This window comes from Cynocephalus volans, chromosome 1 (assembly GCF_027409185.1).
Source record: "Cynocephalus volans isolate mCynVol1 chromosome 1, mCynVol1.pri, whole genome shotgun sequence".
In the NCBI taxonomy this organism is placed as follows: Eukaryota; Metazoa; Chordata; class Mammalia; order Dermoptera; family Cynocephalidae; genus Cynocephalus; species Cynocephalus volans.
In genome coordinates, this window is record NC_084460.1 from 235,461,734 (window position 1) to 235,533,822 (window position 72,089).

Below are 72,089 nucleotides of genomic sequence, written 5' to 3' on the forward strand. Positions count from 1 at the left end.
TTATTTTACAAAATAAAATGCATTTTAAACAAACACAGGATTTAGGAAGGATAGTATTGCAAGCAAAGGAAGAGTCCTTCCAAAGGGAGAAAAAGAGGCGGCAATTTGTGCATGTCCTGTACTGAATATATTACACTTTTTTTTTTTTTTTTTCATTTTGTCACGAATTGGTCAAAATTCCACTGTTGACTAAGGTTTGGGAATCAGTGGACCATATGTTAAAGTACAATGTATGGGCCTTTCACAGTGGAGCCCCAACCTACCTTCTACTCTTATCTTCTGCAATTTTTACCTATGAATTCTAAGCTTCAACTACACCAAACGACTTGTCACGCCCAAAGACAGCATAAACTTTGGAGGACCCAGACTTGACATCTGATCCCACTCAGCTACTAAACTTCCCTGAGCCTCAGCATTCTCATTTGAGAGGCAGGTCATGATAATGCCTCGTACTCCAGCTCTATCACTTAGCTGTGTGAATTTGGGTAAGTCACTTAGCCTCTGTGTACTTTAGTTTCTTCATCTATGACGTGAAGATAATAACATTACCTGCCCCTGAATGGTATGGATTAAATGAGTGAATAAATCTTCAAATGTATAAGCACATTTATTGGTTTTCTATTGCTGTATAACAAACGACCCCCAAATTTAATGGCTTAATTCAATGATTTAGCATTTTTTCATGATCCTGAGGTTGGGTAGGCAGTTCTGCTCCACATGTGTCACTTGGGGTCACCAATGCAGCTGCATTCAGCTGGTGGAGGAGCGTGTTTGGAAAGTTCCAGAAGTGCTCTCACATGTCTTGGAGCACAGTCCTGTCAGCTGGTTTGCCTGACTCATCTCCATGTTGCCTCTCCCTTCATGTATTGTCCTTCCTTCAAGGCTTCTCCACAGGACCTCCCTCCCCAGTAGCATGGCCTGGACTCCTCAACAGCATGTCAGCTGAGTCCAAGAGAGTAAAAGCAGAAGCATCCAGACATCATGAGAACTAGCTCTGAGCTGTCACAGTGTCACTTCTGCTGCATTGGATTGACCAATGCAAGTCACTGAGGGGAGGGAAAATAGATTCTACCTCTTGATAGGAGGAATGTTGTGCTTATGCAAGGATGAGAGGAATTGCTGGCAGCCATATATGAAGACAAAATAACACATCACCTAATGAAATTCTGTTATCGTTTTTATTTATAAAATGCAGTTAATGTTTCCTACGCTTTCAAATTGTTGTGAGGATTAACTGAAAAAATAAAAAGACGTGAGGCATAGCAATCGACACTGACATTATAACTGGTAATTGCAACTTATCAAGATTCTCACCCTGACTACTTTTGGGGGCTGTAGCAGCTAAGATTCTATTGCATCAGAATCATCCCAGCACATGACACCCAGGTCATAGGTACTGCAAAAAGAGACCACCTCTATTCCTTTCTTATCTGGGCCCTCAGAATGTTCCAGGACACAAGTTATCCCGAAACTTTCTGCCTGTTGGTGGAGAATGAGGTGGAAGAGGGGCACTTGTGTATGGAAGGGTGGTTTTATAAAACTCTGTTTCCCATAGAAACAAAAATGATGGTTATGTTCTCTAGAACTCCAATTGAAACATATTTTTAATATTTATGGGCTGATTTGAGAAGTTAAACTTCTTAGGTTTTTGGTTTTTGTTCTGAGTTAGAAAATTACGTTTTGAACGTAATCCATTTCTGAAGTGGGACCTACATTGTCAACTAAGTGGGCTTCTAAACCTAATTTTTATGGAAGCTTATTTTAAAAGATAGTTAAGTGTCACTTGCAATTTGCAATTCACTATTACAAGAAAATTAGACCACTAAACCATATACAAAGTCTCCATTTCCTGCCAATCCCTAACCTTTTTATACTCTTAAACTCCATACCAAACATCTTCTATACTGTTACTGTTCACTGAATTTGAAATACACAAAATTCAAATCATAACACATTTTAATTTAGGTAATATCTGGACTGCTGAGGTCTTCATATGCCAGTATTTAATATTGTTAGGTAACATATTTAAGAAATATCCTGCTGAGACACGACAAAACCCATTCTTCTGGGAATTTTGCAATTAGGACAAACATTTCTAGAATTATACAAATTTCACACCTCTCCACATACAGAGAGTACAATTATGTCACCATGAATTCCAGTTCTCTTTGGTGATTAATATTAATATTCTCACATGAATCCTGAAATAATAAATCATTACTAGTCTTCCAGAGGTTTAGATTCTTACTATGACAACTTGGATCAGCTCAATATATTTTTAAAATGTAAAAGAAAAATTTATGCTCATATTTACTCTGTTTTTGTTTTTCAGACTATAGAGGTTCTAAAATGCTTGTTTCAAATAAACTAAAGTTTAGACGATAGCAGTGTTTCAACAAATGAAATAAAGAAGGACTATAATTTTCTACTCTCATCTATCTGCATGGCCAGTGTAGACTGCAGTAAAAATTATGATGAAGAAAATCTTCAGTTTAATCATGGCTATCTCAATTATACTGTACAGATGTGGAAAATGTCAATTCAGTTTTTAAAAAAATGTTTAAGCATTTTTATAAACAAGACTATTATTGCTGACCTAGATAGAGATATGTCAAGCAACATCTATATGATTTTAAAGTAAGTAATTTTTTTTGTTTCTTAAAATGTCCTGCTGCTTCTGGGTAATGTTCCTGTCCTGTCAAGCAAGTATAACATGTGCTGCACACTCTTCAAATTGCAGATGTGCAGCGTACATCAGATTGCCACTTGCAGAGCCCAGGCTAATTCTATTTCATCTTCAAGAGAAATAGTTCAAATCAATTTCAGCATGAATTTAGAAGATCTCTTGTAGACCTGGTCATGTTAGGGATCCCCAGGATATTATCAGGGACATAAAGATGTCTGAAGTTTTGGATTTGATCAAATAAAATAGCGACAACAAATTGAAATTGTCACCGTCTGGTTTAGTTAGTCTGGATTTGCCTTTGAAATGGAAGTGGAATGTTCCATCAGCTCAAAAACAAGATAGGTTCTGAGGGTGAGGACGCAGGACTGTTGTCTCTGGCACATCACCCCTTCAGAAGACAACCTTATTCCACACACAACTTCATTCCACTGTGAGCTTTCTTATGACGTAGTCATTCATGGTCTCTCTGATGTCTGTGTTTTCCTTCCTTCCTCGGTCTAATTCTTGCACAGGGATCATAAGTCAGTCAATCAGACTATTCCTGTCTTATCCAGCTTCATTGCTTCATTTTTTAAAGAAAAAACATAATTTTAATCATGCTGATATGTATAGAAGCATTATGAATGATATTTCTAAATTAAGACTTAAATAAATCATAAGAATTTTTCCCACATAATTTATGTTTACATTCTATTTTTGGATTGTAAAAGTAATAAAGGATTAAGCCCATCACTCCAGGCAACTGATATATTTTTGTATAACCATATCGGTCGTGTGTGTGTATATGTGTATTTGTGGTCATTGTTCCATATAATTTGTTGTATTGGTTTTACATTGTATTCAGACCCATGTAACAGATCCCGAGAAGGAGTGGTTTAAAAATACTATTTTTTAAAAATTTTTCTTCATGTAAAAAAGGAGTCCAAGGTAAATAGTTATCAGGTTGCAGGCTCTTTCTTGTCTAGTCAGCTATTCTTCCCATGCAGCTTTTGTTCTCATACTTTGTTTTGTGGTTTCAAGGCAGCTGCTTGTGAGACACTGGAGCATTAGGCAAGAGGAAGGGGAAAGATCACAGGCTGAATGAATGAATACCCAGAGAGTTTGTCTTTTTAAAATAACTTCCCTGGAAGATCTTCCCATTGACTTCTGCTTATATCTCAGTGCCAGAAATGTGTCATATGACCAACTCTGGCTGCACTGTCTAGCAAATATTTATTTTTTAAAATCTAATTATATTGTTACTCTTTAGAAACTGAAGTACTGTTAATTCAGAAAAAGAACATTTTAAACTAACTGTAGGCACCCCAAACCAGTGCCGTGAAGGTGAGCTTGATGGCAGAGGCCAGCAGCAGCAACAGCCAGTGGAACCACGTGGCTGGATGTGCCTCCTCTCCCCACCTAAGACCCAAGGGGGAGCACCAGCCTACAGATCAGACCCACCGAGTTTGGCCCGGCAGAACTCCACATCGCTAGAGTCTCATTCTACAACCACAGAGTCTCCAACGGGAACCCAGGTGGTTTAACATAAACACCACCACACATACTGTCAAACAAAGACAATTCACCCCCCACTGTAGCAACCAAGGCCACTCCACAGCCAGCCTCAGCATAACAGAAGAAGAAAACCCCCTACCAAATGACCAAGCATCACCAAAAAAATACTACAAGTACAAACAATCGAGAAGAAACTACACCACTGAAAGGGTACAGTAATGCCCAAAGCCAGACTCCATGGAACAGGGATTCCTAGAAATGTCCAAAAAAGAATTTTGAGCAATGATCTGAAGAAAACTTGAAGAAATAAAGGAAGACTCAATTAGAGAACACAATGAAACAAGAAAAAACATCCAGAATATGAAGGACAAAATCTACCAAGAGATTGATACCATAAAAAAGAGAGTGGCAGAACTTCTAGAAATAAAAGATTCACTTAATGAAATAAAAAACACGACTGAGAGCTTGAGCAGCAGAGTTGAGCAAGTAGAAGAAACAATTTCAGAGTTGAAAATGGTCTTTTTGAAATAACTCAGGCAGACAAAAAAAAAAAAAAGGAAAAAAGAATTAAAAATAATGAGGAAAACCTAAGAGAGATAGCAGACAACCTCAAGTACTTTAACATGCAAATGTGGCTATTCCTGAAGGGCAGGAGAAAGGAAAAGGGATTGAAAACCTGCTAAAGGAAATAGTAACAGAAAACTTCCCAGGTGTATGGTGAGATACAGACCTTCAGATCCAGGAAGCTCAAAGATCCCCAAACAGATTCAACCCAAAAAGATCCTCCCCAAGACATATTATAGTTAAATTTGCAAAGCTAAAAGACAAATTTAGAATTCTACAAGCAGCAAAAGAAAAGCATCAGGTCACTCATAGGGGAACCCCCATCAAACTAACAGCAGACTTCTCAACCAAAACCCTACAGGCCAGAAGAAAGTGGAAGGATATATTCAAAATACTAAAAGAAAAAAATGCTAGCCAAGAATTCTTTAACCAGCAAGGCTCTTCTTTAGAAATGAGGGAGAAATAGTGTATTTCCCAGACGAACAAAAGTTGTGGGAGTTCACCACCACATGACCAGCCCTGCAAGAAAGTCTCAAGGGACTCATTCATCTGGAATCTGAATAATGGTGACCACTATCACAAATACACAAGAAAGAGCAAAACCCACAGTTAAAACAAAATGCCAGCAAGAAAGAGAAAGAAGCTAAATCATTCCACCTTAAATTCCCAACTAACATTGAAGAAGAGAAATAAAAGGGGAAATAATGATCAAAAGATATTTAAACCACCTAAATAAGGAGCAATTAAATGACAGGAATTAAACAGCACTTCTCAATAACTACTCTAAATGTGAATGGACTAAACTCCCCATACAAAAGACAAATACTAACTGACTGGATTAAAAAGCTAGACCCAAGTATATGCTGTCTTCCAGAGACCCACCTCACCTGTAAAGACACACATAGACTAAAAGCAAAGGGATGGTAAAAGATATACCATGCAAATGGAAACCAAAATGAGCAGGAGTAGCTATTCTTATATCAGACAAAACAGACTTTAAACCAAAAAAACATTAAAAAAACAAAGAAGGCCATTATATAATAATAAAGGGAACTCTCCAGCTAGAAGACATAACAATCATAAACATGTATGCACCCAATACCGGAGCACCCAGATATTTCAAGGAAACACTCTTAGACCTAAAGATGGAAATAGGACTTAATACATTAATAGTGGGTGATCTGAACACCCCTCTCTCCATATGGGACAGGACTTCCAGGCAACAAGTCAACAAAGAGACACAGGATTTAATCTACTCCCTGGACCAGTGGACTTGGCAGATATATACAGAACATTTCACCCAACAGCTAAAGAATACACTTTCTTCTCATCAGTTCATGGTACATTCTCCAGGATAGACCACAAATTAGGTCACAAATCTAGTCTCAGGAAATTTTAAAAAGTGGAAATCATTCCAACAATCTTTACAGACCACAATGGAATAAAACTGGAAATAAACAATAAGCAAAATGCTGGAAGATATACAAATACATGGAAAATAAATAATAGGCTACTGAATGACCTACAGGCCCAAGAAGATATTAAACGGGAAAGAGAAAATTTCCTAGAAACTAATAAAAATAAAGATACATCATAATGAAACTTGTGGGATACTGCAAAAGCAGTACTTAAGCAAATTTATTACAGTAAATGCTTATATCAAAAAAATGGAAAGACTTGAAATAAGTGACATAATCCTATGCCTCAAAGAACTTGAAAAACAACAACAATCCAAACCTAAAGTCACTAGATGGGAAGAAATAATCAAGATCAGAGCAGAACTAAATGAAATAGAGACCTGAAAAACAATAGAAAAGATCAACAAAACTAAAAGTTGGTTTTTCGAGAAGATAAACAAAATAGACACACCATTAGCTAGATTAACAAAAAAAAAAAAAAAAAAAAAAAAAGGAGAGAGAAGACCCAAATAACAAAAATTAGAAATGAAAAGGAGACATTGCAACTGATACCACAGAAATATAAAAAATCATTAGAGACAATGATAAACAACTGCATGATAACAAATTTGAAAATCTTGAAGATATGGATAAGTTTCTAGACACATATAAATTACCAAGACTGAACCAAGAAGAGATAGAAAACCTGAACAGGCCAATAACAATCAAGGAGAGTGAAGTGATAATTAGCAGTCTTCCAACAAAAAAAGTCTCGGGCCAGATGGCTTTACAGCTGAATTCTATCAAACTTTTAAAGAGGAGTTAATACCAATTTTCCTCAAAGTATTCCAAACAATTGAAACAGATGCTACTCTCCCAAACTCATTCTTTGAGGCCAACATAACTCTGATACCAAAACCAGATAAAGACACAACAACAAAAAAAAGGAAATTATAGGCCAATATCCTTGATGAACCTAGATGCTAAAATCCTCAAAAAATATTAGCAATCAGAATACAGCAACATACTGAAAAATTATACACGATGATCAAGCCCACTTGATTCATCCCAGGGATGCAAGGATGGTTCAACCTACGAAAGTCAGTAAATGTGATACATCACATCAACAAGCTCAAGGACAAAGACCATATGATTATCTCAATTGATGCTGAAAAAGCATTTGAAAAAATTCAACATTCCTTCATGAGAAAGACTCTCAACAAATCAGGTATAGAAGGAAAATATCTTAACACAATAAAAGTCATTTATGAGAAGCCCACCACCAGTATTATTCTGAATGGGGAAAAATTGAAGGCCTTCCCCTTAAGGACGGGGACAAGAAAAGGATGTCCACTCTCACCACTGGTACTAGCTAGAGTAATCAGGCAAGAGAAAGAAATAAAGGGAATCCAGATTGGAAAGATGAAGTCAAACTTTCCCTATTTGCAGATGGCATGATACTATATATAGAAAAACCTAAGGACTCTATCAAAAAACTCCTAGAGCTGGTCAATAACTTCACAAATATTGCAGGATAAAAAATAAATGCCCCAACATCAGTAGTATTTATATACTAAAATAATGAATTAACAGAAAGAGAAATAAATTAAGCCCATTTACAATTGTCACCAAAAACATATGATACCTAGGGATCAATTTAACCAAGGAGGTGAAAGACCTCTACAATGAGAATTACAAACCACTTTTGAAAGAAATTAAAGGAGACACAAAAAGATGGAAAGATATTCCATGCTCTTGGATTGGAAGAATTAACATTGTGAAAATGTCTATACTAGCCAAAGCAATCTACAGATTAAATGCAATCCCCATCAAAATACCAATGACATTCTTCACAGAAATGGAAAAACACTCTTCCCTTTCATATGGAAAAACAAAAGACCCTGAATAGCCAAAGCAATCCTGAGCAAAAAAACGAAGCCAGAGGCATAACTCTGCCTGACTTCAAATTATACTACAAAGCCGTTGTAACCCAAATGGCACGGTACTAGTATAAAAATAGACAGACCAGTCGAGTAGAATAAAGAACCCAGAAATCACTCCTCAGGCTTATAGCCATCTGATATTAGACAAAGGCAACACAAATCTACATTAGGGAAAAGACTGCCTCTTCAACAAGTGGTGCTTGGAAAACTGGATGTCTGTATGCAGAAGAACGAAACTAGATATGCATCTCTCACCATAGACTAAAATCAACTCAAAATGGATTAAAGACCTAGGTATAAGACCCAAAACTGTAAAATTATTAGGGGAAAATAAAGGTGAAACACTTCAGCCATTAGGTCAGGGCACAGGTTTTATGACCATGAGCCCAAAAGCACAAGCAGCAAAAGAAAAAATAAACAAATGGACTATATCAAACTAAAAACTTTCTGCACAGGACAGGCAATAATCAACAGAGTGAAAAGACAACCTAGAAAGTGGGAGAAAATTTTTGCTAACTATGCATCCAACAAGGTACTAATATCCAGTATATACATAGAACTCAAGCAATTATACAGTAAAAAAATAAATGACCCAATTAAATAATGGGCAAAGGGGTTGAACAGAAGTTTTTCAAAGGAAGACATACAAATGGCCAACAGACACATGAAAAAATGCTCAACACCACTAGTCATCAAGGAAATGCAAATTAAAATCACATTGAGATGCCACCTCGCTCCAGTTAGACTGGCTATAATCAAAAAGACCGTGAATAACAAATGCTGGCAAGGGTGTGGAGAGAAGGGAACACAACTGCACTGTTGGTGGGACTGTAAATTAGTACAACCACTTTGGAAAACAGCATGGAAGTTTCTCAAACCACTACAGATAGATCTTCCATATGATCCAGCAATCCCTCTTCTGGATACATATCCAAAGGAATGGAAGTCATCATGTCGAAGAGATACCTGCACCCCCATGTTCCTCACAGCTCTATTTACAATAGCCAAGATATGGAACTAACTTAAATGTCCATCAATAGATGATTGGATAAGGAAACTGTGGTATATATATACTATGGAATACTACTCTGCCATAAAAAACAATGAAATACTCCCATTTGCAACAACATGGATGAACCTGGAGAAACTTATGTTGAGTGAAATAAGCAAAGCACAGAGGGATAAATACCGCATGTGCTCACTCATATGTGGGAGCTAAGAGAGAAAGGAAGACAGGAAAGAAAGACCACAGTAGTGCCATCATCTAACAGAAGGAGGGGACCTTCTTAGGGCTACAAATAGCAGTGGAGGGGGAAGGGCAGGGGGAGGGAAGTTGGGTGATGATTTGGAGGGGACAAAGGGTACAAAATAATTTCTGGTAATGGGTGTACCCCAGTATGAATCTGGCCCTCACATTATGGGCAGGAGGGGAGGACAATCAACTTTGTATCTCATGAATATTCTTAATAAATAAATAATAATAATAATAAAAGAAACTGTATATGCCACATTTAGTGCTTTGTAATTTCAATTTATTGAATCATAAGCATTTTACATAGTGTTACCCATCTTTAAAGCCCCTGTGCTGGAATATTGTATAATATTCCATCAAATATAATGTCATCAATAACTTCCATTTTCATTTTATGGTTACGTCAAGCCCCCTTGTTTATTGCTGATTTTTCCTCGTATTTGAATATTGTCCTTAATTGTTCTTCAAAGGATATTAGTATTTTATGCTCTTCTTAAAACTGCCAATTTGGAAGAGTCATTTTTTTATTAAAATTAAATTGTGCTAAGGAAAAAATGTAGGAAAATGCCCCTTTCCAAAATTTATGTTTACTTTTTCTTAATCCTTTGATTAAAACAATTTTCTTCAAACATCAACATTCAAAGTAAAAAGAAAATCATTTTATTCTATTTTTCTTTTCTTTTTTTTTATTTACTAGCACTTGGATAGTTTTATTTTCTACTATTTTCCCTCATATACAGTGATTTATATTTATAATTCAATAAATGGACTAACCTAGTATCTTTGCCTTTACAAATGCTATGAGTGCTACATAAAATGCACATATTTTTGCATGTAAACTTAACTTTACACAGTTTCCTGTGGTGGGTATGGGGGGCGGGTGTGCTTTTTTATGCAATATGGCTGCTAAATGCAAGCAAAGTGTTGCATCTTATGCTCAGCAGAAGAAATTGTGGCCTATTCCCACAGGGAGGAAACATAAAGTATGTAGACCCTCTCAAGAGTGGTATGTTTTATAAAACAATGCAGATAGGCCCATAGGAGTGATTTAGGCTCTCTTCAGGAGTAATTTTTTCTAGGTGATTTTCACATTAATCGTTGACTTTTTAAGTAAGTATTTAAGATAGACTGCACTGAAAAACACTCTGCATTGTATTTAGCCAATTCCTTCTCAGCTTGTTTGAGGAACTGCCTGTGATATCTTAGCTCCTTCTCCCAATTTGATTGCTAGCTGCTTCCTGAGTGTTGATGATAGCTGAGTCTGATTGCAAACTAATCAATAGGGAAAATCTTGAGAATACAATGTGATTGGTGATCTTGGAATCTAAGATTTGTTTATGTTTGCCCTTGAAACATGAAAGATTTTACTGAGTTTTTCTTTGATTAAAATGATGATGATTTTCAGGCTGCTGCCTGGGCATTCCCCAGATATGCACTGACAGACCAGATCTGCTGATTATGGGTAAGCTGGCTGGATGCATGCCAGACAGTTATAGGGCATGGTCATTAAAATGCTTGGGCAATTGTGTAAATTAGACATATACATAGCAATAACCAAGCTGACTCAATTGCAGAGGCAAAGTAGGTAGATCTAACAGAGAGAGAAGCTGAGGGCAGGTTTCATTTTTCTTTGCTTAAAGACTTAACTGTTTATGAAGGGCATTTGAGGGTTCTTCCCATATGAACAGAATCAGACTGGTGATTTTCAGCAAATATTCTCACTTCTAAATACTGGTTAATAGCTGGAGTCTGGAGATCCACCACCTCTATTCGAGTCTTGGCCCTGGCACTTCAGTTTATAATGGTGGGTGAATTGCTAAACCAACTTGTGCTGTAGTTTCTCTCTGTGCCAATAAAAAAAAAATGATTTAAATGCCTGCCTCATAGGGTTGTGAGGGTTAAATGACAATATATAGAAAATGCTTATAACAATGCCAAGGAATTGAAAGAACTCAGTAACTGTTATTATTATTATTATTATTAGGAAAAATTCTTTTTTTATTAGACTAAAGAACATCAAGAGTAAGCCATCATTCTATGGTAAGTTGTTTATTGCCATATCTTTCTCCTTCAATAGATATCTTCTTGTCCTGGTATCTTACAATGTAAATAATCTGCACCATAAGTGTGTAATCATCTTTTATTTAGCTTTACATGCTCATGGGATTTCAATGGCAATGGGGTTTTAGAGAACATCCATTCCAATCTCTTCTTTGTTGCAGAGGATCAGGAGGACTCTAGCATAGGTCTCTCTGTCTTTTGCAGTGACTGCTCCAAATCCCATGGTGCTCTGGCAGGATTATCTCTGTTTCTCCCAACTTTTTAAAGTAGAAACATTCCTGAAAGAAAACTGAGTCTCTGTGGTGATTGTCATTACCATGGACTCAGGAGAATGTATTTTTTTAATGTATTTTTGTCCTGGTTTACCCCTGTTTCTTCTCTTGCTGTTGTCTTTCACATGCATCAAAAGCAAGAAAGTGCAAATGTCCCTGTTGTAAGAAATAAATCTGAGTGATTTTCTCTGATCAAACCCTGAAAATCTGCCCCTGGAGAGAAGCAGATAAAATAAGGGCTACAGAGAACTTCCATGGACGAGGACAATAACTCATTTTTGTGCATTTGGAATGAGAGGCTTTACTATGGAGTTCTGCGGGTACAAGCCAAGAGCAGTCGTGTGATTAGATTTTTAATCCCATTAACTCTAATTGCTTCTCAGAAGCTGTGTACTTACAGTATGTGTCTGGTTTTAGCAATGCAAAGGAAAGAGAAAGTAATGAAATGGTTCCTTCACCCAGGATGGAACACCAAAAAGCAAACAGTACACAGGCAACCAGTTAATGAGAAATGCTGTCAGACTTTACTGAAGACTATATTTACGATGATTACATATGCTTTTACATATAGAAATCCTCCTGATGGCTTTGAAATTTCAGTGTTGGAGGGCTTATTTCTCTCTTTTTCATTTTTTGGAGTTGGACTTTGACACCTTTATTGTACTTTTGATAGTTTGGCTATAAATTATGGCACTGAAGAGAAATCTTGGAGGTTAAACATCTTCTATTTCAGAGGATACAATCCCAACAACTGTCTTTGTTATTCTAGACAAGGTCTATTAAACACCAAGCTGACCTACTGGAACTGATAAACACAATCACTTTAAAGAAATGGAGATGAATTGTAGCTGAGGTTTAGGAAAATAGGAAAGCATAATTGATTAAATTAAAAATAATTTTAAATCACAATTATAATCACTTATTTATTTTTACCTTGCCAGTTTTGCATCACATGGGCTGTAATTTGAGAATGTTTAAGTGTAGCTAGACTTACTGTTTAAAAAATGATTATTAACAACAAAATCCATTTTGTTGGGCTAAATTTGGCGTTACTTGTTATCTAAGGAAATCACAACTTGGAGGATTGAGCACTGGGTGGAAAAGGGTATGTTAGTTGAATAATGAAAGAAAACAAAAAATGAGTGGAAAAGAAAATGCCAACAATATTCTTCCTTTTTAAAGCTTAGTGAGCAAGTAGAACAATAAAAAAAAAATAGGGAGAGAAGGGAGAAAAGGTCAAATATGAGCATGTGTCAATTTAGTTAGAACAGTTGTACTTATGAAAAGGGCATGTGAACATTTCCCAAACAAGATCCTGGGTCTCCCACCAAGGTCAGATTAGATCCACATGAGCAATGCCTGCTTTGATGATTATATTAGTGGATGTTTTCAAAAATGCAAGAACCTGGGAAAGGAATGAGCCACCTTCATTTTCAGTCTGTCCACCACTCTTGAAAGGAAAAAAAAATTTATGAGCATTTTGCTTCAAATATCCTATGAATCCCAAATTTTAAAACAGAGTATTACAAGGGGTAAACTTAGCAGGAAATCATAGCATCATTTGGTAGCTCATTCACACCTATAATTCAGGGAATTGGGATCAATACCATTTATCTGAATAGAAATAGACATGTGCATAATTAGTATTTGCAAAATACTTGATGGTGAAAGTTAAGTCAGAAGCTCTTATGAGAGATTTATTAGAGAAACTAGAATTGGGTTTATTCCAAACCTCCTACTTTGAAGCACTTATTGGCACATTATAGGCATCACGACCTTTAACTTGTCCAGGCATGGATTAAACTCTTTGGTGGGACACTGACTCATGCCTTTTGAAGCTCATTATTGCCATTAGAGAGCTCAGTTTAAGTACCCTCATTGCATAAGATTGCTGTACTTGCTTAATTAGCATAACATGAATAAAAAGAGTCCTGTTAAAGTAAAGTGTCGCTGCACAGTCCCCCTCTCTGGTCTCTGTGCGGTATACCACAGATCTGCTGTCAAACTTGCAGCTAGAAGAATTTTTTGTGGAGAGCAAAGTTAACCCTCACTTCAGGGTGAACAGAGCAGAGCCATTAACAACCGTGATGGAGTCATTTTGCATTAATTGTCTTTTAGAGCTTGTTTCTTCCCTTGCACAGAAGTGACCTGTCCGGCATCAAAGGCAGCAATGCCAGAGAGCATTTAAGCATGCCTCATCTAAATTCAGCAGAATGTCATCAAATTAAAGCCTCAGAATACTTCTTGGAGACTTCAAAATTGATGTCCTGTAAATTTCAGAGCCATGGGGTTGCTTTAAATTGTCTTCAACACTCTGAGTTTGTATTATCAGTTACTTAAGAAAAATCAAATAAGAATAACTTCAAATGTGACAGCTGAATTAGCCTTTAAATAACTAATATATTTGTTTAAATTGTTTTGTATTTTAGTTAGAAAACAATGAAATGAAATGTGCCATATGTGACAAGAGAACGTAGCAATAATCTTGATCTGATATGTTTTCCTTTTTCCCATTTTGTCAGGAATAGATAAAAGAAATTTTTTTAAGATGTAAAGGGCTGGAAAAGGGACATTGTATCTACCTACAAATTTTTCTATTTATATATGATCCAGATGGTCATATTCAATCTGCATCTATCTAAAAATAACTTCTCTACTTTTCTCCCTTGGAGTAGAACTCAAATTCAACTTACCTGAAATGTCTACCATTAACTTTACTTTTTTTGGATTGGTTAACAAACTTAAATGAATTATGTCTAATGGAACACATTAAAATCTATATAATCATCTTCTTAAAAAATTAATTGACACTTGTTCAGTAGGAAAGATAAGGATGACTCAAACATACATCCAGAAATCAAGGAAACTTCAGTATATTAGGAGGATTGTATTAGGAGGATGTGGGGGAGGAGAGAATGTTTCACAAGGGATGTTCAGTCATGCTGTGTCTAAGGAAGAGATATTTAAGTAGATGTCTCACTGGTAAACAAGTCATCTATGCAACGATTTTGGTTAAGAGAAATCCTGGTAGAGGGATTGGGAAGATAAGTTACATATAGCAAAGAAACCAAGGTAGATGTAAGATGGATCTAGAAACCTAATGGAAAAAAGGACAGCATAGCTGAAGCAGAGCAAAGGAAAGTGTTCATGGAACAAGAAGTCTAAGTCAGAGAGGTAAGCAAGATTTACATGATGTAGGATTTTGTAATTAATGATAAGGATTTTTTACTCTATTTTTAAACCAATGGAAAGCCCTCGAGGGCTTTTAAGCAGAGCAAGTTTGTGATGCTTCTGTCTACTCTAAGAAAATTAAAACAGCCATGTTGTGAGGCAATTAATTGTCCAGGTGGAGAGATATTAGGTGCTAAAGATAAGAGAGTAAGAGTAGATCTGAAAGGACTTGCAGGTGAAGTGGATGTGGGAACTAAGTTTATTTTTAATCATAAATCTCTTTTTATCAAATTAAATATTATTTATACACTATTACATAAAATAGTTACAAATAAAAATTCATTGTCATTTTTATTTTTAAAGTTTAAATATACAAATTGTATTTATTTATTAATAACTTGAGTCAATAAAACTCTGAGATTTGTTATGAAATCCCACATCGTCTCACAGCTGTAATTTTGTATAAACCTCCATGAAAATGTCTGTATATTGTCTTAATTGAAAAATCACAAGAAATTTTTGATTTGGGCTAAATGGATGTCAATATTAACATCTTTTTAAAAGCTCAATTTGCATTCTTAACATATTTTTCAATTAGTAGTTTGATCTGGAAATTTGGAAGATAAGAAGGAAATATTTATTTCAAAGTTGAATCAATAATTACTACTAATTTCTGCTCATATAACTTACAAGTACAAACCTCCATTAAGATATACCTAAATCTTAAAATATGAACAAAAATTGTTTGTATATATGTATGTGTGTGTATATATGTATGTTTTCATATATTTGTTTTATATGTTTTCATATATTTGTTTTATATGTTTATGCATATGCACACATACACACACACAAGGGGTCTTCAGAAAGTTCATGGAAACTGCATACTATAAAGAACTATGCATGGCTTTCAAAATTTTTTTGCACCAAAATAAACTTGTAATAACTTGTAATAATATGTCTGAACAGGGTCTAGTTTGAGGCACTAAGAAGAATAAGACATCAGTTTGAAAAGAGCTCCTATCAGAGCAACATAAATTCTGTTAAAATTGAAGGAAAAACAAACATCAAATTTATGGTGAAGCCTGGGTAGAAGAATGGCAAAATCATTAATGCTTTATGGAAAGTTTATGGGGATAATGCCCCAAAGAAATCATCAGTGTACAAATATATAACCCATTTTAAGAAGGGATGAGATGATTGTGAAGATGAATCCCACAGAGGAAGACCATCAATTTGAAAGAAAAAAATTAATCTTGTTTGTTCACTAAATGAAGAGGACAAACAATTAACAGCAGAAACAATAGCCAACACCTTAGACATCTCAGTTGGTTCAGCTGACACAATTCTGACTGAAAAATTATAGTTGAGAAAACTTTCTGCCTGCTGGGTGCCAAAACTGTTGTGGCCAGATCAGCTGCAGACAAGAGCAGAGCTTTCAATGAAAATTTTAAATAACTGCATTTCTCTAAGGAAGATATACAAATGGCCAACAGACATATGAAAAAATGCTCAACATCACTCAGCATCCGGGAAATGCAAATCAAAACCACACTGAGATACCATCTAACCCCAGTTAGGATGGCTAAAATCCAAAAGACTATGAACGATAAATGCTGGCGAGGCTGCGGAGAAAAAGGAACTCTCATACATGTTGGTGGGACTGCAAAATGGTGCAGCCTCTATGGAAAATGGTATGGAGGTTCCTCAAACAATTGCAGATAGATCTACCATACGACCCAGCTATCCCACTGTTGGGTATATACCCAGAGGAATGGAAATCATCAAGTCGAAGGTATACCTGTTTCCCAATGTTTATCGCAGCACTCTTTACAATAGCCAAGGGTTGGAACCAGCCCAAATGCCCATCATCGGATGAGTGGATACGGAAAATGTGGTACATCTACACAATGGAATACTACTCAGCTATAAAAACGAATGAAATACTGCCATTTGCAACAACATGGATGGACCTTGAGAGAATTATATTAAGTGAAACAAGTCAGGCACAGAAAGAGAAATACCACATGTTCTCACTTATTGGTGGGAGCTAAAAATTAATATATAAATTCACACACACACACACACACACACACACACACACACACACACACACACACACAACCGGGAGGGGGGAAGAAGATATAACAACCACAATTATTTGAAGTTGATACGACAAGCAAACAGAAAGGACATTGTTGGGGGGGAGGGGGGAGGGAGAAGGGAGGGAGGTTTTGGTGATGGGGAGCAATAATCAGCCACAATGTATATCGACAAAATAAAATTAAAAATAATAATAATAATAATAAAAAAATAAAAAGAAAAAAGAAAAAGTAAACAAGGCGGCATTAACCTTAGAAAGTACAAAAAAAAAAAAAAAAAATTTTAAATAACTGGGATCAACATCCCAAAGCATTTGTTTGAAAAAGTGAAAAGGAAATGAAACATGGCTTTACCAGTACAATCCCAAAGACTACGCACAATCACAGCAGTGTCTGCCAGGAGATGGGAGTGGTTCAGTCAAAGCAAAAGCAGACAGGTCAAGAGCAGAGGTCATGGCAACAGTTTTTTGGGATGCTCAAGGTAATTTTGCTTGTTGACTTTCTGGAGGGCAAAAGAACAATAACGTCTACTTATTATGGGAGTGTTTTTGAGAAAGTTAGCCAAAGCTTTAGCTGAATAATGCCTAGGAAATCTTTACCAGAGAGTCCTTCTCACACACAACAATGCTCCTGCTCATTTCTCTCACCAAACAGGGCAATTTTATGACAGTTTCTGTGAGAAATCATTAGGCATCAACCTTAAAGTCCTGATTTGGCTACTTCTGACTTCTTTTTGTTTACTAATCTTAAAAAATCTTTAATGAACACTCATTTTTATTGAGTTAATAGTATAAAAAGAGAGAGAAATAGACCAAAAGCATGGGGTAACAGATCCCAAACAAGTCCGAAACCCAGCAGGGCAGGCACTGAATCTCAAAGCTGGTGAATCATGTACCTTGACTCCATGTCTTTTGCATTCTTTGCACACTGGCATGGGTGTTGGCTCCCCGAGTTGTCAGGCAGCTCCACTCCTATGAATTTCCTAGTCTCTAGCCATGCTTTAATTCTTGCAGGCTGGCATTGCACATGGGTAGCTCTATAGATCTGGAGTCTCCATGGTGGTCCTGCTCTCAAGGCTCCACTAGGCATGGCTCTGGTGGGATATCTCTGCTACAGCTCCAACTACATGTTTATGTTTTGCACTACTTTAGTGAAAGCTGTATGCAGTGACTCTGCGTCTGTAACAGATCTCTTTCTGGGCCCCTAGGCTTTTCCACACATCCTCTGAAATCAGGGTGGAGGTTCCCACACTCCACAGCTCTGGCATTCTTTGAGCCTGCAGACAATTCTACATGGATGCGACCAAGGCTCCACATGGATGCTGTATGGATGCCACTAATTTAAGCAGATAAACTTGTTCAGCTGGGGTGTGAACAGCAGCATCCTGAGGTAGCCTCAGGCAGTGAACTTGTGGAGGGTGCCTCGGGCCTATTCCTTGAAACCATTCTCTCTCACTAGGCTGCTGGGCCTGTGATAGGAGGGGCAGCCTCAAACATCTCTAAAATGCCCTTTTTTCCTTTCTCTTGATAATCCCTGTCTTCTGTACTAATCTCCTTAGCAAATGGTCAGTGGGCTACACCCTTGTTTTCCTCTGTCAAACTGACTTTCTCACTCTTTATGTGGCCAGGCTGAAAGGTTTCCAATTTTTTTTTTGCCCTCTGCTTTCTTCTGAATTATCAATTCTGACTTTACGTCATGAGTTTTCTGCCATGACTCAGCATAGGCTCTTACAAGTATCCACACAGCTTTCTGAATGCTTTGCTGCTTACAAATTTCTTCTACCAAATATCCAAGTTCAGCACCTTTAAGTTCCACATTCCATAAAAACTTTTGGGCATGAACAAAATGCAGCAAAGTTCTTTGCCAGTTCATAGCAAGGGTGATCTTTGCTCCAATTTCCAATATGTTCCTTCTCATTTACATGTGAGACCTCCTCAGAATGGCCTTTACTGTCCACATTTCTATCAGCATTCTGCTCACCAACATTTAACCAGTCTCTGAGATGTTCCAAACTTTCCCTGGTTTCCTTGTCTTTCAAGCTCTCACCAGCATCTAGGCTTTTTCTAGCCTGTTTCTCCAAATTCTACCCAATACCCAGATCCAAAGCTGCTTCCACATTTTCAGGTATTGATTATAAGTAACACTCCAATTCTCTTACCATTTACTTTATAGTTTCAGAGGCTGGAAAGTCTAAAGTCCAGGGAATATATCTGGTGAGGACCTTGTTGATGGTTTGGTGGTAACACAGGGTGTCACATGGCAGGTGGCTGAGCAGAGTGAGAGAGTGTTTCACATACACTCTCCTTTTAAAGTCATCAGAACCATGCCCATGACCACTGGATTAATCCATTCATGGGGATGCAATCCTCACAATATAATCACCTCTATATGGCCCCACATTTCCATTACCATAATAAAATTTCCCACCATCTTAACACTGTCACAGTGGGGGGTGAGTTCTAATACCTGGAACTTCAGTGGACACAATTCAAAACAGAGCAACATGGTTAAATTCCCACAGCCCTCAGTTCTTTAGGGATAGACTAAGTGGCTGGTATCACTGCTTACTAAAGAGTCTTGAGCTTGATGGAGCTTATGTTGAGAGACAAAGTTTGTATTTTTATTTTTATCATCTAATTCCATTTTTCCACGAACTTTTTGGAGTTTACTCCTACGTGTGTATAGACAGCAAAAGTTGTGATGCTACTCAAAGGTCTCTGCCCACCACATATATCCTCTTTTCTTTCCTTTCGTTATCCAACTTTTGCTACTTTAAATCCTTTTGGTTTATACAGTCTTATAGTTCCGCTCTTCCTTTAGCCAATCTCTTGAGAGGTTATTGGTCTTTATTTGCTCCATCTAATTGTGCTACTGTAAAGAGACAGGTGTAGAGCTTTGAAGCATGAAGTGGATAATGGAAGAGAGTAAAGATTCTCATAATGTTCTGCTGTCAGGGTAAATTATAGTTTATCAGATCATTTGCAACACAAAAGTTAATCTACAGTTTGCACATAGTCTAGCTGGCATATATTCTAGTCCCTTGCTACTCAAAGTGTGGTGCTTGGACCAGCAGCATTAACATCACCTAGAATGCTGTTAGAATTTCAGGCTTGTCACAAATCTATTTAGTCTGATTTTGCTTTATGACAAAGTTCTCTTATGATCTGTAGGCACTTCCAAGTTTAAAAAGCATTAATTCTGGCCAATATATTATTCTGCTATATGTTTCTCATCTTTCCTACTTTGAGTTCCATTACAAAATATCACTTTCCATTGCCTTACCCTTGGTAGTTATCAAAATCCTGATAATGAGAGTAGTAGGAAGAGAAAATTCATTTCACTACCCTAGTTAAGAAAAAGCTAAAAAAAGAATAAAATAAAATGTTTACAGAAACCGTGCAGCAAGTTTTTGCAAGACAGACCTACCATTAAAAATCAAACCTTCCCCAAGTTAAGGAAGAACAGGTTGCTTCCACATATTTGAAGTCTCCTTTGGTTGCAAAGCTAAATTTTCTCAAGTTATATGAAATTATTTCAAAGCAAATTTGATGGACCACTTATTTCACATGGAGCTCATAAAGTGCAAGGACATATTGCTAAGCCATATCCATTTAGATATTGATCCTGTTTGTCAGCACAAAGTAGTCTAGGCTCTGCTGGAGGAGTAATGGGGGAATACTTTTAAGACTTTCTCTATAACATTGGGCAGTGCATAATCAGAAAGCTGATGTGAAGAAATACATGATGAAGAGAGACTCCTTTACCCTATACAAAGAGGACAGAGGTCTTATGCTCACACATAACCATGTATAAGCATGCAATTGTCCACTAATAGCAATATTACATACACTTACCAGGTGTATGATTATAATCAGTGAAACATATCATTTCTGAAAATTACGGTTTTACCATTTCAATATTTTTCAAATATCTATATAATATTAAATGAAAAAGAATTTTATATGATTCTAAAGATGACAGTGGTGATGTTTAAGTAAGTCGATCTATACTGGTGAAATCCTTGTTTTGTCATAAGCCATTAAACTGCCATTATGCATGTTTTAAAAAAATCCGACAAAATAAAGGCAATCTGATGAGTGAGGATAGCATATTTCTACAAATTAATATATCTAGCTATAGTTGCAATATGTCAGATGTGTTTCTAGAGTTCCAAGAAGTATATGTTGGCTGAACATATAGGCGAAGGTACAAACCATTAGGATTGTGTAAAAATTAATGAGCTTCTTAGGTGCTAATGACTCCTTCACCAACAAAGAATTCCAAAAGGAGCTCAGCAATGACTTGAAGGACATGTCTTAAGGGTCCACATAGTATGAGGAAGGCTTTTCACTTCTGAAGCTTTTAGACTCCAAGTTTCTAAAATCTCTAAAATCAGATTGATGTTCTTTTATCTGCACAAAAGAAACTTACTAAAGAATATCTGATCATGAAAAATTTAAATATCATCAAAGAGTAGTTTGTGAAAAACCATGCAGAGAACAGAAAAAAAAAAACACTCTTTAAAAACTTAGAGTACAAAGACAGTAAACCAGTTTATAAAGAAGAGAAGGATTCGACCTTTCCTGATGATCTCCATGAGCCAGATTTCTCACCCACTCTTTCCCTCAAACTCTCGATCTTTAATTTTCCATAGGATCAAAGGACATTAACACTGAAAGGAAACTTACTGATCATTTGTTGCAAAGTATTTTTACATATGAAAAAATATCTAGAACCTGGTTTATTTTGCCACAATGTTCTTTTATATTGAATGTTCTATGTTTTCAAGAGTATGTATAAGCTATGTTAGACAGTTAACCCTTAAAAGTAAGAAATTTTATTTTATTTTTTAATTGACACTTAATAATTGTACATATTTATGGGATACAGAATAATTCAATATACACTTTGTATACATGGTATGATGATCAAATCAAGTTAATGATGCATATCAATCACCGCAAACATTTATCATTTTTTTATGATGAGAACATTTGAACTCCTCTCTTCTAGCTATTTGAAAATACATAATAAATTATTGTTAATTATAGACATCTAGCACTACTATAGAATGGAAGAACTTATTCTTCCTATCTACCTGTAATTCTCTATGTGCTAACCAATCTCTCCCTATCTCCCTTCTCCCCTCTCCTCCCCGACCTCTAGAACCTCCATCCTACTCTTTACTTCTATGAGCTCACATTTTTTAGCTCCCACATATGAATGAAAACATGTGATATTTCTTTCTAATTTCTTTTAAGAGAAGCTAGCACAATAGCATGTGAATATTTTTGACTGACAGATACAAAGCACACATGATGTAAAAAATAATAGCACTTACAAGACTGATCAGCAACCAATTTTTAGTTATGTCCAACGTGATTGTTTTGGTTTTTAAATGTTAGCTTTAAGAGTCTTGACTATCTGAAGTGATATTTAGGACAATAATATCTGTCAAAGACAGTTCTTATCAGTCTTGTATTTCATATTCTTAGTTCTAAAGGAACGTAAATAATGAAGGGAATTTGCTTCCTTATGTAACAGAAAAGCCTGAAGGCAAGGCAAGAGTATAGAACAGTTTTGTCAGCGTTCTGGTTCATGTTCTCCACAATGCTCACAACTCTACCCTGCTCCCTGAGTCTGATTTGTCTGTAGTTCTCATGGGGGCATAAAGATTTCCAGGAGTTCTTAGGTCTACACATTTCCTCATTCACACCCAACAAGTAAATAATATCATTGAGTAGAAGTCTTGATCAATCCTTTGATGAGAACAAATGAAGTATATGCCAACTTCTGAAACAATCACAGTGGTAGGAACGTGGGTCAATTCCACACAACCTCAAGTCCATGATACCTTGAACAGGAGTTCAAAGGGGTTGAGGAACAGCAAAAATGTTCATTATGTAAGGTAAATTTATCCATATCTAATCAATATTCACCAGTTGTCGAAGTTAAATGTTTTTCTGCATGAAAGTAGTGTATAAGAGCTGCAGCCTTTAAATTTGATAAATAACAACTTATTAATATGAAATGTGACAATCCATTAAAATAACTCAAAGATCCTGCTGGGTTTTATAATGTCTTCTGTAATATGAGTAAGAATAAATCATATTATAATTTTAAAAACTCCCTTTCAATCATCGGTTAGAATTTCAAGGTTTCATATATGAATTTTCTAAAAATATTTTAAAGCATCCCAACTGGGAAAGCAATTTCATGCTTGCTTTTTAAAGAATCTATTCAAAGAACTCATTAAAACCATTCATTTAAATAATCTCATGTATGCTCATTATGCTATGTCCTTTAGGATGGAAAAAAAGTGTATGAACTGCTGCCAGAAAACAAATGAAGGGAACAAATATTAAATGTAAAAGTTTAGTCCTTCATTAAAATTGTTTAAATAAGCAGCAACTCCCCCTGTACCCTTAACAACTTTTCCAAGAAACATTTATACACATTTCGGACAACAAGTTAAAAGCAGAGCAAACTAAAAAAATCTGTAGGTCAGTTGTATGAACCATTAGCATTTGGATCAGTTTTGCTTTTTGCTTTGGTTCTAGGTGAATGAGAGAGACGCAATGAACCAAAATCTTATTGAGGTCCTGTAAATATCAGATTTTTAGAAACTTCTATTTTGAAGAGCATCTGCATTTTTACTTAAAATCCTTTGCCTACTATACAAACTTCAGAACTTAACTTTTTCACCATTACTTTTTGATAACACTCTTTAGAATCTGAAGAGGTCTTAATAAGGGAGACATGAATAATCTAAAGTGATTTGATTTACCCATCAGGAATGAGTTGTAATATAGCATTTCTCTTATGCTTCTTGTCTCAGTGAAGAAATCACCATAATTTTACTCGATTCTTAAGTATGTCTTAAATGATGTTAGTTTTTGGCAAGATTTCTTGTTCTGGTTTTTTGTTTTTTGTTTTATGATTTTGTTTTTCACAGTTGAGTGAGTTCTTTTGTGGTGGTATTTCTTTAGACTATGTGGCATAATTGGTAATTGACAAAGTAATAATGTGGTAGATTGGACTGAGTATCTGATTCTCTATTCACTTCTTTTTCAAATAATGTCATGAGCTACTCTCATTTCTAGACTTCACTTTACTTAAAGGAGAACACGTTAGTTTTAGCCTCAGTGAATGAATATGCACCTGAGAGACTCATAGAACACACAAACAAATGGAAAGATATATCATGATCATTGATAGGAATATTTTACCTAGTGAAGATGTCAATTCTCCCAAGTTAACACATAAATTTAAAGTGATTCTAATAAAAATATCTGTAAAATTTTCCTTTGATAGTTTGTAAAACTGGTGTTGAAGTTCAAATTTTACAATAAATATAATATTACACATAATATTAAAGTATAAATATTATAGTTTCAATTAATAATGAAAACATAAATAAAGAAAGGAAGAACATATAAAGTTTAGAAATACAAGCAATTTAAATGTAAACTCAATATATGATAAGTTGTCATCTGATTTTTAGGGGAACATAGATCATTTAATGCAAATGTTGGGATAATCTGATAACCATCTAGAAAATTCAATAGCCAGAATAAACAAGGAACTAAGGGGAGCACTAAGGGAAATGAGTCTACTGAAATTATTTTTCCACATCACATGCTGTCTTAATAGTAAATCTCTGCCTCGTAGTATTTAATAGAAATGTAATTTTACTTTAATGTTTTAATAACTTAAGTAATTTAAGATCTCCTCCTTACCCTGGGATATATGCTTCATCAGGGAAGGAACTGTGGATAGTTTGCTAATTATGTTTAAAACCTAATACAGTGTCTAATGCATTATAGTACTTAACTAAATTTTTGTTGAATAATGAAAATTAATATACAAAATCCAATTATTTAGGAGATAGTTTGAAGAAAGAAAAAATGTACAGGAATTTAAGTAATCTGTTGGCTCCTATGATTTTTTTTTTTCTGAATCTGTGCTCCTATCATATTAATTTGAAGAGTTTTTAAAAATATTTTGCTCCATTAGAGCACAACAGGGATTAATTACTTCTGATCTTTTGGACTCACTGCTCACCCATTCTCTTCCACAAACTTGAGGTATATGAGCTTATAAATTTAAAAAATTATTTACTGGACATAATTAGTTCTTTCCTGAATGTAGAATATTACAATGATATGACTTTTTTTTAAGGTGGACATTATTCAGTGGCTTCTTTATTTTTTTTTCCTATTATTATTTTTATTTATTAAGAATATTCATGAAATACAAAGCTAATTGTCACCTCTTCTGCCCATGATGTGAGGGCCACGTACATATTGGGGGCATACCCATTACCAGAAATTACTCTTGTACCCCATGTCCCCACCCAATTACCCCCCAACCTCCCTCTCCTCCCCCTCTTCCCCACACTCCACTCTGTAGCCCTAGGAATGTTCCCTCCCTCTGTAAGACCACAGCACTGCAGTCAGTTGCTTCTTTAAATCATTCTACAAAATCAGACATTGGCCTACAAGATTAAATATAGGACTATGTCAGAAAATCTAATAAAAATATTTTGTAGAGATCTTAGATTCTCTTGAGAAAATTATTTTCGATCATCAAAATCTGGGTGAGGGGAATATTTGAACAACAGAGCATACATAGTATTGCAAGAATAGTTAACTTAGGTGAAGGACATTGCTCTTGTACAAAGTAGTACCCATGAGTAGATTAATATGTGCATGCTACTTTTAGATATAAGTGACAGAAAAATGCATAATATAAACAGATGCTTGCTATGGACCGAATGTTTGTGTTCACCCCAAATTTATATGTTGAAGTCTTAATTCCCAATGTGATGGTATTTACAGGTGGGCTTCTGGGAGACAATTAAGTTTAGATGAGATCGTGAGAGCAGAGTGTCATCGTGAGATTAGTGCCTTTATAAAAAGAGGAAGAGACCAGAGTCTTCTCTCTCACCTGTGTGAGAATTCAATAAGAAGGCAGCCATCTGCAAACCAGGACAAGGGCCCTCACCAGACAGTGAATCTGCCCACACTTTGATCTTGGGCTTAGCCTCCAGAACTGTGAGAAATAAATGCTTGTTGTTTAAACATCTCAATCTGGTATTTCCTGTTATAGCAGCCCAAACTGATTTACTTTCTCCCGTAACTACATACCAGGTAGAATGATCTTCCTACGTATATGAATAATCAGCAGCTCAATGATGTCAGTAAGAAAGTAGCTAGTAGCTATTGATTGACTTACACCAGACAGGTTTCATACCTGTTACTGGATCACCTTCCCGGGTTTGATGAGGATAAAATTCTTTTAGGAAGAAAAAGGGAGAAAAAAATGGATTCTGAGAAGACATTGAATAATGTCTACTAAAGCACATAGTTCATATTATACATAGAAATCCATTTGATTAAAAAATGTACATATAGCTTGTAGTAAAATGAAGCCATCTAGAAATTTTGCTTAAATATTAAAGCAAACAGTTATTCTCTGACAGAGAGTGTAAGGAATTTATACAGTCAGAAGAGGTTTTCACATACAGTTTTGGCACTCTTATTGGGACAGAAAACAGTTGTCTGCAGGGGTCTGTGCTCATCTTTATTTCACTCTGTTGTCATTCAGATGTAAAGTATAGCTAGTGATAAATGGGAAAAATAAATTTCAGACTAAAAGTGGTATTGGCAAAAGATAGTGCCAATTTTTGTAATCAGATATTTTATGTTCCAAATATCTTAATAATGCTTTCTAAATTTATCATCACTTGTCTGACATGATGTGAATTGTGAAAACATATTTCATGCCCCAAAGAGTTTTTGCACAACTATTTTTTTGTTATAGCTTACCTTTTCTAGCAAATTATTTGAAGGGCTGAGTGAATCTGGCTTGAATAATAACTTCATTTCACGTTGCTTGCTTTTCAGCAGCCATACACTCCCTTTCACACATTTGACATTAGTTTGGTAAATAAAAATTTTCTTCAAAAAAGGGAGAAGTGATTATGAATTTGACAAGGAATATAGTAATGTAAGGAAGAAATGTTAAGTGAAATAACTTAATTAAGAAATACATGGAAATCTGATGTTTATTAGAAAATAGTAAGAAAAATATTTTCTCACTTACATCATTGATTAGAAAAGCATAAAAAAATTTGTGTTTAACTAGTGAGGACTTCTGTTATTATCTTTGAACTTTGCCCTTTGATATAAATACTTTACAAACATTGGCAATGTAAGTGTGGCAACAGTTTTGTCAGGTAGATGTAATTATTCCTATTTCACAGACGGGTATACTAAAGCTGAAGTTGTTCATTTATTTGCCCAAAATGGCACAGCTACAAAGTCACAGAACAGGGTGTCAAACTCAGAGCAGTCTGGCCATAAAGTCCAAAATCTACACAGTGTCACTCTACTTCAGGTTCTCACAAAAGCTTCATTGACCAGTAGCAGTACTATATGGGTACTTCAAAGCACTGCAGAATCTCAGTCCCCAACTTAGAATATTTAGAATCTACATTCTAATAACATTTCGTTAAACTTTGGGAAGTACTGCTTTGAGTCATTTGTGTCATTGAAGGAAAACCACGGCTGGCCCAAAGCATATAGATACATATTGATTTCATAATAAATATTCTTAAAAATGTATTTTAGATACGGATTGATGATTTTATTAATTTTCCACTATGTTGCAGGTATATTTATTTCTAATAGTTATTTATTATAGATAAACCACTTAAAGTTTTAAAAATAAATTTTAAAGTTGAACAAATGAAGGGGGCTAGTCTCAGTCATGTCATGCCTCTTGGCAGACAAATCTACCCCAGATAAAAGTTATGAACTTGTGATAAATTACAGAAGACAACTACATAAAGCACCATCAGAACAACCAATTGTAGGCAGTAACTGGAAGATATTTTTTTCCATTGAAAAAGGAACATTTTGCTCTGAAGTCACTCCCCAGTCTGCAGCATAAATTGGCTGGACGGAAACAAGCATCAGCTATTTTACTTGCTGGAAGTCTCAGAGGACAGAGTATGTGGCAGGTTCACACTGCAAAAATGGTAAAGGAAATTTTTCAGGATAAAGAAAGACAACACCAAGTGGAAACTATCTTCTAGACAAAGGAACAAAGAGCACCAGAAGTGACCATATGTGGATAAATATAGAACACTATGTTTAAATTTTTGTTTCTTTAGAAGTTAATGAACTATTTAAGCAAAAATCAAAATTTTATATTGTGGGGTTTAGAAATAATATATACACACATGTATACACAAGTGTGTGTATGTGCATATGTGTGTGTATATATATAATTTTATACATATGATACATACAATTTTACTTTTTAAGTTTACTGCATTTTCAATGAAGTGGTACAATGTTAATTCTAAATAGACTGTGATGGGGATAAATTTTGTAAATAATGGCATTGACACTAAATAAAAAGTAATAATTAAAGAGGTAAAACCAAACAAAATTAAATCAAACTAGCTAAGGTTTATTATATCCAAAAATTGCAGGATAGGCATAACAAAGGAAAAGCAGAGGAACAGACAGGACAAATATAAAAATATTGTAAATATGAAATACCTAAATTCAAGTATATCAATAATAACATCCAATGTAAATGGACTAAACATTCCAATTAAAGGCAGAGGGTCACTATAGATAATAAAAAAGCAAACCTCTAAAACATGCTGTCCAATTGAATCACATTTTAAGATAGAAACACTACATAGATTGAAAGTAAAAACATTAAAAGATTCATCAAGCAAACATTAGACACTAGAAAGCTGGTATAACTATATTAATATGAGACAAAATAGACTTAGATAAGAAGTGTTTCCAGAGATCAAAAGTGTAATTTCCCCACGATCAAAAGGTCAATGCATAAGTAAGACATAAAAATTAAAATGTATATGTACCTAATAAAGAGTTTCAAAATACGTAAAGCATAGACTGGCAATTAAAGGAAGAAATATTCATAGACAAATTCATAGCAGTTGAAGATTTTAAACACATTTCTCTCAGAAATTGATTGAAAAACTAGAAAAAATCAATTAAGACTCAAAAAGATTAAACAATGGTGAACAATTTATCTAGTTGACATTTGTGCAATAGTACATCAAACAAGTACAGAACAAGCATTCTTTTCTAAAGCATGTGGTGTATTCTTCAACATATACCACATAGTGGGACATAATATAAATCTAAAGAAATTTCAAAATTGAAATCTAATGGACTGTATTCTGTGACCCCAGCTGATTTAAATTAGAAAACAATACAAGTTAGAATTCTAGAGTGAGGCCAAATATTTAGAAATTAAACCACACACCTCTGAATAATAGATAACATGAAAGAAGAAATCATAAGGGAAAATAGAAATTATTTTAAACACAATGAAAATAAAAATACACATATAAAGTTGTATGATATAGATAATGTAGAGTTTAGAGGGAATTTATATCTTTAAATTCATATGTTAGAAAAGAAGAAACATTTGAAATAAATTATCTAATTTTCCACCCCAAAGAGCTAGAAAAAGATGAACAGATTAAAATAAAAGCAAATAAAGGACAGAAAATTCTAAAGCTAGAACAGATATCAATGAAAGAGAAAACATAGATACAAACAATAGGAAAAATTAGAAAGCAAACTTTATTTTTGGAAAATATTAATAAAGTTAATGAACATTGAAAATTGATCCAAAAAAGAGAGAAAGTACAGATCAAGTAGATATTATTACAGATTCTAGGACTTTAAAAGGGTAATAACAGCATGAGAAATCTTTTGCTAATCAATTCGATCATTTTGATAAAAAGAAAAATTTCTTACATACCAGGCTTACCAAAACTGATTCAAAACAAATAAGAAAACACGAATCACCCTGTTTCTGTTATGCACATTGAATTTGGTTTGTATTAAAAAGCTTTTTCACAAATAAAACTCTAAACTGGAATATTTGTACATCCTGTCAAACATTTAGGGAAGAAATATTGCTCATATACAAGAAATTTTGGAAAACATAGGAAGAGGGAACACTTCATTTTAGAAAGCCAGGATAATCTTTTATTTTTAAAGAGCTTTACCATCTGACTGATATACAATTATGTAAAGTCTATGACATCCATATATCTTCTTTAGTGAATATTTTTCAAGTTATTTGCCTATTTTTAATTGAGTCATTTATTTTCTTATTCAATTTTAGAGTTCTTTGTATATTATAGATACAAGTCTTTTCTAAGATAAGTGATTTGCAAATCTTTTCTTCATTCTGTGTCTCGCCTTTTCAATCTCTTAATTGTGCTTTTTGAAAATCAAGTTCTTAATTTTGATGAAGTTCAACTTTTTTTCTTCTGCCTTGGTGTACATGAAATAAAAAGTCAAGGCACGCACACAAATACATGAAGCTGACATAGGACTTATATAAAGAATATAAAAAGAACTTCTGCAACTCAATAACTAAAATAAAAATAACAAAAATGTTCAAAGATTTGAACACATATTTCCAAAAGAAGATATATCAATGACCAATAAGAATGAGAAAATATGCTCAACATTATTAATCAGGGAAGTCCAAATCAAAATCATGAGATTTCAAAATATTGAGATATCACCATATATTCACTAGAATGGCTAAAATGAAGACTGATAATACTAAATCTTGGTGAAGATATAGAACAACTTGATCAGTTATATATATATAAACTAAGCTATATACCTACCCTATAAACCAAGAATTCCACTCCTAGGTATTTACCCAAGATAAATGAAAACTTATGACCACAAGGATGTTAATGATTCCTTTAGTCAAAAGAATCCCAAACTGAGAATATCCCAAGTATTTATTACAAGACGATAGATAAACAAATTGTGCTATATCCATGCAAGTGAAGGCTACTCAGCAATAAAAAGATCAAACGGCCATGAAAAATGATTACACTGTATAATGTCTAATATACTAATTATCCTGATTTGAGCATCAATGTACTGCAGACAGGTATTGATCAACTCTGTACCCCACAGATATGTACAATCAACTTTGTTTCAGTTTTTTTAAAAACCCTGGAACTGGGTAAAAAAAAAAAAAATGAGTAAATCATATAACCATTATGCCAAACAAAGTAGGTACACAAGTTTTAAAAAGACATAATTATTGCTGTATAAAAAATTTAAGAATAGGCAAAATAGAGCTATGGTGATAGATCCCAGAATTATTGTTGCTTTTGGAGGACAAAGATAAATTGTAAGGGGACAACAGTGAATTTTGTGGAGTGATAAAAATTCCTACATCATAATTACATAGATGTATACATATTTTGTTAAAATTCTGTGGATTGTGCACTTAATGTCTATGGATTTTAGTGTATACTCAAAACGACCCTTCTGTGATTGTTGTAAACAAAATCTTAAATGTCCCCAGATAGGTATTCTTTGGTATTATCCTTCAATAATTTGGAATATGGGAACTGCAAGATAAACTTTCCAATGACTAAAGAAAGTCTCTTGCCACAATGTAAGCACGATATATGCTCAATTTTTTTAGAAAATGGATAAAAAAAAAGACTCAACAGCTTAATTATAACAACACCTCACATAGTATGGGCACTTATTAAGACATCTATTACTTTCTCTGCAATAAGTAACAGCACTGCTTTCCTTAATCTATCCTGAAAGAAACAATTTTCTTAACCTTCCAATACAATTACGTTGTTGCCTTGAAAGCACCACTTTATAATGATGAAGACATTGCTGAACATAACAGAGAGATTTTCCTAGAAGTGTTATAAAGACAACCTTTGTTTTGATCTACCATTAACAACTGACTGGATGCTTCACTTCATCTAAGTGCCCGCGTGCCACCCAGGCCCACTAGGTCCAGATCTGCAGTAAAAAGATGCTTCTTATCATAACAAGACGAATCAATATTCCGATGACACCACTGTTCATATCTCCTTGTTACCTGTTTTCCTCTCCCCCTATTTTCTGTTATATTCAAAGGCAAGTGTATTCTTTATTTAAAGCCAACTTCTCTAGCTGTGATGTTTTTCTTCCACCCTCACATTCTATGTTATCAGCTTGGATTTCTTCTATCAATCCTGTATCTTAGTTACTTTGCTGCTACTTTCCTGCCTCTGTGGGGGAGTATAGTAAGTGTTTTCTCTTATTCCATTTCCTCATCTATTAGCTTTTTGGCTATAATTCTTTTTAACATGTTTTCAGTGTTTGCTGGAGTGGTTACAAAATACAATTTCGAATTATCACTCTACTTAGAATGAGTATTCTATCACTTCCCATTTAATACCTGACGATCCCTGCTTCCCACTTTATATGTCCCACTCCACAAATACAAGAGCCTTATGACAGTGTAACTCCAAATATGATTTTCATCCTTTGTGCTAGTTTTGTCTTACCTTTTGCTTTTACATATATTATAGGTCCCATCTCAAAGTGCCGTTCTTTTTAAAAAAAACTGTCATTTGCCTGGTAAGGAACTCAAGGGACGAAAAGGATAATCTATAGATGTACCATTTCTGGGGCTCTCCATTCCTCCTTCAAGATGTGAATTTCCATATGTTATCATTTCCCTCACCCAAACATTTTTTAGCCTTTCTTGTAGTGCAGATCTGATGGCAATGAACTCTCTAGGTGTTCATTTATCTAAAAATATTTTGTCTTCACCCTCATTTTTGAGATCTTTTCTGGAAATCTATAGTTTTTTCATAGCTTGTATTTTTCACCATTTTAAAGATGTTTTTTCATTGTCTTCTGACCCCAGTAATTTCTGATGAGAAATCACCATGTCTTATGTCATTGTCCTCCCGAATGCAGTGTGAATTTGCTTTGCTGAGATTTTTTCCTCTTAACTACTTTCAAGATTTTTACAAAACCCTTTTTTCCAAAAGTTTGGTCATGATGTACCTAGCTGTCAATGTGTGTATGTACAAGCATTTGTCTTGCTTAGAGATTGCTGAGCTTGAAATAAAGCTTCTTTTCAACGTTTTCTAAATTTGGGAAATTTCCAATTATTATTTCTTCAAAAATTTCTTCTATTCAATTCTCGTAGCTCTTGATATGATCTTACAGTGAGACTATTTTTCCCCAACATTGTTTTATGAAAATTTTCAAACATAAATTTGAAAGGCATTTGCGGTGAACCATTACATACCCACCACGTCAATTCTGCTATTAACATTTCACTATACTTGTATTATCACATATCTCTCCAACCCTTTATCCATCCATCAGTACCCCCCCCCCTTTTCTTTCCTGCACTGATTCTAAACCAAAAAGAGTAACAATGAAGAAATTTAACCTCCTACTCCAAACAACAAAAACTGGGAAAAGGTGTGGAAAAAAAATGGTTTTGAAGACATTAGATTTCAGGCAACAAGGTGAAGTGATCACTGAAAGATGGAAAGGACAAAAGAGGCAAGCCCTGGAATCTCGCCAGCTTACGCAGGCATCGGGTAACACACTCAGAAACGATTTGCCTCAAGAATGGGGCAAAATTAGCTTTAAACTGTTACATTCTGTATCCTGTTAAGAAACCTTTGCCTACATCTAAGTCAAGATAATATTTTTCTATTGTTAATACACATTTCTAATTATAGGTTTTCTGTTTAGATCTATGATCCAGCTCTCATTAATGTGTGTGTGCGCATGTGTGTGCATATCTGCATGCATGAAAGTGGTCAGTATTCATCTTTTTCTACACAGATATTTAGTTTTTGAATATTATCATTGAAAAATATTCCTTATCTCATAGGTTCACATTTGCACTTTTGTTAAAATTCAAATAACCATAAAAGTGTGGATTTGCTTCTTTGCACTCTGTTCTGTTCCATTAATCTGTTTTTCAGTATTAATGTCAGTACCACAGTCTCTTTTTTATTGTGGCTCTGTAATAAGTGATCAATCAGACAATTTTAGTGCTCCAATTATAGTCTTCTTTTTTCAAGATTTCTATGGATATTTTAGTTCCTCAGAATTTCCATATAATTTTAGAATTAGCTTTTCAATTTCTACAAAAGATTTCGGTCAGACTAAGACCTGAGTTACATCAAATTTATTGATTAATTTGGGCAGAATTGACAATTTAATAATATTGAATCTCCCAAACCATGAGAATGGTATATCTTTCAATCTATTTAGGCCTTTTAACTTTCAGCAATGTTTAGTAGTTTTGTGTGAAGAGGTCTTGTGCATAGTTTGTTAAGTTTATTTAGAATTTTTTGTGTGATGTGACACTCTTGTGAAAGGAATTGCTTTGTAAATTTTATTTTCCAGTTATTTGCTGGTTGTATAAAAAAATAAAATTAACTTTTTTATATTATCCTTATATCCTATGGCCTTGTTAAATTAGTATATTATTTCTAATACTTGTTTTGTTGATTTCTTAGGAATTACTACATTATAAATTTTGTTGTTTACAAACATAGTTTTATTTTTGCACTGCTATTCTTTATTCCTTTTATTTCTTTTTTCTGCCATACTTCAGTAGTTAAGGCCTCCTATATAATGATTAATGGGCATGATAAAAGTGGGCATTTTTGCCTTGTCCTAGATCTTAGGAGAAAACATTCAATATATCACCATCAAGTAAGATATGAACAGTAGGTTTTACATGAATACCACTTATCAGATTAATCCTTCTATTTTGTGTTTGCTCAAAGATTATTTTGATCATGAATAAACGCTTAATTTTGTCAAATGTTTTTTCTGCATCTATTGAGATAATCATGCGATTTATCTCTTTTATTTTATTAATGTAGTTAATTGCACTGATAAATTTTTTCATGTTAGACCAACATTGCATTCCAAAGATAAATCTTATGTGGTCAAGGTGCATTTTCCTTTTTATTGACTGATTGATTTAAATTGCTAATATTTTAAAGCATTTTCTCAGCTATGTTTATGAGGCATATTGGCATGTGGTTTTTCTGCAAAATCTTTATCTGGTTGGTTATCAGGATAATGCTGGCCTCAAAAATGAATTAGGAAATTTTTTCTCTTCTATCTTGGTTAGAATTATGATTATTTATTCTTAAAATGTTTGGCAGAATTATGCAAGAAAGCTTTCTGAGCCTGGAGTTTTCTTTGTGGAAAATTGTATAACTAAAAATTCAATTTTTAAAATAGGATAATGCTATTCAGTTTACCTATTTTTTCTTGTATAAGCCTTGATAATATGTGTCTTTCAGAAAATTGTCCATTCTACCTGTTACATAAAATTGTTCATTTTACCTGATATTTACAGTATTGTTTCTTATAGACAGCATAGAGCTCAGTCTGCTTTTTAAATTAATTCCACCTATCTTTGCCTTTTAATAACATAACTTAGTTCATTGATATTTATTGTAGTTATTAATATTAATGCAGTTACTTATGTTTTTGATGTTACCAATATTAATATATTTATTTTTTTGTTTTTGTTTTGTTTTTTTAATTTTTTTTTTCTTATTATTTTTTTGGTGGCTGGCTGGCATGGGGATCAAAACCCTTGACCTTGGTGTTACAATACCATACTCTAACCGTCTGAGCTAACCTGCCAGCCCTAATACAGTTATTAATATGATAGGAATAACATTCATCATTTTGGTATGTTTTCTATTTGTCTCTACTGTTTTTTTTTCTTTCTTTCCTGCCTTCTCTAGGATTAGTTGAATACTTTTATAATTTTATTTTAATTTATTCATTGGCTTTTTAGCTGTACACTTTTGCATATGTTTAGTGGTTGCCCTAATGATTTTACTGTACATTCTTAAATTTTCATATCCTACATAGGGTTAATATGTTACAATTTTCTATAAAATACATACTTTGCAACAGTATTAGTACGTTCACCACCCTCCAACTTGAGCATTTATCCTTTATTTGCAGTATAGGTTATATTTACATGTATTATAAATCCTATGAGGAAGTGTAGAAATATTTGCTTTAAGTAATGTATGAATTGATTGGGGCTCCCGTAAAAAGTACCACATACTGGGGGCCTTAAAACAACAGAAACTTACTCTTTCACAGTCCTGGAGGATACAAGTCTGAATCAAAGTGTTAGAAGAGCTGTACTCTCTCTGAAGCCTCTAGGAGAGAATCCTTTCTTTCCTCTTCCTAACCTCTGGTGGTTGCTGCTAATCCTTGTCTGATAGACACATTGCTCAGTCTACCTTTGTCTTTACACGGTGTCTTCTCTCTGTGTGTCCATCTTTTCTGTGTGTCTGTGTGTCCTCTCTACTTTTTATAAGGACATCAGTCATACTGAATTAGGGCCCACCATCCAAGTGATTACATCTGCAAAGATCCTATTCTCAAATAAAGTTACATTCTGAGATTCTGAAGAAACATGAATTTTGGAGGGATGCAATTCAATTCAACACAGTTAGATATACTTTAAAGGAGTTAAGATAAAAAATACTTTATATTTTCTTATGTTCTTTATTCTTTCCTGAAAATGTGGGTATTCACTATTTTGTTTAACTCAGGGTTTTCTTTAACTTGGCCTTAACAATTTTCTTTAGCCTTTTCTGTCTAGAAGATCTGCTGGCATCATGTTCTCCTAGTTCATTTTGTTTTGTTTTTTTACTGGAAAATGTCTTCATTTACCATTTTTCTTGAAGGATATTTTCAGTAATCATAGAATTCTGGATGTCTATTTACTCTGTCTCCCAACATTTTAAAGGCTATTTTCTACTCTTTTCTTATCGCCATTATTTCTGATGAAAAGCCATTCATAATATTAGTTACTCTTTATGCAATGAGTTAATTTTCTCTAACTGCATCAAGCTTTTTCATTTATCCTTGATTTTCAGCAACTGATTCTAACGTGCACAGCTGCAGTTTCCTTTTAATTATTCCTAGTTAATAATGTTTACTGATGTTCCTGAATCTGTGAACACTTTTTTCACCGATTTTTAAAAATTATGGTCATGATTTCTTCAAATACTTTTTCTGATTTTTTTTTTTTTTTTTGGCCAACTTCTGAAGTGCATATTAATGTATATTATAACTTTTGATATCATTCCAGAGGGTGCTGGATCTCTGTTCTGTCTTTTCATAATTGTTTTATTCTATCCTTCAGATTCAGCAATTTTTATTCATCTATCTTTCAGTTCACTAGTTCCTTCTATTATCTCTCTTTTGCTCTAGGGCTTGCCAGTGATTTTTTTTCTATTTCAGATAATCAATTTTTCAGTTCTATAATTTCCATTTTGCTCGTTAAGCCTGTTTTCCTTCTTGACATCTCCTCACCTTTCATTATTTACAAGAACATTTTCCTTTTGTTTTTGAACAGTTAAAGCACCTGCTTTAAAATTCTTGTCTGCTAATTCCAACATCTGTATGATCTCCTTATTCTCTTTCTAATGGCTGTCCTGCAGTTCTTCAAGCCAACAAGAGTGCAGCATTTCTTACTGGAGTTTTACCCTTTATGGGTGGCACAGATTATGGCTTTCCCTCTTATTAAACGCCATTAAAATGTGAAACTCACCCAGAGCAATCCCCTTAAACCAAGTGCCAATGTAGTAATGTTGGCTGTTTTGATTTCTGCCTGTTTTCACTCTCTGGTGCCTTCAGTTAGGTGGATTTTTTGTTGTTGTTTGTTTGTTTTTGTGGTAGTTGCTGTTGTTTTGTCGGTATTTGTTTGTACTTGTCGAGAGCTTATATATTATCTGTGAGAAGTTTGAGTCAATATGAGCTACGTGGCCATAATCTAGAGTTGTTTTTTTTTCTTAGTATTTTTCTTTTTTTTTTTAGATTAATCTATTGATCCATCTTTAAGTTCACTAACTTTTTCTATGACATTTCGATGTAATTTTAAATCTACCTGGAGAAATTTTACATAATTTGTAATTTTCCATGCATGAGTTCACATTTGGTTGCTTTTATAGATTCTACTTCTCTCCTGAGATTCCCTTTTTTGTCACTTCTTAAGACTTTATTTCACATTAATATCTTAATCATATTTTCAATAGTTGCTTTAAATTATTTGTCTGGTAAATCCAAAATTCAGGCCAGGGTTGGGACTGTTTCTATTGACTACTCATTTTTGTATATGTAGTAATTTTTATTAAATAAGTAGACATTTTAGTTGGTGTACTATAAAGACTTAATCTGTTACCACTTCTGGAAAGTGTTGATTTTTATTCCAGCAGGTAGTCAGTCAGTGACTGATTCCCTTAAGTGTCTGACTTCACACTTTGTCTGTGGAAAGCAAGTGTAAACCAATCTCCATAATCGTGATGGGACTCACACTCCAAATTCTGTCTTTTCTGTGAAGTTCATAAATTGCCTCAACACAAAGAGCCAGAGCAGCAGCCATGAGACTCATCTCATGAGTTTTTCTCAAACAGCGCAGTGTTCTGCCACATGTTGTAGCATGCCTATAATTGATTATCTTATGTATTTTGTATGTGTTTATAATTGTGCATGGCAGGATAGCAGTCTGGTACTAGTTACTCCACATAACCATATGAGAAAGTCCCTATCCTTTATCTTTTAACTCTTCTGCTAACAAACACAGCACTTAAGACCACATATCTCTCTCTACCTACCACCCCATTTTTCCTTCTTGTGTCACCAGTCTTACTAAAGTATTATCCAACATGGCCATCTAAACCCTCTCCATTTCCATTCATTCATTATCATTTTGTAGTCTGACTTCCAGCTCTACTAGGACTGCAAGGAGCCAATTTATGATCATCAATTTCTTTCATGTCATTAAATAAGAGGGAAAGTATTCTCCTAAATCTCAAGAAAGAAAGAATTGACTTATATTTGATTCTTTACAAAGTCTTTCAGATTTAGAGGAATTTTTTGATTTATTTTATTTAAACAAAATTTTCCTTTTGAAGAAGACTCATCAGCCTGGATAAAGTTATCACTGCAGGTTTTAGAGGCTCATAAAGGTCACACAATATAATTGGTTAAAAAATAAATAAAAATTTGACGTAATTTAGTAATTTTTTCTAGGGATGTGTCCTCAATTTTAACTACTGGGTGTTTAAAAATAAGTCTTTGAAAGATAACTAGAAAAATAGTATTGTAAGATAGAATATAGGGACCACAAATACATGTTTACAGGGAAAAGATATTTTCATTTAAGATATTGTCTTAAAGTTTTGAATGAATATTTGAGCATCAGATCTAGATTTTTTTTTTTTAAAAAATGTTTTATCTAAAAGAATTCAGAGGGTACTGAGAATGATGTGTTAGGAAAATCTGAGTTAAATGAAACAAAATGTTCTAATGATTATGAAGACGCCGGTGTCAAAGATACATTTAAAGTATTTGAATGAAATTGTTTCATAAAATATCAGAGTTGCATTTCTGTCACTCAGACAGGAGTCCTGACATTGAGGTTACAGAATTAGGCAGAGACCAAGTCATTCATGTGCTTAAAGGCTGGTGAGCTATTGACTTTCTAAAACTCAACTCAAATCTTCCTTTCTTTTTTTTATTGAAGTGATCTCCAACTGCTATGCCCTTGCCTCCACCCACAAATCAAATTTATCATATATTTTTCCTTATTCTGATTCACTGCTTGTTTTATTGAGTGTAATTATTTGCCTAGATGACATGTACTCTTCAGAGCTCTTATTGCTAAATGGGTCATAAAATTCTTTTTTTTCACAACTTCTTGCACAAAGTTTGGTCTTTAGTAAATAGTGGTTGGAAAAATGCTAAATACATGCTGCATCTCTTTTTTACCCTTTGTCTTCATTAAAAATGGAAATCAATTAGAATAGTAATTAAAGTAATTACAAATACAGCTAAGTGACCTCAGCTAACAGGCAGGTCAGAGAGAGAGATAGGAAAAGGAAAAATAATCTATACAGTTACAAGAATTTGCAATTATGTGTATCTGCTCAAACATGTCATTGTTTTTCACTCACTGGTTAACATTGTTAAAATGTTTCATTTAGGATTACTACTTTTTATTTCCATAATTACTACAAAACCTTTATCTAAAAGTCATTTCTAATAGTTACTCTTCATTTTGATCTGAGTGTTGACTGATGTTAGGAATTTCTGATCATTCAGCTCTGAAAACAATGACAATACTCTCAGGGTTTAGTCCAAACCAGAGGGAAACATCATATTCCCCAAATCAAGAGATCTAGTCATCTGGGGAGAGAGGATACACATCCAAAGCTGGCAAGCAGAGTTCTAAATTGAGAGAAGGGCTCCGGTGGAGCTGGAAAGATATAACTCATCTCCCCTATACAGCAGGAGGAAAGAGACGAGGCACCAAGCTGCACCAGGGAGAGAACCATGCCTGCAAGACTGTACAGCCGTATTGGTAGTGTGTACATCTGATAGAAGAGGTTTCGAGAATAAGGACACACTTTATATATTTAAATTGATGGGGTTCTTTTATGATATGCTCTGGAATGGTCAAAGGAAGATTTTTAAAATTCCTCCCATAGTGGGACATTGTAATTGGCCCTGTGATTTTGAAGATATTCTCACATTATCCTTTATTAATACAGTTTGGAAATCATCAAAACGAATACCTCAAAATCCCTGTGTCACTGATGTTTTGTAGCCATCCGCTATGAGAGAATTTTAATAAAATGTTTTTAGTTCCTCCAAAGCGGCATAAAATATCCATGCTCATTTAAACTGAAACTTTCAATGTGGAATATTTTCACATTGCATTGACAGCCATTTTGTTGACAGCCATTTATCCATGATAGATAGCCACATGTCAAAAGTGGGGAAGGCTTCATAGCATAAAGGGCTCCCACCAAGTATTATCTGCCATTAGCAATGTTTCCCCTCAAAAGATGTTCATGTCACCAAATGTTTCTTAAATTGCAAGGAACTGCTCATTTTACAATAAATCAAAAAAAAAAAAGCACTTTATGATAACCTGAATGTAAATTAATGAGACTGTTCGTGAGAGATGGTCCTGTTAAGTGTTTGTCTAAGAACATTGTATTGAATTAATTTAACTTTTTGCACTGTGAAAAGTTGCCATAAAGCAAACATTTAGATAAATGTGGTTATTCCAGAGGATGCACAGCATAAATATGTTGTACTGAGATTCTGATCTTTGTTTCACATGCCAAGGAAGAAGTAGGATTGTCTAGAGTTAGTTTTATGCATTTGGGGGAGTCTCCAGTAAATATAAATTAATCACATACTTTCCCATGCTTCCCAAAAGGTTTTAACCTCACTTTATCCCAGGCATGGAATTCACTGAATTCACAGTCTGTTTCATTTAGACATCAAATAAAACTTGAAAATCTAAATGGAAAGTGGATGTCAGTGATATTCAACCTAGTATGAACATGTTTAAATCTATTGCTTTCCTCTCAGCACCTAGTTCATCTCAAAAATGCTGAGTTTTGACTGGGATAAGAGAGGAAAAAAATGGTTTAAAATGGGCTTTGCAAAAGCAGGTGAGCTAACCTGGGTCACCTTCGTTAGTTCTGAGTAGTCAGGAGACAGCTTGAGGACACTGTCTGCCTACAGGCTGGGACTAGGTATGGCATAGACTGAAAAATCAAGCCTGGTAGACTGATCTGGATGAAAAGACTTGGGAAAGGTGGATGGCAATAAAAGTATGGTTGTCTATACTATAACGGTAAGACCAAGACAATAACAACCAGCCTGGAAACGACTACCATCTACACATGGGACATCTCTGCATGAAAGTCTTGGATTGCCAGCCTCTACTGCAAACAACTGAGAAATTTCAGGTAAATATTAATAAAATACAATAAATAATAATATGTTCATTATCAAGCCATTCAAAGCATCAGCAATTAGCGAAAACTTCACCAGATGAGTAATACACTGAACATAAAAATAACAAATCTTTATTTCATTATAAAAGATTTAAAAAGTGGGCATTCAACTGGCACTCGGTTCTTGATTTCTAAGACCCATTCTTCAATGAAAGGAATCAGAGCTTCTTGTAGAAATAGTTGTTTCTAGGGATTAGGAAGAAAAATTACAAAATGTGCCTGAAATATTTTGAGATGTTAGAAAGTTAGAAGGCACTCAAAAAATGATGGGGCTATATATAAAGAATGCAGTAGCCTGTTTTTAAGTAGTTCTCAATGTTCAAATATAAAACAACTTAACAAAATAAGTAATAGTAGTAATAGATTATAGCTAATAGAATAAAGTATCAATAAAAACAAGTATCAGTGCAAAAGTTCAAATCTTAATGTAAATAAAGAATCGAATACATAAAAAATGAGAAGAAATATGTTCTTCCATGCAACAGAATTCCAAATAACTAATATAGAATACACAGTGGAAATATAAAATAACCATGAGGCAAACTCCACAGCAATTGTGGCAGGCAGGAAGCACTGATATGTTCTAAAGTATGATGAGAAATAGGACATTTGCATACTCTTAAAGTATCTTCCCACAGATACTCCTTAACTGCAAAAGTTTTTTTGCATCAGCAGGTATAAGACAGAGCTATCATGTACATCCTGCATTGATGCATGGAAAAGGATGCAACATCACCTCTGCTGTATTCTTGCCAAATATACGTAAATTCAGTCTAAAAATGAGAAAACATCAGACACACCCAACTTGAAGGACATTCTGCTAACTGCCTGCCAATATTCTTCAGAAGTGTCAAGGCCCAAAAGACAAGGAAAGACTGTGGAATTTTCACAGATTGCAGGAGGCAAAGGAAACATGACAACTGAGTATAATGTGGGATCCTGAATTAGATGCTGGACCAGTAAAAGAGCATTAATGAGAAAACTGTTAAAATTTGAACAACTGTTGATTAATTCATAGTATTACATCAGTGTTAATTTAATGGTTTCTAGTATATGATAGTTGAAAGTTTACAAGAATTGTGTACTATATTTGCAATTTTTCTCTAAATCTATAAACATTACAAAATAAAAAGTTTGAAAAAATGATAAAAATGTGTTTTGTCTTTTTTATTTTATTTTAACAAAAGCTCCATTTATAGGCGGGATCTAGGAAATGGTTAGTATATGTACAAGTATAGAAATGACCATCTGGCATTTGGCTATTTGGCTTGTTGCATGGTTGAGTTTTACTATATTTCATTTTTAAAGCAAAAACATCAGTGATCTCCTTTCTCTAAGTGATGCTTTAGGTGATGCTTTGCCACAAGTACTGCCTGTCTAAATTGCTGTAGGTACCCTCGAGAAATCTTGGCCAGGATCAATTAAGGTTGATAATCAGTGTGATGCTGCTTTAAAGATGCATGATCAATAAGAACTTTTTTTCTGTGAAATTTGTCACAGCATCTACCAGATTCTTGATAATATTTGTTCTACTGCTATTAACTTTAAAGAGATTAAGAAAAGATCCCTTATGCATCTACTGTAAAATTAAAGATAGACTATTCAATTTCTCTCTCTCATAAAATGGTGATAAAACAAGCAATAAAAACAATTACCACAGAGCAGTTTTGTTGTGAAAGTGATTTTCAAATATAAATTCCTTAGCAAGTGTAGAACATTACTGACCTTTTAAGCTATTATGAAATTTGTAGTAGATTGAGAATGAAGGAAAAATTCCTTGCCTTTGGCCAGATCCTTGAAGAGAATTGAATTAGCCCTCATTCCAAGTCATCAAACACCACTTCTTATCTCAGAACCTGTGCTTACATTGTCTTAAGGTCTGCTTTCTTCTGTTCTTCACCAGTCTCACTTGAATTATCATTTACTTTTCAAGATTCATCACCACCACTAACTCTGCTTGATAGCTTCCCTCCTCTCTTTCTCTCATACCCCCTCCATTGATATGCCCCTTGGATAGTAAGACCAAAAGACCCACCACAGTGTTTTATAATTACCACTTAATGCCTCAGGCTCCCCACTAAGTTGTTAGTTCCTTGTGGGCAAGGGCTGTGTCTTACTCTTTTTATATCATTAGTCCTTACGATATATTTAAAAACTATGAAAACTTATTATCATTGGATTTTGATTCATCTCTATTTTTCAAAAATACCTTTTATTCTTTAGCATATTTTCAACCTTATTTCTTTCATAACTCTTTGAACTGTGTCTTCAACCTTCTAGGCATTTTTAATTTTTGTTTACTTAAAGATCCTCAGCTTACAATTATGTAATAACTTTTCAAGTCCCAACTTATTCTTTAAGAGCAAATTAATAGTCATGTAGCCTAAAAAATCTACACACAAAAAAGTTTAAATCATGAAGTAACTTAGTTGCTAGGAAAATCTGGTTCAATACAACATTCAAATGGAGAATGGGTTCCATTGATATAATTTCTGTTCCAGTCTTTGTCTCTCCCATGAGTGTGAATTACTCAGAAATGAAATTTTTTAGGTGACTTTTGCAGAAAATGCATGTTTTGACTTTTCACAATATAAGTATTAGTAAGAAGTTCACTTGACTAAGGACTATTGAGAGACTTTTTGGTTTAAATATTGATTTCTATAGATCACATAAAAGAGTTAAAACTTGAGAAAGAGAGAGAAATAAAAATATGGAACACTGAGAAATTCATAAATGAATTTATAATCTTTGTGACTTCTTCACAATACACATCAAATATGTGTGGTTCTCAACTCTATCTTCTAGATTTAACGATGATAAAAAAATTAATTGGGAGGAGTGTGATCCATGACAGGGGACCCAGGCAATGCATATATAAAAGTAAGCTTGCCCCCAGCCCAAACAGAAGGCAAGAGTGCACCACAAACACTACTTCTATGCAGGTGTCCTGCCACTGCCAAAGCTACTGCTGCTGAAAGGACAGACACAGCCACAGTAGCAGCCAGGACCACCCTGCAGGCAGCCTGCTACACACACTCAGCTGCACTGACACAAGGAGAGTCCCCAGCAGAGCTTGCAACAAGAGGAGGAAATCTTCCTCCTCAAAGCCCACTGCAGAGTAACAGAAGAAGCAATTCTTCCAGATAACTGGTCATCAAGGCAGATACTATAAATACAAATAAATGGGAAAATATGACACATCCAAGTACCAGACCTCATAGAGCTGGAAACCCTTGAAATAGCTTAAAAGCAATGCTAAGCAACAATCTTAAGAAAACTCAAGGAGATAAGAGAAAAATCAGTTATAGAATACAATGGAAGGAGAAAAATATCCAGGATATGAAGGATAAAATTCACAAAGAGATTAATACCTAAAAAAGAATGTTGCTGAACTCTTGGAATGGAAGGATTCATTCAATGAAATAAAAAACACAAGCAAGAGTTTAAGCAGGATAGAGCAAGCAAAAGGAAGAATTTTAGATCTTAAAGATGGTCTTTTTGAAGTAACCCAGATGGATAGAAAAATGAAAAAAAGAATTCTAAAAAGGAAGAAAATCTAAGAGAGCTAGAAAAAAACCTTAAGCACACAAACATCTGAATTATGGGTGTTCCAGAAGGGGAGGAAGAAAGAAAAGGCATTGAAAACCTAACCAATGAAATAATAATGGAAAACTTTCCTTTTATCGGAAGAGAAATAGACCTTTAGATTCAGGAAGCTCAAAGATCCCCAACAATAGATTCAGTCCAAAAAGATTCTCTCTGAGACATATGATAGTCAAAGTGGCAAAGCTCAAAGACAAAGAGAGAATTCTAAAAGTAGCAAAAGTTTCAAGTCACCTATGAAGGAGTCCCTATTGGACTAACGGCAGACTTCTCAGCAGAAACTCTACAGGCTAGAAGAAAATTGGGTAATTTATTCAAAATATTAAATAAAAACCTACCAGCCAACAACACTATACCTGGCAATGCTATCCTTCAGAAATGAATGAGAAAGAACGTATTTTCCAGACAAACAAAAACTACATGAGGTCACCACCACATGACCAGCCCTGCAAGAAATTCTCAAGGGTGTCCTGCATCTGGAATCCAAAAAATGATAGTCACTACCACAAATACATAAGAAAGAACAAAACCCACTTGTAAAACAAAAATCAAACAAGAAAAAGAAAGAAACTTCAGTCTTACCACCAAAAAAACCAACAAACTTTGAAAATGAATAATAAAAGGGGAAGAACAGGACAAAATATAATTAAAACATCTAACAAAAAAGCAATAAAAAGTCAGGAGTAAGACATACCTCTCATTAAAAACCCTAAATGTAAATAGATTAAACTCTTCACTCAAAAACCAAGACTGACTGATTGGATTAAACAGTTAGACCTAAATATATGCTGTCCACTTCACCTGTAATGACACACACAAACAGTGAAGGAATGGAAAAATATATATATCATGCAAACGGAAATCAAAAACAAGCAAGAAGTAGCTATTCTTACATCAGAGAAAATAGACATTAAACCCAAAACAGTAAAAGGTGACAAAGAAGGCCACTATATAATCATAAAGGGATTTATCCAGCAAGACATAACAATCATAAATATGTATGCAACCAACACTGGAACACCCAGATATATAAAGCAAACACTATTAGACTTAAAAAATAGATAGACTCCAATATGATAATAGTGGGGGATGTGAACATCCGTCTCTCAGCATTGGACAGATCATCTAGGCAACAAATCAACAGAGAAACACAGGATCAAAAAAATACACTTTAGAACAATTGGACCCGGCAGATATCTACAGAACTTTTCATTTGACAACAACAGAATATGCATTCTTCTTATCAGCACGTGGAATATTCTCCAGCATAGACCACATGTTAGGTCACAAATTAAGTCTCAGCAAGTTTTAAAAAATCATTTCAAATATCTTTTCAGACTACAATGGATAAAACCTGGAAATCAATAAAAATCAAAACTCTGGAACCTGTACAAGTACATGAAAATTAAACAACAGGACCTATGGGTCCAAGAAGAAATTAAACAGGAAATCAAAAAATTTCTTGAAACTAATAATAATAAAAACACATCATATTAAAACCTCTGGGGTACTGCAAGAGCAGTACTAAGAGGGAAGTTTATTGCAATAAATACTTACATCAAAATAATCGAAAGACTTCAAATAAGCAACCTAACAATACACCTCAAAGAACTAGAAAATCAATAATAATCCAATCCCAAAATAGTAGATGGAAAAAAATAACTAAGATCAGAGCAGAACTAAATGATTTAGAGACTCAAAAAAAAAAAAAAAAAAAGATACAAAGATCAATAAAACAAAAAATTAGGTTTTTTTGAGATGATAAACAAAATCAATAAACAATTAGCTAGGTTAATGAGAGAGAGAGAGAGAAACCTAAATACCAAAATCAGAAATGAAAAAGGAGACACTGCAACTAATACCACAAAAATACTAATAATCATTAGAGACTATCATAAAAAACTATACACTAACAAATTTGAGATCCTGGAGAAAATGGATAAATTTCTGGATACAAAAAAACTACCAAGACCAAACCAAGAAGAAATGGAAAAGATGAACAAGCCAATAACAAGCAATAAGACTGAAGCAGTAATCAGCAGTCTCCCAACAAAGAAAAGCCCAGGACTGGATAACTTTCCTGCTGAATTCCACCAAACTTTTATAGAGGAATTCATACCAATTCTCTTCAAACTAACTATACCAAAAAAATTGCAACAGAGGCCACTCTCCTAAACTCATTGTACGAGGTCAGCATCACTGTGATGCCAAGATCAGACAAATACAACAAGTAGAAAACTACAGTCCAGTATCTCTGACGAACATAGATGCAAAAATCCTCAACAAAATGTTAACAATAAGAATACAGCAACACATCAAAAAAAGAAAAAAATATATATATATGTACCACGATCAAGTTGGATTTATCCAGGAGAGGCGAGGATGGTTCAACATAGGCAAGACGTTAAACGTGACACACCACATCGAAAAAATGAAGGACGGACTTGGCCCGAGTTGTCCCTGCCACCCGCACGGGCGTGCCGCCGCTTCCACGATGCAACCTCTGCCGCGCTGCGTGCCCCGCGCCCGCCTCTCCGCTCCGGCGGCTGCTGCGGCCCGCGCCGCGGCCAAGCGCACGACCCTTCGGAGCGGCAGCCGGGCTTCCTGCAGCCTCCCGGGGCCCTGCGCCTGCGGCTGCAGCGCGCTGCACACCGAAGGAGACAAAGCTTTTGTTGAATTCCTGAGTGATGAGATGAAGGAGGAAAAGAAAATCCAGAAGCAGAAGTCCCTCCCCAAGGTGTCTGGAGGTTGGGAGCTGCAAGTGAGTGCATCAGAAGCTAAATTAGTGCTGAGAGTTGCTGGGGAAAGATCACTGTCACTTTCAACATTAACAATCGCAGCCCACCAACATTTGATGGTGAGGAGTCATCCTCACAAGGGCAGAAAGTTGAAGAACAGGAGCCTGAGTTGACGTCAACTCCCAATTTTGTGGTTGAAGTTCTAAAGAAGGACGGTAGGAAGGTGCTTGTGTTGGACTGTCACTATCCAGAGGATGAGGTTGGACAAGAGCAGGAGGCTGAGAGCGACATTTTCCCTATCGAGGAAGTTAGCTTTCAGTCCACCGATGAGTCTGAATGGAAGGACGCAAATTACACATTCAACACAGACTCCCTGGACTGGGCCTTGTATGACCACCTGATGGATTTCCTTGCGGACCCAGGGTGGGCAACAGTTTTGCGGATGACTTGGTGGAACTCAGCACAGCCCTGGAGCACCAGGAGTCCATTACTTTTCTTGAAGACCTCAAAAGTTTTGTTAAGAGCCAATAGAGCAGACTGAAAAGCCTTGATTTTATGGAAGGCTTTGGCCAGTGAACAAAACCTGCTCTGAAGTCAGACACATACGCTTTGAAATGGTTATCATCCTAACATCATGGGGAAAATACCAAATTTAAATTATTTGTGCTGCAGTCATTTGCTTTTTCTGTACAAATCTCTTCTAAGTTTTTGTATAATATAATGATGGACAATAAAATTGGTTTATTACCCCCCCCCCAAAAAAAACTAAGGACAAAAACATATGATTATCTCAACAGAGGCACAAAAACGACTTAAAATTCAACATCTGTTCATGATAAAGTCACTCAGCAAATTAGGTATAGAAGGAGAGTATCCCAACACAATAAGAGCCATATACAACAAACCCACGCCAATATCATCCTAAATGGGGAAAAGTTGAAAGCTTTTCCATTAAGAACAGGAACAAGAGAGGGATGCCCACTCTCACCACTCCTATTTAACACGATATTAGAAGTACCAGAGCAATCAGGGAAGAAAAAGAGAAGATGAACTCGAACTGCCACTGTTTGCAGATGACATGACGCTATATATAGAAAAACCTAGACTACCAAATAGCTCCTAGAGCTGATTAACAATTTCAGTAATGTTGCAGGATACAAAATCAACATCAAAAAAAATCAGTTGTATTTTTATACTCAAATAACAACCGAGTAAAAAATTAAATCAAGAAAACAAGCCCATTTACAATACTCACTAAAATAATAAAATATCTAGGAATCAATTTAACAAAGGAGGTGAAAGATCTCTACAACAAGAACTACAAATCACCACTGAAAGAAATTATAGAAGACATGAAAAGCTGGAAAGACTTTCCATGCTCTTGGATTGGAAGAATTAACATTGTGAAAATGTCCATACTACCCCAAATGATCTACAGGTTCAATGTAATCCCCATCAAAATGTCCATGACATTCTTCATAGAAATAGAAAAACAATCTGGGGTGGAGCAGGATGACTGACTAGAAGAAGACATTGCTCGTGTCTCCCACAAAGACTGAGCATGCATGAATATATAGCTATACTTGGACAAGAAATATGAAAAGAGGGAGCAGGAACAAAATGAGGGAGCAGCAGAGATGTTGGTGAGAGGAGAAACTCAGGATAGTCACAAAGAGAATGGAAAACTTCTTGGCCACCACCACCCACACCCCAACCCAGAACAGAGTTTCTGACTACAGGAAGATGAGAGGACCAGTGACCCAACCCGTGGGGGAGTCTGCTTATCCTTGTAGCTGTGCATTTGGTGTCTGAAATGGCTGTGGGCATGTGCAGCTGCTCTGGCCTGCGGAGCAACACATGCAGAACCACCCCCACCCCCAGGTCCCAGGCTGCTGTAGCAAGCTTGGGACTGGGATCAGTCCCAACACCCTCCACTGGCTTCCGTCCTTTGCCCTGGGAAAGAATAGTCCAGTGCAGCAGAGGGTGCATGAGAACTTTTAATAAACTTCCTTCTCTTTATTTACAATTTTTCTAAATAATAAGTTGTTTTCCTAGCATCCATTGATTTTAACTGTGATAGATATAATTCTTGGCCCCAATTTTTCCACCTCTCAGTTCCCTTTGCTTTTGCCGTGTGACTTTAGACAAACAATTCTCTTAACTCTTGATTTAAGTCTAATCATGTGTCTTCTTTAGGCCAATGAAATATCAGCAAAAATAAAACAAGCAGAGGCACTTAACGTATTTGCCCAGTTGGGCTTTCCTTTTCATATTTTGGCCCTCACCATGAGGAGAATGGGCCCTAAGAAACCTGCTAATCCAAGGAGGCTGAGAAACATGTGAAAGCTCTAATCCAACTTGAAATTTGGAGCCAAGTCAAGCCCAGCCTAGACCAATCAACCCCTCCATCCTGCAGACATGTTAGAAAGAATATAAAACTATTGTTTTAATCCACTGAGTTTAGAGGTGACTTTTTATGCAGTATTTTGTGGCAACAACTAACAAACTTACCCATAATTTTTGATTTGGAGTTGTTTTTTTTTTAGTACCATAAAGGACTTGCATATTTAAACATATTTTATATGTTTTGATCCTTGACAGTTATTTTCTTCAATACATCCCAATTTTCAAAGTTGGACATCGAGAGTATTTTCATATTGATTAGTGTATCCTTTTGATATAATCCTAATGGTCTTTGATAGTCTAGCACTCAAAAGATTACAATTTAACCCCTATCTTATTCAAATTACAGAAGTAGTAAGGAATGAAATGTGTGTAAGAAAATCTGAAAAAAATAAAGTTGGGAGAAGTTCTGATTGTTTCCTTTAATGATCACTTTAATATTTTCTTAAACATTGAATACTGGATTCTTTCAAATATATTTTAGTGGGTTGGATAACTTAGTTTTGCAAATACCTTAAGCAGGTGCTTTCTGTGCCTACTGGGTAAATAACTCTAACACAAAGCACTACATAAGTGCCAAAAGAGTATCACCAATAGTTGTATCTACTCCACATTCCCTCCCCAAATATAATAGCCTACTTCTCCAATGGACACACACACACAGGCACTTCATCTTCATGGATAATTTCTGGAAGGCCACAATAAAAGAAAATTTTACTGAATCTAGAGAGATTCTAGTCACAAAGCTAAGGATTAGGGATCATACTGAACAAGCAGTCAGTTTGCTTCAAATCAATGATGTTTATAATAAACAATAATCTAATATGTTTTCTTACCATTTTTACATACACATTAAATCTCAAGCTCTGAACATAAGCCTGTCAATATTTGTATAAAAACTAAACTATAAAATCAGAAAAAAAATATGGTATTGGAAATAACACCATAACCCAGTAGTCACCTAACCGTTGCTGTCAATGAAATCCTTACTAATATAAAGTTGTCCTATTGAAAATAGCCTGTGTTATTAGTGAACTGTTCAAAAAAATGGAATTCATCCTGTGAAACCTAGGATTTTGATAATGCCACTAGCACAGAAACATACCTTTAGATTTTCATATATCTATATGCTTCCCTGGATTTCATTTATTTATTTTCATTTATATATATTTTCCCTGACTTTATAATTCCCCCAATGTAACTATAGCTAAAAGAATCATAAACAAGTGAGATAAGAGAATTATGATTTTTGATGCTCCTAAAATGTGGTGCAGCACTTTAATTGATGTTCTTATTTTCTTTATTTTACCTTTTATGTCAACCAACCATAGTGAAAATTATTCTCAGATTCCAAAGAGGTTAAGTAAAATGCTTTGTTTTCACTTGAAATAATTATTTGAAAAAGTGCTGTCATAATTCTTTGCTAAAGTAATATTCTAATTCTTTGTAAAATTACATGATTTCTTAGAGAGCAACACAAATAATTCTAAAAAGAAAGTTTCTAAATTTACATGACTTGTATCAGGTTGAATGCAGCCAAAATATAGTTGGATGACTATATGACACTATTATTTTCCTGAGATTTTTTTTTTATCAGATTCCAGTTACCTAAAATATCCACATAAGAATAACTGAAGAGCCTCAACTAGCCTGAGTAAAACTGTTAAAAAATCTAGTGTTAATAACTTGAAATTTAGACAAATCAATTAGAATTAGACTTTGGCTCAACGTCTGGTACTCTAACAGTAATTGTCAGCAGGCTGTCAGTCATAACGTTGTTTTTACTGTAATTTAAGTATGTGTACAGTCATTACGGTCAGTTTTTAATATCTGTGCTCTTTACTTCACAAAAAATATAAAAAAGGACAATTATTAGAAAGTTGAAAGGTTGGTGATTTTCCATCATTACATTTCCAGATACTGTTTTAAGGTACAACTCGAGTATTCCTCTCTATTTCTAAAAGGTAATTGTTTCCTCTATTTTGAACTTTTATTGTGTTTTATTATTATCTTACGTCATTTATCAATGTCTGGCTTATTCATAAACATGCCTTATCTCTCCTCTTAGTACATAAATTCTCTGGGAGAAAGAAATATTTCCCAGAATGTCAGGCCCAATGTCTTGCACATAGTAATTTTCAATAAATATTTATTGAATCAATGAAAATTAATTAATGGAATTGTGTCAGTAAAAAGAAAGATGATAATGCTATCCCTATCTGGTAAATAGCTCTTTAAATATTCAAATGTGGTAAATATAGTATTAATGTATTTCAGGACATGTTATGCATCCCATCTGATGTTTGGATTATCAGATGCTCATGGTTTATTAACCCTGTAGTTTACAAAATTTGAAAAAGAAACATCACTAGCATATTTGCATATTTCTCAAAACCGTTATTTTTTATATTTGTCCTATTGAGTAATTCATAAAATAAACAAGTAGTTAGTTTTGAAGTATAAGAACCAAGAGAGAATAAAATATGTGTACATTAGAAAGAGAAAGACTAGAGATATAATTTGATAATCAGAAACATATGTAATACTCATTAATCTCATATGAGCTTTGTTTATTCAGTCCACAAACACTTGTGTGTAGGAAAAAATGGTGAAAAAGAGAATGCTTCCCTTGAAGAATTCTCACCTTTAAGTTGGAAGATAGAAAGAAAAATGCCTGAAAGGTGCAAAGGGAGGATTGAGAAGTATGGAGAACACTAAAAACAGTTGGGGTGGTGGTCAAAAAACCTCAGAGAGGTGACATTTGAGCTGATTGTTAAAGTGCACAATGTGTTTTATCTGTCAAGTCTCTGTGTGTGGAGAGAGTTGCTGAGTGGCATTCCAGACACAGAGAGCAGAGATGCAAATTTATGAAAAGATGAAGTATGAAAGATTTAGGGAACAGGTTGTAATGCAGAACAGTTAGGGTATCGATTATGAATGAAGATATTTTAGAGAGATGGGAGAGTTTGCTCCTAAGAAAGTGACATAGAATGGCACCAGAAAAAATACTTTTAAAGGGTTTCTAAATGTTAGGGTTTATCCTTGAGGCAATGGAAAACTTGGAGGATTTTAAGTGGTGACATAGTAAAATTTGTATTTATGCAAATAACTCCAGTTGACACTATAATTAAAAGTGAAAACTATAAAAACATATTTACTTATGCATATATTTTGGCCTTGTATTAATAAATTGTGTTTCTTTTCCTTTTTTTTTTTTTTGGAGGCTGGTCAGTACAGGGAACAAACCCTGGTCTTAGATTGTGTTTCTGATAACACCTTCATCCACATTGGAAAACTGAAATCAAATAAATTGCAAAATAATTGCAAGCATTTGATTACTAGGATAGTAGAGCCTAAACTGTTAGAATAAGTTTAATTGTGATGGTAAAAGATTTCTAGATAAGTACAGGAAATAATCTATACGTCTTTCATTTTAATAAAGTTGTTAAATCCCTTAGAATACTTAGAAAATTATAAGAAAAACCAAAACTCGTTTTTGTCTATGTGGATATTATCAGCAATGTAAGAAGGTAGAGGCCATCATCATTTTTTAAATGCCTGCTATATGATAATCATTTATTTTAGCTGTATCTATGCATATGATTCCATTAATTCTCTTTTAACCCTGGGAGATATGTAGATGTGGAATCTGAGGCCAAGAGGCATTTAGTACCTTCTGTAAGTTTAACTCAACATTATGTGGCAGAGCCATTTGACTTCAAAGACAAATAGAGTCAATAATCAAGTTTTAAATGACAGCTGTTTGCCAGACATTCTACTAATGAATTTGATCTGCTATGTGTAAATGCAGCTAAAAAGTTTACAACTGCAAGATATTAGATCACTAACTGAATAGGAACACAGTATAATTTGTAAGAAAAAAAAGATATCATATCTCAGCTGCATAGCAGAGTAAGGCCTCTGAACTGCCAGCTGTACAAGTAAAAACAACAAGGATAAAACAAGAGGGCATTGGAGGGCCAGAATCTATTTCAAATATAACAGAATATTTCAAGTATAACAGAAGCAATGTTCAGGGCAGGGGCAAGGTGAAATTTGGGGTTAGCAGAATCTAGGGCACCAAATTGAAATCTAGCTAGTGCACAACTCAATGTCCACAATGAAATGAGTGATCAAAGACAACAAAAGAGCTCAAAAGATGAGGAAGTACAGAAATGAAAGTCACCCCATTGTCTATCTAGAGTTAAATGTGTAGCTAGACTTCCATAGAAATTGGGTGTCTACTGAAGATACTGACACTAGATCTCCATGTGTAATCTCCATTTGTAACTGACATCTGGTACAATGTACCTATGTGCTTCCCAAGTGAATTGAAGAGAATCTCATTATTACCTGGCCTAGATGGTATTCCTATGTAGCAGACACATGAAGTCTCAATTTCAAAAAATGATAAATTCAAAAAAAGAAAACAACTAAAATATTTAAAAATAAAACGTACCATGGGGGGATTTTTTAATCATAACATTTTGGGATGATACATTTGCAGTAACAAGTTAAAACAAATTTCAGAGCTTTTCTAATTTTTCTGAGACTCATACTACACAAATATAAGGAAGATAACTACTTTCCTATTCAGCTCCTTTGCCCATTTTTTAATTGCATTTTTTTTGGGGGGGGTTTGTTTTTGTTTTTGTTTTTGTTTTTTGCTGTAAAGTTGTTTGAGTTCCTTGTATATTCTGGGTATTAACCCTTTATCAGATTTTTATTTTGCAAGTATTTTCTCCCACTCTGTTGGTTGTCTTTTCACTCTGTTAATGGTTTCTTTTGCTGTGAAGAAGCTTTTTACTTTGATATAATCCCATTTGTTTATTGTTCCTTTGGTTGCCTGTGCTTTGGGGGTCATATTCATGAAGTCTGTACCCACTCCTAGTTCCTAAAGTGTTTCCCCTATGTTTTCTTTAAGGAGTTTTATTGTTTCAAGATGTACATTTAATTCTTTAATCCATTTTAAGTTGATTTTGGTATATGGTGAGAGGTACAGGTCTAGTTTCACTCTCCTGCATATGAATATCCAGTTTTCCCAGCACCATTTGTTGAAGAGGCAGTCTATGAATGGCCAACAGACACATGAAAAAATGCTCAACATCCCTCAGCATTCGGGAAATGCAAATCAAAACCACTTTGAGATGTCATTTCACTCCAGTTAGGATGGCTAATATCCAAAAGACTGAGAATGATAAATACTGACAAGTTGTGGATAAAAAGGAACTCTCATACACTGTTAGTGGGACTGCAAAATGGTGCAATCTTTATGGAAAATGGTATGGAGGTTCCTCAAACAATTGCAGATAGATCTACCATATGACCCAGCTATCCCACTGCTGAGAATATACCCAGAGGAATGGAAATCATCAAGTCGAAGGTATACCTGTTCTCCAATGTTCATTGCAGCACTCTTTACAATAGCCAAGAGTTGGAACCAGCCTAAATGTCCATCGTCAGATGAGTAGATAAGAAAACTGTGGTACATCTACACAATGGAATACTACTCTGCTATAAAAAAAGAATGAAATACTACCATTCACAACAACGTGAATGGGCTTAGAGAAAATTATATTAAGTGAAACAAGTCAGGCACCGAAAGAGAAATACATGTTCTCACTTATTTGTGGGAGCTAAAAATAAATAAATAAACAAATAAGGGTGGGGAGAAGACACAGCAATCACAACAATTCCTTGAACTTGTTAGGACAAGCGAACAGATATGATGGGGGGGACGGGAGAAAGGAATGGGGGAACAAGGAATGGGTAAAGGGACACGAAAATCAATTGCAATGTACACTGAGAAGTTACAATTAAAAAAAAAAAAAACTTCTTTCCAACCTAAGTGCACATACTCTTTCCACTTACTCTTTAGAAGAAATAGGAGTACATTTTTATAACATTCTTTAGAGACTACATTAGCCTATGGCAAAGGTGAAATCTATTATGTGTTTTGTTTGCCAGTGCTGTCATCATAGGTGGTGAATCATGGGATGTTCAGCTGGAGGGAACCTTCAAGATAGTACTGTAGTTCAAGCCCATCATGAAAGAGGGTGCATCAGGAAGTTCATGAAAAAGTAGAATTAAAAGACTATGAATCTTTCCACGAACTTTTGGAAGACCCCTTGCACAGATGAAGGAACTGAGGTGTAAAGACATGAAAGTCACCCAGTGAGTCAGTGGGTGATGAAAATGTTGAGAGTTGTTTAGAACAACTGAGAATTATTTAGAATAACTGAAAAACTGTGAAACAATTATAAAGATTTGAGGATTATTCCAAGTATAATAGTGAAGGCTGTAGAAGGCATAACCCCATGAGTAACTTCTAGTATAGGGATTTCTTAGTAGAAGTTATATAACCATTATCAGCTTACCCAGAGGTTAGCATAGAGCAGGATGAACTTAAATTCTTTGAAATAAAAGACAAAGAATGAACATCTGGAAAGTAAAGGCCAAGTTTTACATACGGAGAATCTCTTTATTGGAAGAACTAACCATTTACACAAGGTGGCTATTTGCTGAGCCAAGACTGGAATTGGCATAAAAATTCGTGCCATCCTGGCTCAGAGTTGGTGTGCACCTGAGGGCGGCAGTGCTGTTTCAGATCTATTTGGTCTGGTGTGTGTCCACATCAGAATCACAGCTCTTATCACCAACTTTAGAAGTATTTATGTGGTGGGGTATTTAATGTCTATCTTTCCTTTAGAATATAAAATTCATGGGGCTAGATACTGTGTTGATTTTACTCATCACTGTATTCCACAGCCTACCATTGTGCCTAGCGTGTTTTAAGATGTTCAAAGTTATTTTTGAATAAATGAATGAATGGAGATGAGGTTGAAACATGAGTCACAAAAAAACATTTTGAGGAGCTGCTTGTAAGATGCCTGGAAATGAAAATGTTGAAAAGGTTGAAAAGCTTGCCACTTTTATTTTACACAAACTATAAACAAAATTGAAGCTGTCAAGGATTTTTTTTCTTTTCTTTCTGGGAGTTTTAAAAGACTGCATGGATGGCAGAGAAACCCACGATTCTGTGAAAAAGAAAAACAGTATGCACAGGATTCAAAGCCTTTGACAAAAAGGAGGGGAGGATATTTGGTATTACCTGGATAGGAAAAGTAAAAACTTGCATGTGAAGAACTGTAGCATTATCTTTTTTTTAAAAAGAACTTGTCACCTATTTACAGATGAGAATTTTTTTTTTTCCCTCTGGAAATAGAATGTGTTTATGTAACTTCTGTTTCTAAGCTGTAGTGCATGATATTACTATAGGGTGTTCCGCTGGCTGCTGGGTCAGACAGTCTCTTCTGAGGTTTGAAATGGTACCAGGTTATTCACAGCCAAAGCAGAAGATAGAAAATCCTTTGGATGCAAAGAAGACCAAGCATTCCAGCAAAAGGCACATGGTTTTCGTTTCAGTAGCAGAATTAAAAATCCTTGGTGTGAACTGAAAACATTGTTAAAATTCCAGCACACCAGTAAATTTCCTTCTGCTCATAATATTTTTTCTTCTTTGAATAACATTCTGACTATCGTGAAGAGTTAAGCCTGATAACGCTTTCCTTTCCCATCCTAATGGCTTCATCTTTCCCATTCTTCTTAAATAATATCTTTAAAGATATTCACCTTTTTGTAAAGTAATCCAGAAAAGAAATAAAATCTTTAGGAACAACAAAGCAGACTTTCAGTGAATTGCAGACTTAAAACACTTGGATATACAATACTAAAGGAAAACAACTGAAACAACTTTATAAGGATCAACAATGTTTCATTATAAAAGCAACATCTTATTTCTCTAATTTGTTCATCTTTTGATTCTTCAAAGATATTAGGAATAATTTCTATGTTACTAAAAGTAGTACCTAATTACATACAAAAAGATTGATTTTTTAAAATTTTTATTTTTATTGATTGTACTATATTATGGGACACAGAGCTGACCGTAGGCACCTGGGCCCAATATGTGGTGATCAGATCAATATTCTCAGCATGCCCACCACCCCAAATTGCAATTATTGCCTGTGTTTAATGCAAGTTAAACATATACCTGAAAACCACACTCAAATCAGGGTCATATTTTTACACATGAAATTATTTAAATTTGGGTCACAGTTACTGATAATGGAACACCAAATAAATTATAGAAGAACAAAATATTTTAAAAGTTATGGTGCCGCAACAAATTTTTCAAGTACTTAAAAATTATTCACTGTATGATAAACATTTTTGAGCTGAAATTAGATTATAAACTATATAATCACAGATTCAGAATATGTCAGAAAAAATTGACTTTATCAGTAATAAGTTGTAATGCTGAAAGAAAATTTTTTTTAATCATAAATTTTAGAAACATACATCACGGACTTTGGTTAATAATAATGTGTCAATGTATATTCATCAGTTGTAATGAATATGCCACTCTGGTGGGGATGATGATAGTGAGGGAGGCTGTACATGTTTGGGAGGGGAAGAGGCAATAGATATGGTACCTCTCAAAAATGAAATCTACAATATTTTTAAAAGTATACATATATGTTATATGCACACACATTAGCCAATCTTGCCAGAGAAATGACTGAATTATCTATTCAGTATCCAATAGAAAATATCACAAGATTATTATCCAAAAAAGAAATGATCAAAGTGCATACAGTGAAAAATGTAAAGGGGAGAATAATAGACAAGTGTATCAGGTGCTCAACTAAAATACTGGATTATCTTTTGGATTTTATAATATATGTGGTATTTGACATTGTAGAGCTAGGGCTGGGTCTAGAATCACAGAACCCTCAAGCCTGTTGTCCAGACTGGGTCACAGACCTTTCACACACAGGTCTACGAGCTAGGTAACTGCAAAAAAAGTCCTTGAAGCCTTGGTTGAAGAAAGAGTAGTCTTTATTTCTGCACATACACATCTAGGAGCTAGGCAGTCCAAAGAGAAACTCAGAAACTCAACTGCTACCAGCAAAGTCCAAAGAAAAACTAAGCAGCAGCCACCAAAGTAAACATGTTCTATTTTTAGATGTGAGCTCTCTGCCACCAACAGTTCAGGGCTGCTACTCCACACAACTCTCAAGAACACACCAGAATAGCATCAAAACTAAAAAGGTACATTGGCACACATGCACAGTAACTCCACCCCCCCACACACAATTTGTTTACAAAGAATGTGCTGCACCACACCCAACAAGACCTGAGGTGAGGAGGCCTGATTAAACTATTCTATTTTCCTGATATACATCTTTTGAAAATGTACATTTTGTTGGATATTGTGTTATTCTAAGAAAATATTTAGAAAACATTTATTTGTACTTTCTTTTTAATTTTAACATTTACTTGTGCATATTCATGGGGTATGCTGTGTTGCTTCAATACATGCATATACTGCATAATGATTCACTTAGGATAGACAGCATAGTTTTGTGCCCTTTGGTCCACATTTCTCCTCCCCCACAATCCCCTTACCTCCTGGCCTCTGGTAACCATTATTCTACTCTCTACTTCTTTGATAAACCACATTTTTTGTGTGTGTTTTTTTCGATTTCACATATGAGTGAGATCATGCAGTATTGTCTTTCTGTGCCTGACTTACTTCACTCAACATAATGGTTTCCAATTCCCTCTATGTTGGTGCAAATAATAAAATATCATTTCTTTTTATAGCTTAATAGTATTCCATTATGTACATATAACACAGTTTTTTTATCCATCCATCCACTGATGGACATTTAGGTTCATTCCACCTCTTGGCTATTGTGAATAACATTTCAATGAACATGGGAGTTCAGGTGTCATTTTGATATATTGATTTCATTTACTTAAGGTACATACCCAGTAGTAGGATAACTGGGTCATAAGGTAGATCTATTTTTAGTGTTCTGAGGAAACTCCATACTGTTTTTAACAATGGCTATACCAATTTACATTCCTACCAACAATGTAGGAGGGTTCCCTTTTCTCTGAATCCCCGTCAGCGTTTGTTATTTTCTGTTTTATTGATAATAGCCATTCTAACTAGGGTGAGATGATAACTTATTATGGTTTTAATTTGCATTTTCCTGATGATTAGTGATTTTGAGCATTTTTTATGTGCTTGTCGGTCATTTCTATGTCATATTTTTAGAAATGTCTGTTCAGGTCCTCTGCCCATTTTTTAATTGGGTTAATTGATTTTTTGTTGTTGAGTTATTTGAGTTCCTTATATATTCTGGATATAAGTGTGTAGTTTGCAAACACTTTCCCCATTCTGTAGGTTGTATTTTCACTTTGTTAACAGTGTCCCTTGCTGTGCAGAACTTTTTCAGTTTGATGTAGCTCCATTTGTGTATTTTTGCTTTAGTTCCCTGTGCCTTTGTAGTTTTGCACAAAAAAGCCCTGCTTGCTCCCATTTCATGTAGCATTCCCCCTTTGTTTTCCTCTAGTAGTTTTATAGTTTCAGGTCTTACATTTAGTTCTTTAATCCATTTTGAGTTGATTTTGTGTGTGGTGAAAGTTAGAGGGTCCAGTTTGAATGTTCTGCATGTAGATATCCAGTTTTTTTGGCATCATTTTTTGAAGAATCTGTCCTTCCCTCATTATGTATTTATTCTTGGCACCTTTGTCAAAAATCAGTTGGCTCTAAATTGGGGCATTTATTTCTGTGCTATCTATTCTGTTTCATTAGTCTGTCTATTTTTATGCTAGTACCATGCTGTTTTGGTTACAGTATATTTTGAAGTCAGGAAGTGTGATTTCTCCAACTTTGTTCTTTTTGTTCACAATTGCTTTAGCTATAGAGTCTTTTATGGCTCCATACAAATTTTAGGATTTTTTTTTCTATTTTGGTGAAGAATGTCATTGGTATTTTGATAGGCATAGTGCTGAATGTATAGATTGCTTTCGGTAATATGAACATTGTGGTGATGTTAATTCTTCCAACCGATGAACATGGGGTATCTTTCCACTTATTTGTGTCTTCTGCAATTTTTTTCACCAATGTTTTGTAGTTTTCATTGTAGAGGTCTTTCACCTCCTTGGTTATATTCACTCCTACGTATTTTATTTTTTGGTGGCTATTGTGAATGGGATTACTTTCTTGGTTTCTTCTTTGGCTACTTTATTATTGGTATATAAAAAGGCTAATGATTTCTGTGACTTTGTATACCACATCTACGCTGAATTCATTTATTAGTTCTAGTAATTTTTTGGTGGAGTCATTAGGGTTTTCTATGTATGTGATCATGCCATCTGTGAATAGAGATTGTTTAACTTTCTCTTTCCCAGTTTTATTGCTTTCTCTTGCCATACTGTGCTGGCTAGAACCCCCAGTACTATGTTGGATAAGAGTTGGGAACATGAGCATCTTTATCTTGCATCAGGTCTTAAAGGAAAAACTTCCATTTTTTCAATCAGTATGATATTAACTGTGGGTCTATTGTATATGGTCTTTGTTGTATTGAGGTACATTCCTTCTATACCTAATTTGTTGAGTGTTTTTATCATAAAGAGGTGTTGGATTTTATCAAATGCTTTCTCTGCATCTATTGAAATGATAATTTTTTTTCTTCATTCTGTTGATGTGACGTAGAACGTTTATTGATTTACATATGTTGAACCATCCTTGCATCCCTGGGATGAATCCCACTTGACCATGGCGAATGATCTTTTTAATGTATTGTTAGATTCTGTTTGTCAGTATTTCATTGAGGATCTTTACGAATGTGTTCTTTGTACCTACTTTTATATTCCAGTTATGTTATTTTTGTTTGTCTTCTTAAAGAGGGCCCCCAAACTGCAAAAGCTTCAGTTCCCATAAAGCCTGGAGCCATACTTGGATTGTATTTACTTGAATTCAAATACCATTCCATCATTGGACATGTTCTTAGAATTTTTTTCTTTATGATTAGTTCTACTTTGTCAACCTATATCTTTTACTGATAGACCCAAGCTCTATCCTCAAAGGCCAAAGAAAACAAATCTTATTTTTTTCCTTTAAAATAGATCCATCATTCTTCTCCCTATCTAATTTTTGCTAGAAAGTATTCTCAGTTCCCTCAGTTGGTTTTCATATTGCAATACTAAACTGGTCTGTCTTTTCAATGTTTCATATTACTCTTAAAGTATGTTCTTAATAAGGAGGATATGATGTGATGAATTTATAAAAAAATTATAAGACACTGTTATAATAAAACAGTATTTCTGCTACCCTATTTTAGATACTATTTACTAATGTTACAGAAGATTATTTAAGAACCCAATAACAGTGGATAGCTATAAAAGGAAATAAGGTGGAAGCTGGAAAATGGGAGAGAAAAGTGATTTAGAGACTTCATTTTCTTAAACATAGGATGAATTTTTATCTACATCACAGGAATAAGCAAAAATAAACAATGAATTGTTGATAAAAAGTTGTAAAAATGTAAAACTAGTTAAAAATAAAATAATCATAAACATGAAATTAAAGTACACATTTAATTATGTCCCTTAGCACATTCTAATTTTCACTGTGTTCATGTATTATCTATTCAAAAAAAAGCAAAATGCATTTAAAAAAACTGTAATTTGTAATTTTATTCTCATGTTTCCTTAATCCTTTTGGATATATTCAATGAACACAGCACTAGTATACTATATTTAATGTCTCCTTTCTAAGTTCAATAGAACTTACTTTTCACCTAATTAGAATTTCATGTTATAAAAAGATTATCTAATAATCACAATAACATTTTAAAATATATATTATAATATTTTAAGAGATAATTTATTTTATAACAGAAATTGTTGTAACTCCATGTTACCAAATTTATTCTTGTCTTTATTGATTCAACAGAGGTTTAATGAGTTTCTACTTTATACTATACTCTGTTAATATCAATATAAATCAGACTATATTTTTGTCCCCAATTTAGTAAGGGAGACTGAAGTAAGCAAATTATTGTGATACACATTAAAAGAAAGAAACAAAGTAAGAGTTGAGGCACCCAGCTTCTTTCTGACGGCTGATAATATTACATCATATTCTCCACATAATAATCTATACTTATGGGCCTATGTCTTTCTAAATTTGAAGTTCTCTGTTATTATTTTGACATAAGTAGGCGCTATGTTTGTTTTTCTTAATGTTTCCTCATCTCTGCCTTTCCGTGTCCTTGTAAACCTTCCTGGTCTGTATCAATGATTCTTTTAGCTATAGCTCCCTTCTTTCTTCATTGGAATCCCTTGTGACGTCATTTCTGAGAGTCTCTCTTTTGCCTGCTTTTCTTTTACAGTCTCAGGCAAAGATGTCATACCCAACATTCTTCCTATGTTTTGAAATATAACTTCTCACAATTTTGCTTGTCAGTTTGGCTGTGCCTAGATTTTACTCCTTATCACAGCCTCTAAAACAGCTAACTGTAATTCTCCGGTGTTCAATTATTTCCAATTCATCAATTGGTTCTTCCATGATGATAAAAATTAGGATGATAGTAGTAAAACCTCTTGTTACTTGTTCTTCCTTCTCAGTGGTAAAATTGACATTAAGACACCAATAAAGTGAAAAATTTATCAGCCATCCTGCTCTTGCACTGAATCATCCAGAAACTACCTTGTTAACATGTCTGCCTACCTACATGTTATCTCTGGCACAGTTCGGTCATCTCTAATATGACGAAGTCAGCTATTTTCTCTTTGCCTTTATTTTCACCAGAGTTTATCAATACGTTTATGTTCCCAAGTACATGGATTTTCATGCAAGTATATGACATAAAATGCTCTTCAATATTCTTTCCTAAGATTTCTTTTTTTTTTCCTGAATATATTATACCAATATTTCTACACTTCTGGAGTATAATTTTCAACATAAAACATATCATAAGGAAAAACCAGTTCTAAAATGAGGAATATTGATCTCAATTTGATCCTCTTTCCTGTCTACTGGTGCAGACTTTAGTAAGCATAAGAATCAGCTGGAGATCTTGATAAAATGCAGATTCTGATTCAACAGGTCTGGAAGTGGCTGGGATACTACATTTCTAACAAGCTTCCAGGTGATAATGATACTTCTGGTTAGTAGACCTCTGTGTAGCAAGGCTCTTTTTTATACTTGAAGCTATATACTGAATACATTGATTATGTAGGAGCCCTAAAATAATATACAAAGTATATATGTGAAAATACAGGTGAATATTCTAATTATAACATTATTGGTTTACATATTTGTCAAGGGCAAATTTTTTGCCATTTTAATACTCACTTCTAATGCAATACACACTTCAAATGTAGTATTTGGTTCATTGATCAAAAAGTCACATATAACTATAAATCCCAAAAATGATACCTGAATATCTTAAATATTTCACTTTACCTTTAAACTTATGAAAGTATTTGCAGACAATCTTTTCACATAGGTTTAAGGTTTTTCTTTTGCATATACATCAGATAATTAGAATCTCCTTCCTCTTTCTTATCCTACCACATCTCAAAGTATCAACTAAATATCTCGTATTCTTTTCTTTAAAGGAAAATAAGAACTTAAAGACACTCATGAAACAAACTGAATGCAAATTGTTTCAGATATTCAGTATTTGATCACTGTCATAATTGTCTTGCTCACAATTAAGCCAGTAGTAATAATTTTTGGTAATATTCTTTTATTACTATTTGCATAGAAACAATAACTCTTTTTCACCATTTTTTTATTGATTTACCATTTCTTGCCCATTGCCAGCTCAGTCAGACTGCCCATTTCAGGGAAGAGAGGAAGCAGACCAATGCACATTAGGAAAAACAAATTAAAAGGGACAGTCAAGAATTTGAGGAAAAACAGATCCTTTGGGGAATATGACAATAACTAGCAAGCTCAACAGACAGATATAAAAAGATCTAAATATAACAGCAGAGAAAATCAAGAATATATTTTTTTCCACAAAATAAGAATGGGATTCGATAAAAAGGAAAAATTACAGAAAGTGAAAGTTCTTAAAAATTTGAAATATGATTATAAATTTTAAATTATATAACAGCATCCATATTTTGTAGTTCAATGGGAAACTTGCTGGAAACCAAGTTCACCAACCCCGGGGAGCTGAGCGTTATGAGTAAGAAAAGCGCAGAAGACCCCATCGTTACAAGTGAGGCCATTCCTGCTTCTACCGCTTGATTCCTGAACCCATGTACAAGTCCTATTAGGGATAAAAAGCCCATAGAGGCCTCTGATTACATTCATGGGCCACATCCTAAATGAGGTATTCCTTCATTTCAGAATATTACCTCCAAGCTGTCACTTCACCTGTGCCTTTAGAAGATTATTCTGGTGCTCTATGAGGCCCACTGATCCTGGATGGAGCACTGTATAATATCACCAGTGGATACCATCATCACTGCTCTACTTTCTTGGCTGTGAAATGGGTGCCCTGCTCAGATGCCTTATTGTGTGGGATTTTATCCCAATATGTCAGGCATTCCAGAAATCCTGATACGTGACAGGTCAAGATCCCAATGTGGGAGTGACTCCAATTAGACATCATTTAAATCCCAATTACATACTTGGATATTGGAAAATCACTTGGTAGGTCCATGGACACACTGTATCTACTTTTGCCAGGACTCCATTTATTATCTAGCCCTTATAATGACACACTCTACCAGGGGAGCCATGTTCACACTTGAGTCTCTAGGTCAATGTCAGCTCAAACCCTGTGTCCAGCAGTCCTTGGATTGTCTGGGTATTGCCCTGCCTCTAGTGCAGACTCACCCAACTAAATGGCCATCCCTTTGGAGGAAGGACTGAAGGAATCGAGTGTACACTTGCCACAGTATAGCAGGATATTTCCACCCATGGACACAGCCACTTCTTCAGTCAATGAGTCCCAGATCTAAAAATTCTTCTTGGTTTGATAATTGAGCAACATATTGACATTTTCTTAGAGTGACCTTCCTAAACCCATGTTCTTCCATCTGTACCCTTTTCTTATTATAGGTACATAGCATCATCCGTTTTAGCTGCCTGTCTAGTTTGTCCCAAAGCCACCTTGCTCCATTGAACATCTCCACTACTCCCTTTGAATTAAGTCCCCTTGGATATCCCTTTGACATTGTAAATCACTACAGTAATTACAGTCTCCTGAAGTCTGGCAGTGCACTGTCACCTTGTTTCTATTACTGATAGGAAGGGGTTGTTTCCCTGTCATGCCTGTTAACGATGCCAGCTCTGTGACTACCTCTCCTAGCATCATGCCTGGTCTGCAGAGGAAAGTCACCACTAAACTCCTTGATGATACTGGTGGCTCTCTCCTCAGAGAATTCCCAATGGCCTCAGCAAATCCTATGCCTTCTGGGCCTTTCTGTGGAATATAATCCCCTGTTAGAGCTTCTGGCCTTATTTAATATATCTATTCCAGCATGCTCAGTTCCCCCAGTCTCTTTACTCATCCCTCTACCCTCTGCCAGTGCAACCCACACATTTCCACTTTGCTCAGCATGGGGTGTAGCTTCTTTAGGCCTGTTAAGAGCCAGCCAAGCAGCAAATTTGGTCCATGATAAGAAGTTTGACTCTTGAGAAAACAGGGAGGAAAAGAAGTAGGGCTTGGAAGGAATTTCTTACACACAGAGAAATTCTAACTTTCTACCACACCAATAGGGAGGCGAGCCAAAGTCTGGCATTAGAAGAGTCCCACATCCCGCAGGAATGGTCCAAATAAATACCCTCCTGGGGCTCAGTTTTGGCCTGGTGCAGGCTGAGAGAAGCAGGCCCTCATGTGAATGCAGAGGTAGGTCCACAGACTGATTGCTAGAGCTGTCCATCAACTCTGCTGGTTGCAGCCAGAGATTTGAGCAGGTATTTGTTTAGCTGGTAGAGACATGAAGCACCAGTGGTAGAGGCATTCCCCACCACTTGCTGACATTTACTGATAATTTAAAATTTATCTTAGCGTTTATTTCCACTGGGAAAACATCCCTTCCCACTTCCCTTCCCTTTCTCTGTATTCTTATAATATGCAAAACTTTAATCCATCCCCCAGGATCACAGAATACACCAAATTTCTAATTGATTTGATTTTTTGATGTGAGCACCTGGAAGGCAAGGATTTTTTTTCTCTTTTTTAATCTTTGAATTCTCATTGCCTAGCACAATTCTAAGGATGTAGTAAATGCTGAACAAGTGTTTTCTGAATTAATAAATGCATGCGCAAGAGACCAAAGGAGGTCTATTTAGGTTAGATGGTGAAAAACCTGTATAGCACAGTGATGAACACAAAGTGCCAAGAAAATTCTGAAATCTCTCTGTGACTATAAAACATTTTCAACTTCCTGGGAGGGTTTAGAGATTTAAGACTTTGAAGAGATTTAAGAGGTAAATGACACCTCAAGGTGTCATTCAGTCCCTGCTGTTATGAAAACCTGAATCAACGTTTTTGTTTTTTTTTTTAAGCTGTAATTTAAGTTAATAATGAGATGTACACTCTGATTACAAGAAACAGTGACCCTGATAATAATACTATGAATGAGAAAGGTTAGCAGGTGAAACATGTTGCCACAGAAAGGGTGAGGAATGGATAAAATTATTAAAAAGAGTGAGAATCTAGGAGAAATATAAACATAAAGGGACTTGACCTCTTTGCTATAAATCTAATCTCTGGGCAGTGTGGTTGTCAAGAATTTTGTCTTCATTAAAGAAGAAAATCAAAGTGAAAAAGAAGAAAGCAATAAAGTAAATGTCAAACACGCTCAATTAGCTAGCGAGGGTTGAGACCTTTAGTCTTAAATTTCAACTCTGATTTGCAGTGTTTGTATTCATTATTTTACTGAGAAATGGCAATGTGGTCAGAAGATTTTCCATTGATTAAAGCAAGTTGAATTTTTAAAAAGATTTCCATAACCTTGCATTTTTACAAATAAGACATTCAGCAAAAATATCAGCAAATGAGTTAAACACTTCAGGGGTTATAAATTCCTCAAGTTACTACACTTTCCTTATCTGAAAAAAAAGTCACATTTTTATGACTGCATTAAAACTTAGATACATTTTATAGCAGTCATTTGTATTGCCAGTCTAAGTGTTTCCATTTGTAGCAAGATAATCTTTTAAAAGCTTATATTTTTATTTTCTAGTTTTCAATAAGCTTATAGTATAGTTCACAAACGCACTATTAGCTTTTAGGAGATGGATATTAATATCACTCATTCTTTGAAGCATAATCAAGACCATAATCAAAAACTGTACACTGATCAACTTGTTTCCATCTAAATTAGTGCATTTGTTTCAATCCAAAGATTTTCATGAGGTTGTGTAGAGTCAAAATTGAAAGTGAAAAGAGAAACCCAGGATGAAGGAACATGTAGGTGATCCTAAAAATTAATACTAAAATCTTTACTTTTATTGCATCTTTCTGGATCTTTCAGGCCAAAGTTCATTAATGGATTTTGCAGTTACTTAAATAGTAACTAATAATATGTTTACATAATATTTAAACATTAAAATAATAATGAAACATAAATCATAACCAATTAACAGATAAAAAGCATATTCTAGTCTACTTCCTTCCACCATCAACAAATACCACAGAAAATTATTTAATCTTTTAAAAATAAACTTATATGTGTGTATGTGTGTACAGCATATTATATATACTATTATATACAATATATTATATATAATATAAAACACCATGGATTATATAAATTGTGTGTGTCTATTCTAATTGGAAAGTTCTTTTTCAATTATGATTTCTTGAGGGTAGGAATCAAGTCTGTTCTAAAATGTATAGTTCCAAGTATTTCATGCTGGAATACAAATGGTTAATTCATTGGATGATGATTTATTTTTATCTCTTTCTGATCTGTTTCTAAATGTCTTAAGTGAAGGAGTTTTTCCTCCATAGATGACTTCCTTTTCTATTTCATAATTATTTATTATGTCCCTATCTGATATATTTAACAAGATCACACCCTCCTCTGCTCAAAGGACCAAGTAACATTTCTTATTTTTTCAATACCTTAACTTATTTTTATTAAAGTGTTACTTATTTCAAAATATAATTTATTTGTTAATTATTAATTAGAAATAATCTGCTATTCCAGTGCTCTTCAAAATTTGTTTCTTGGACTTTCAAGTTGTCAGGTCTGGTCCACGTGAAAGGGTCTCCAGGTTCCCCGCCAGTTCTTCTAAAGCCCTGCTTTTCCCCCTTGGCTGCATGTTGCAATCAACCGGGAGGATTATTATTTGTAATTGTCTGTGACAAAGCATAATTTACAAGCTTTTACAACTTCCTAGGTGATTCTTATGTATAATCATGTCGGCCCCTATCATTATAGTAAAGCTGTGTGTGTTACATAGAATGATTACCTATAAGATTTTGTGTGACTAAATGTTTCCACTTCAAAGAAAGCCAAATGTTATTCTTTATTGCCATATTTGAAATTATAGTTGCTTTGTCAATAACTTCTAAAAACAAATATAATTTCCGCAGGAAAATTTTATGGCAACATAAGTATTTGCTAATTATATTCTGATATATCTTCTCCCAAAAGATATTATTTTAATTATATAACTATACTTGCAAATTTATTATTAGTAATTTTGAACTTTATTAAAGTTCTTACTTTTGGAATACTACTTTCAAGCTCCATTTTTAAAATGGACAATTTCTAAAGTTTGTTGGGATTTTTTTTTGCCGTAAGTTAATTAATTATATAGATAAATCTATAAAATTAGTGTCAACTTTATTTTTCAGATTTATTTTCTGTATCTCATATTAATACTTTTTAATTTTGAAAGTTATTATCTCTACCAAGTAAAGATTAAAATATATGATAAGAATGAAATGTTAATAAATTATTCACATCTAACATATTAATGACCACTGCATTAGTTTGCAATGCTTAAAGAACTCGCCAAAACAACTCGAAATTTCCACAGTCATAGTTTTAATACACATTTTTTTTTCCTTCTAGAACATGTTAAGGTAACATATCTTTAAAGACAATAGAATAGTAATATATGAAATTGTAGGTGTAGCAGTATTTTGGATTCCTGTGGCAACACCAAAATCCATGAAACACCAATGAATAATTTAAAATCATAAAATCATAAAAAAATTAAAAAGCAGATATAAACTGAGAATAATTTTTGCAATATATGAGAAAGACATAGGTAGTTTATTAAATGCTGCTGGATATTATTCCAAGTATTAATTCATTTAACTTTCCTGCAACATATTGATCACATAATATTATGTATTCATTTTTATAGATAAGAAAACTGAGGCTTGGAAATGTTAAAAAAAAAAAAAAATCCACCCAGATTCATGCAGCAAGTAAGTGAAAGAGCTGGAGTTTGAACCAGCATGTATTAGTTTCAGTTGGTGGTTTCTTAACTACAACACAATCCAAACCACCCAAGAATCACAGTTAATCCTCCAAAGCTATAAGTATTTTAAAAAATGAACAAATAAATTTTTTTTAAAAAGTAGAAATAATGACTATTAAATTAGAGGAATTCAAACTTCACTAGTAGTCAAATAATTGCAAGTTAAAACATCAAGATTTCTTTTTTATTAGTATTATTATTTTATTATACATACATATGGGGTACAATGTTGATTTTCAATAATTGTGTAGAATGTGTGGTGGTTAGATCAGTATAGTAAGCTTATTCATCATTACAATACACAATCCTTCTTTGAAATAACAAAGTTGTCTAACAAATATTTTAAAATGATACTATTCAGTGCTGGTAAGTTACAGGGAAATGAGATCTCGCACATTACTGGCAAGAGAATAAAATGGTGCAACTTTTCTGGAAAGTCATTTGATACTTAATAAGGGTCTTATTCTTCCTTATGTTAATTTTACTTCTGAAAGCATATTTAACATTATGATAAAAACTATTCAATGTAGTTTTATTCAAAAAATTAAACTTTTTAAAATCACAAATAGCCAACAATAAGGGAATATTTATTCAATGCCAGGCATTGTATTAAGCGCTTTATCTTAAATATCTCATTTATTTCTAAAAACAAACACATTTATTTCCTACTAATCACAATCACAGATAAGAAACATAACACCTCAAGATGATATGTACTGTATAACCATTAAAATGTTAATTCTATAAGAAAACATTAAAATATTATTAAATAAAGAATCAGGATACAAGATTGCATGCAAAGAATTATCTTGAAAATGTAAGAAAATCTGTCATGACTGCAATATGCCAACTTTGCAATTATAGCAAAATATTAAGCATCATTATTTTAAACATGGAGATTATTAATAATTTCTTTATTTTTCCTAATATTTTTCTATGTTTTAGAATTTCTTTCAATGAGCTTCACCATTTTTTTGGCAGAAAAATAGCAAGGCAAATTAAATTAAAATAGTACTGAATGAAAGCTAATATTTGGCAAAATATAGGAGAAAACAGTTTGCTAAACTATTTCAATTTGTATATAGAAGTATTTTCAATAAAAATATTCGTTTCCTTTGTTTAATAAATCTCAAGTAATTGATAAATCAGCTATATAATGTTCAACTATTTTTCTTTAGATGAATAAATTTTTTAATGAAAATTTTAAATTCTTTGCTTTGTTATCTGCATAGTTCAAAGTTGTTATTATTTATACAAGTTTTGCCTTGGTATTATATGTAAATTAAGTAACTTTCTCATTTATATTATTTCCCTAATTGTTAATGCAGCTTAAAG

General features: G+C 34.4%; 1 pseudogene; it reads left to right on the top strand.

Annotated features, from left to right (window-relative positions):
- The first annotated feature begins 33,339 nt into the window (after window positions 1-33,339).
- LOC134369333 (complement component 1 Q subcomponent-binding protein, mitochondrial-like) lies at window positions 33,340-48,550 on the top strand (annotated as a pseudogene).
- The last annotated feature ends 23,539 nt before the right edge of the window (window positions 48,551-72,089 follow it).